Source organism: Mercenaria mercenaria, chromosome 14 (genome assembly GCF_021730395.1).
Source record: "Mercenaria mercenaria strain notata chromosome 14, MADL_Memer_1, whole genome shotgun sequence".
Classification (NCBI taxonomy): Eukaryota; Metazoa; Mollusca; class Bivalvia; order Venerida; family Veneridae; genus Mercenaria; species Mercenaria mercenaria.
In genome coordinates, this window is record NC_069374.1 from 25313969 (window position 1) to 25386057 (window position 72089).

Here is a 72089-nt window from a genome sequence, read left to right on the forward strand (position 1 = left end):
TGGAAATCAGTTAAATTTTTCATACCAGTCCATATTTTGCCAAACCTGTTTGTCATATGGCCCACTTGTTTACCATCATAGTTTACATATGTAGGCAAGACTACATAACTAGGACAAAGACTGTAGCTCAGTTAAGACTCCTTTTTGACATAGAAATTAGTTGAGTTTTTCGCATACCATTCTATATTTTATCTAAACTGTTTCATTTACGGCTTTGAAACTTTGAACACTTGCTTACCATCATAGTCACACATTGCCATATAGTGCAAGACTTATCCAAATCCACAAATACAAGTACATTGTTTGTCTTATCTATTTATTTTTCTTCTTTTGTCTGAAAATCTCTGGTAATATTTTGACCCATACTCCTATCAATTCCTCAAATAGTTGAGTGCACTGTCAACAGACAGCTCTTGTTCAAATGTGGTAATTTTGGCCCGTCTGCTTTTTGAAAAAAAATTCTACATAGTATGATCATCAGTTGATCTTCCATGTCCATTAAATTTTTTCTTTAGGACTACCTTTTCTCACAAACTATGAGAGCTATAGTTTTGAAACTTTGTACATCTTTTATCATTCTTTAAATAAGATTGATAAGTAGGCCAAGAACGCTAACTAGCAGTTGTCAGAAATATGGTCCTATTTGTACTTAGATAATATGAATTGTTAAATTTTGCTTGGATCCACTTCTTCTCAAAAACTGTTAGAGAAGATAGCTTTGAAACTTTTTTATAATCATTAGTTGAGTATCCTTGTCAAGAACCATAACTTTCACTTGCATTTTATCAGAATTATGGTCCTTTTTATAATTAGACTTTTATGTCCACTTTACATTAATACTTCAGGAGCAATATAGCTTTGAAACATTGCAAACTTGTTTATCATCATTAGGCTAAATATGAAGGTCAAGAAATATAACTTAATGTACATTTCTTCAGAAATATAATGGGCCATTTTTACTTTTATCAACCTACCTGTTTTCTTCTTTTTACCTGTATATATATGTGTATAATTATATATTCTCGTTTTTCTTCTCATCCTTATCAGTTTGACATACCATCTGTCTATCACTCTGCAAGGGGTTCAGATGGACAAAAGATGTTAGTATCCATTGGGTATCAAAACTAACCCGCGTTTGCAGTAGATCTTCTGGTGTTTTTTGGTAACTATTTCTTGTTGAAATGTTTAAATAAAATCAAAAGTGTATGTCAGTTGTGTATGTACTATTGTTAGATTGTTTTAATTTGCTTTCCATCAAGTGACTGTTTTCTTTTTCCTCAAATATATATCATGTACCTCAGTATGATTGTTTGTTTGAAATAAAAAATGTCCTTTATTTTGTTGTTTTCATTTTTATAGGTCATAGACATCTTCGTGCTGAAGGAACACTAATTATTTAACAAGTTTATGTTCATTGTTGGTACTGTTGTGAATTGATACTGATATATATAACAGACCTAAATCAAAATTCTAATATGATAAAATCAATAAATAAATCAAGCTATGGATAATGTCCCATCTACCTGCTTATATTATAAAGAAACCAAAAAATTACACTATTAAAGGTGTAGGATATTTTGATCTAGTATTTTACATGCAAGACCCGAAGAACCAAATATTTTATAGCAGATGCATGTTTAATTAGTTTTAAAGTTTTTTAAGTTCTATGTTAAAAACTGATGAAACAGCTACGGAAATAGATGTTACGCATAATTACATGGGTAGAAAGGCGCTATTTTTGATGCTGCACGTGAAACTTTGCAATTACAGCCATAAAGGGAGGTAATAAAAACCAATAGATTCAACTTCAAATTTTAGGGGAAAATATTATTGGAAATAAGATTTAACAAGAAATTAATGTATTTTATGTTCTTAATGGAAAGTGTGGCAGCCACATTTTAAACAAAAACATTATGAGCCTTTAGCCTGCTGGCAGCAAGTAATTATGTCTTTGTGTACTGCTACTGAAAAACTGGAAGTCTTTTTTTAGCTCACCTGTCACATAGTGACAAGGTGAGCATTTGTGATCTTCCTTTGTTCGTTGTCAGTCCGTGCGTCCGTCCGTCAACAATTTCTTGTCTGCATGATAGTGGTTTCATTTATGATTTTATTTTAACCAAACTGGCACACAACTTGTATCATCATAAGATCTTGGTTCCTTTCTTGAACTGGCCAGATCCCATAATGGGTTCCAGAGTTATGGCCCCTGAAGGGCCAAAATTAGCTATTTTGACCTTGTCTGCACAATAGCAGCTTTATTTATGATTTGATTTTTACCAAACTTGCATGCAACTTGTATCACCATAAGATCTTGGTTCCTTTCTGGAACTGGCGGAATTCCATTATGGGTTCCAGAGTTATGGCCCCTTAAAGGCCCAAAATTAGCTATTTTGACCTTGTCTGCACAATAGCAGCTTTATTTATGATTTGATTTTTACCAAACCTGCACACAACTTGTGTCACCATAAGATCTTAGTTCCTTTCTGGAATTGGCCAGGTTCCGTTATGGGTTCCAGAGTTATGGCCCATGAAGGGGTCAAAATTAGCTATTTTGACCTTGTCTGCACAATAGCAGCTTCATTTATGATTTGATTTTAACCAAACTTGCACAAAACTTGTGTCACCATAAGATCCTGATTCCTGTCTTGAACCGGCCAGATCCCATAATGGGTTCCAGAGTTATGGCCCCTGATAGGACCGGAATTAGCTATTTTGACCTTGTCTGCACAATAGCAGCTTCATTTATGATTTGAATTTAATCAAACTTTCACAAAACTTGTGTCACCATAAGATCTTGGTTCCTTTCTTGAATCGGCCAGATGCCATAATGGGTTCCAGAGTTATGGCCCCTGAAAGGACCAAAATTGGCTATTTTGACCTTGTCTGCACAATAGCAGCTTCATTTATGATTTGATTTTAACCAAACTTGCACATAACTTGTATCACCATAAGATCTCGATTCCTTTTTATACGCCCAAAGGGACATATTATGTTATCGCCTCGGTGTCCGTCTGTCTGTCTGTCTGTGTGTTGGTTAGCAATTTCCCTTCCGCTCTTTTATGAACCCTTTTATGGATTTCAGAGAAACCTGACACAAATGTTCACCTCATTTAAATGACGTGCAGAGTGCATGTTTCGGATGGCTCACATGTCAAGGTCACACTTAAGGGTCAAAGGTCATATGACTTTGTTTTGTGTGAATATTGCGTTGCATTGCAGTGCTCTTGTTTTTATTTGGCAGATCCTTCTTTTGTTCACTTACAATAATTCTTTTTTATTACTTCCCTTTTACATTACTATAAATAGCTTATTTTAGTAACTTTTTTATTATTGGCCGTAGGGAAAAATCGAGACCACTTTTCTGTAGTACAACAAGGATGGTACCTCCAATTTTTGGTGTATTTTGACATATCTGTACCTTGTAGAATTTTTTTTCTTTTTGGTTAAATTTCTTTCCTTTGTTGTTCCTGTCCTATGGACTTAGATATTTTTTCTGAGGACCTTCTTGTCCTCAAGTGCAATGATAACAGGTGAGCGATATAGGGCCATCATGGCCCTCTTGTTTTCTTTTTGTTTTTGGTTAAAGTAATGGAACTCAGGTGAGCTATATAGGGCCATCATGGCCATCTTGTTTTTAGCTCACCTGTCACAAAGTGACAAGGTGAGCTTTTGTGATCACCCTTCGTCAGTCCGTGCGTCCGTGCGTGCGTGCGTCAACAATTTCTTGTCTGCATGATAGTGGTTTCATTTATGATTTTATTTTAACCAAACTTGCACACAACTTGTATCACCATGAGATCTCGGTTCCTTTCTTGAACTGGCCAGATCCCATTATGGGTTCCAGAGTTATGGCCCCTGAAAGGGCCAAAATCAGCTATTTTGACCTTGTCTGCACAATAGCAGCTTTATTTATGATTTTATTTTAACCAAACTTGCACACAACTTGTATCACCATAAGATCTTGGTTCCTTTCTTGAACTGGCAGGATTCTGTTATGGGTTCCAGAGTGATGGCCCCTGAAAGGGCCAGAATAAGCTATTTTGACCTTGTCTGCACAATAGCAGCTTCGTTTATGATTTGAATTGAATCAAACTTGCACAAAACTTGTGTCACCATAAGATCTCGATTCCTTTCTTGAACCGGCCAAATCCCATAATGGGTTCCAGAGTTATGGCCCCTGAAAGGGCCAAAATCAGCTATTTTGACCTTGTCTGCACAATAGCAGCTTCATTTATGATTTGATTTTAACCAAACTTGCATACAACTTGTATCACTACAAGATCTTGCTTCCTTTCTTCAACTGGCCAGATTCCATCATGGGTTCCAGAGTTATGGCCCCTTAAAGGTCCAAAATTGGCTATTTTGGCTTTTGCAGCCATATAGAGACTTCATTTATGGTTTTATTTGATACAAACTTCCAAAATATCTTCAACAACAATAAATCCTGGATTCCATGACAAATCAGATCCAATAGTAGGTTCCAGAGTTATTTTATATCTGATTACCTCCCCTGATTGTAGTCAAAATGGATTTATATCAGTAAGAACTTATAGGACTTATTTGAAATTTCATTATTGTTATTAGTTGGACTGAGACAATCAGGGTAGATAACTATGGACTGATTTTATGTCAGATTACCTCCCTTTATTTCAAATTAAGATGGGTATATCTCCATAACTAATGAAGATACTGATCTGAAATTTCATTTATGTCAATAGATTTATTTGGCAGATCCTTCTTTTGTTCACTTACAATATTTATTTTTTTTAATTACTTCCCTTTTACGTTACTATAAATAGCTTATTTTTAGTAGCTTTTTTATTATTGGCCGTAGGGAAAAACCGAGACCACTTTTCTATGGTACAACATGGATGGTACCTCCAATTTTTAGGTGTATTTTGACATATCTATACCTTGTAAGAATTTTTTTTTCTTTTTGGTTAAATTTCTTCCCTTTGTTGTTCCTGTCCTTTGGACTTAGATATTTTTTCCGAGGACCTTCTTGTCCTCAAGTGCAATGATAATAGGTGAGCGATATAGGGCCATCATGGCCCTCTTGTATAATCGATTGATATTGCATGGTATTTAATTATGAATGTAGCTCCTTATAAACAAATATTTTACAAACCTAGAAAAATTTAACACATTGGATAGGGATTTTCAACGTCTCGTTATCTGAAGTAAATATCAAAAGATGAAATATTTTAGTGAAAGTTGGGCATTGGATATCTTTAATCAAAGACTCCTGGGGGAAGTATTAGTGTGGAAGTTTGTCAAATAATCAGAGTAGCTATCAACTTGTAGTACATTTTCTTATCTCGGTTTAGCCAAAGCTAGAATTCTACTAAAGTCTACAATGGGAATTCATTTCTTAAAATCGTATTTGGTGTGTGGGTCACACAGTCTTTGGAGTTTTTACCAGTACCAGCAACTTTGCCATCATTTGTAATTTTTGGTCGTTAAAGTAACTCTGACAAGCGAGACGGGATATTCTGAAATAAGATACTGAAAATAATCCATTACCTTGAAAAGTATAAAAAAAATTATGCAAATTTTGATTGTGCACAACTTATCAAACAGAACTTTAATTTTGAGATGTCCTTCTTGTAATCAGTCGATAAGAAGTTTTTTTCTTTTTTAGAAGCGTTGAATGCAACCAAGCAAAATATTAACAAAGTCAGTTTGGCTGAGTCTGTTCATGAAAGATATTGAAATTTGCACCATGCCTCCTAGCCTGGCTCCCTGGCTGCATGGTTATTTTTTATATTAGTACTGGAAACATTTTATAAGAAACTTTTAAGCCTCTTAAAATAGCACAGTTTTATCTGATGGCTGAACCATAACTCCTACACAACTGAATGAATCCGGACGCGAAACCCCAGGTGCACAGCTACACATGCTGACCAACATTCCTGTAAAGTTTTATGACTCTACGTCAAATACTTTTGGAGCTAGGCGCGACACAACATTCTCGGAAGGACGGACAGACGGACGGTCAAGGGCAAATCTATATCCGCCCCCCCCCCCAAAGTGGGAGCATAAAAAATGCAAATGCAATTGGGGCAATTTCTAAAGTTAAGCTTTTGCCGCTGCCAGTTAGTCAACAGAATAAAACATAATTTCCTTTTAAATATTTTTTATAACATGCTTTTGGTTTGGTCTTATTTGTTCATATTTTAAAACTTTTAAGTATAGCTTCATCCATTTCAAGGGGCCTCCGTGGCCGAGTGGTTAAGGTCGCTGACTTCAAATCACTTGCCCCTCATCGATGTGGGTTCGAGCCTCACTCGGGGCGTTGAATTCTTCACGTGAGGAAGCCATCCAGCTGGCTTACGGAAGGTCGGTGATTCTACCCGGGTGCCCGCTCATGATGAAATAATGCACAGAGGGGCACCTGGGGTCTTCCTCCACCATCAAAGCTGGAAAGTCGCCATATGACCTATCATGCGTCGGTGCGACGTTAAATCCAACCAACCATCATCCATTTCATCATTAAAAGTGAAGTTTAAAATGATTTAATTCTTGATCATGAGATCACAAATCCTCTGATAAATATGTAAAAGCACATTCCAGTTGTCTGATAAGCCAATACAAGCTGATGGCAGGCCATAAGTCGGTAAATTAGCTGCAGCTCAATAAATGATGAAACCCTTAGGTAACACATCCCAGTAATAGCAGCAGTTTGTCACTAAAAGAAATTAATGGGAATTTGTTTGTGAGACATTGGTAGCCAACTTTCACCAGTCCCTATGTTTGGAGCCAGGGGCAATAAAAATGTCAATGTAGAAACAACCTTCTGGAGTTACTTCCCTCTTAATGAAGATAACTGATACATGTATATGTAAATAAGAACAAACATAGGGACGGGAGCCAGTCTAAATGCCTCCACTCAGTCCGTTTCATTGTTATATAGTTGAATCACATTTTATTGCTTCAGAAATAAGACAATTCAGTACTGTACAGTATCTGCAAATAAATAATCCAACAGACAATAGAAGAATGAACACGTGTACATTGTATTAATAAAGTAGCTATCAAAATCAAAAGCAAAATGGTCAACTAAGTACATGTATTTTTCATCTCGGCAACAAGGTGTGCATAAAGGTATGAGATTACTAGATCCTTCACATTTTTAGCTCACCTGAGCAAATGCTCAGGTGAGTTTTTCTGATCGCTCGATGTCGGTCGTCTGTCTGTCGTCCGTCAACATTTAGCTTGTGTATGCGATAGAGACTGCATTTTTCAACTGATCTTCATGAAATTTGGTTAGAATGATAACCTTGACGAAATCTAGGCCGAGTTCGAAAATGGGTCACTTGGGGTCAAAAACTAGGTCACTAGGTCACATCAAGGAAAAACCTTGTGTATGTGATAGAGGCTGTATTTTTCAATTGATCTTCATGAATTTTTAGCTCACCTAAGCACAAAGTGCTCAAGGTGAGCTTCTGTAATCGCCCTGTGTCCGTCGTCATTCATCCGTCGTCCGTCGTCAACAATTTGACTGTTAACACTCTAGAGGTCACAATTTTGACCCAATCTTAATGAAACTTGGTCAGAATGTTACCCTCAATAAAATCTTGGACCAGTTTGATATTGGGTCATCTGGGGTAAAAAACTAGGTCACCGGATCAAATCAAAGGAAAAGCTTGTTAACACTCTATAGGTCACAATTTTGACCCAATCTTAATGAAACTTGGTCAGAATGTTACCCTCAATAAAATCTTGGACAAGTTCGATAATGGGTCATCTGGGGCTTAAAACTAGGTCACCAGGTCAAATCAAAGGAAAAGCTTGTTAACACTAGAGTTTACAATTTTGGCCCAATCTTAATGAAACTTGGTCAGAATGTTACCCTGAATAAAATCTTGGATGAGCTTGATATTGGGTCATCTGGGGTCAAAAACTAGGTCACCAGGTCAAATCAAAGGAAAAGCTAGTTAACACTGTAGAGGCCACATTTATGACTGTATCTTCATGAAACTTTGTCAGAATGTTAATCATGATGATCTCAAAGTCCAGTTTGAATCTGGGTCATGTAGGATCAAAAACTAGGTCACCAGGTCAAATCAAAGGAAAAGCTTGTTAACACTCTATAGGCCACATTTTTGACCATATCTTAATGAAACTTGGTTAGAATGTTAATCTTGATGATCTATAGGTCAAGGTCGAATCTGGGTCAGTTGGAGTCAAAAACTAGGTCACCAGGTCAAATCAAAGGAAAAGCTTGTTAACATTCTAGAGGCGACATTTATGATTGTATCTTCCTGAAACTTAGTCAGAATGTTAATCTTGATGATCTTTAGGTCAAATTCGAATCTGGGTCATGTGGGGTCAAAAACTAGGTCACTGGGTCAAATCAAAGAAAAAGTTAGTTAACACTTTAGAGGCCACGTTCATGACCATATCTTGATGATCTTTAGGTCAATAGTTCAGGTGAGCGATACAGGGCCTTCATGGCCCTCTTGTTTGTCAAAATGATTACCTTGATGATATTTAGGCCGCGTTTGAAAATGGGTCATCTGGGTACAAAAACTAGGTCACTAGGTCAAATCAAGGAAAAACCTTGCGTATGCGATGGAGGCTGTATTTTTCAATTCATCTTCATGAATTTTTGTTAGAATGATAACCTTGATAAAATCTAGGCCAAGTTCGAAAATGGGTCATCTGGGGTCAAAAACTAGGTCACTAGGTCAAATCAAGGAAAAACCTTGTGTATGCGATAGAGGCTGTATTTTTCAATTGATGTTCATGCATTTTGGTCAGAATGATAATCTTGATGAAATCTAGGCCAAGTTCGAAAATGGGTCATCTGGAGTCAAAAACTAGGTCACTAGGTCAAATCAAAGAAAAACCTTGTGTATGCAATAGAGGCTGTATTTTTCAACTGATCTTCATGAAATTTGGTCAAAAAATGATTATTTTGATAAAATCTAGGCCATGTTCGAAAATGGGTCATCTGGGGTCAAAAACTAGGTCAAATCAAAGAAAAACTTCATGTATGCGATAGAGGCTGTATTTTTCGATTGATCTTCATGAATTTTGGTCAGAATGATTGCCTTGATAAAATCTAGGGCAGGTTGGAATATGGGTCATCTTGGATCAAAAACTAGGTCATTAGGTCAAATCAAAGAAAAACCTTGTGTATGTGATAGAGGCTGTATTTTTATATTGATCTTCATGAAAAGGTCAGAATGATTGCATTGATGAAATCTAGGTCAGGTTAGATAATGGGTCATCTGGAGTCAAAAACTAGGTCACTAGTTCAAATCAAAGAAAAACCTTGTGTATGCGACAGAGGCTGTATTTTTCAGTTGATCTTCATGAAAAGGTCAGAATGATTGCATTGATGAAATCTAGGTCAGGTTAGATAATGGGTCATCTGGGGTCAAAAACTAGGTCACTAGGTCAAATCAAAGAAAAACCTTGTGTATGCGACAGAGGCTGTATTTTTCAATTGATCTTCATGAAATTTGGTCAGTATGATTGCCTTGATGAAATCTAGGTCAAGTTTGAATATGGGTAATCTGTGGTCAAAAAGTAGGTCACTAAGTCAACTAAAGAAAAACCCTGTGTATGCGATAGAAGCTGTATTTTTCAACTGATCTTCAAATATAATTCAAATTTGAATATGGGTCATCTGGATTCAAAAACTAGGTCACTAGGTGATATCAAATAAAATACTTGTTTAAACTCAAGAGACCATATTTTTGGTCCAGTTCTAATGAAAATTGGCCAGAATATTTGTTTCCATGAAATCCCTAGGTCAAACATGTTTACATTGTTATGGTGTGTTTCTCAGGTGAGCGACCTAGGGCCATCTTGGCCCTCTTGTTTTGTGTTTTATGCCTGTTTATAGAGATAACCCCAAGTCTGGTACTGGTAGTTTTCATTTGTGAACTTTGCATTCCATCTAAAATTTATCGTTTGCATGCTGTGATATTTTCCAGAGCTACGACGTCTCCGGGACGCCAACCAGGCTTGAACGCTTAAGCTTGCAAGCTGTTCCAGACAGTTTTACCACTCCTGTGAAAAACTAACTCAATAGCAAGGCCTTTGGAAGTGCCTTGTATACAATCTATATAATGCCAATGATAATTTAAGGTGTTATTTTGTTCCATGCCCCCTTACTGGCGAAACCCCATTCAGTTATTGTCTCTGCCAAAGGCAAAGACATAGGCATAGGAAATAGAGATCAATATAATTGCACCTTTACTAATCCTACCAGGTGTTCTGTATTACAAAAGTGGTTCTATTGTGACACTTTGATACAAGCAAAACTATATTATCTGCACTAATATTTACCTACTGGTACTTCATTTTATTATTGGCTTGTAAAAAGTTAATTTTTTACCATATGTAAGTTGACAGAATCATAGGAACCATGTCTTAAGGGGTAAATCAAACACAAATGAATAAATCCTAAATGATTTTGTTGCGTAAAAAAGTATGATATTGTGTCTGAAACAGTTTTCATTTTCCACTCAATTGTGTAATTGCAAGGGAAGTAAATTAATAGATCTCTACTTATAAATACTAGCCCAAGGCAAGAGTTGTCATTCTTTGTGGATCACAAATTTAAATTTAAAATTAAAACTTCTGTTATTGATATTAACAAAACTATCATAAACTTCACATTTGTGAAATCATTTTTGGTTATTTCAAGGACTTGGAAATCAATTTCTAGACTTTATTTAATGTAATACTATCAATAAAAATTTTAGGGTCTATCTCTAAAAGACAGTGTCAGAGAATATCCCTCGCTTACCTTACAAAACCACATCCATGCGTAATGGTATGTATGTATGTATATATGTATATACATGAACCATAGTGTACACAGTTTCAGTGGAATTAGTTTGATTCGTCATACAGACACAATTTAAATATACAACTTTGAAACAATAACAATAGATATACTATATGATAATTTGATCTTAATACAACAAATTGTTTATGACCCAATAACTCGCTCTATGTTCTTTTACTTGTTTATTACGAATATTTCAAAGTACATAGGCGAAGTTCATAATCATATTAAACTTCATCGCTAACACATATTTAGCTTGTTCGAGAAAAAACTAAACGGGCAACAAAATTTCTCAGCTACATTGTATAAGGGGGGTAATTCAATGTGATTCCATGTATTTGAATTGTACGTGTTGCTTCCCATTATTTAGTTCTATCTTAAAACGCATTAATTTCATACGTCTTGTATCTTTTTAAAATGTGTCCTTAATTCAATTTAAGCACGAATTTATCTTATTTTTGTTTGGTTTAAAATAAAATATTCTAAGAATGTAACAATGTTCATGAAACACCTTATTCCTAAGTTAAAACTGTGTCCTAAGTAGGACACGTCCCTGTACAGATGACAAATTTTCACACAATATTGTGTTGAATTATTCATGTATACAATGAGGAGTGTTTTGTATAAATTGGTTCAATCTTACATGTACGTACCTCGTATCATATCAATTATAATGAAACTTCTCCAGTCCAGAACCACTACTATGGTGGTTGACTTCTACCATTTTGTTTTGGTGTTTTGGTTTGTTACCCATTTTTTTTCGTATCGGCGTGCTTATTCGTCGTTCTGGCATGCTGGTGGCCCCCGAAAGCGTCAACACGCCAAAACGATTGATTTAGCGCGCAGAGACGAGTATGCGGGTGCCAAAATGAAATCTGTGAATTTGGCGCTTGCACGTTACACACCAGAACAACAAATAAGCCCATCGATACGACAAGTTTAGTTTCGCAAAGGTTGTCCTGGCGTGTTGGCGCTCCTCAACACACTAGAACGAAATGGCAGAAGTCAGCCATCATAGTACGTATTTTGTGCATTTAAAGATCCCGCTATAACTGATTGCCTCCGGACTTTGCAGCCTCCGCCAGGTACCTGTGACGTAGATTTTCACCCTTCTTGTCATTTCTTTACCCATGGCATATTAAGTTGGTGTCTAAATGCTCTGCAGATTCCCAGCACTGAATTAATTCCAGAGAGGCTGAAGTCCACTACATTTAAAGCGAAAAAAAAAAAATGCCCTCTGTGGCTCTTTGTTTTATGAATATGCACGTCACATTTACTTGAAGAGATACAAGTTAGAATTATTCCATCCGCGCATTAATTCAATGTTGCATGTAGAAGCACAGATCGCTTGAAATTCCAGAAAATTGTTCCAATATGTACAGCTAGATCTTATGCAACAAACCCGAGACTTTAAAACATATGCAGCAATACTTCGGCAGACGTACGACCTTTGCCTGTTCCCATCGAAGGGTATTTTCTTTCCAGTGCCAACATCGACTGTTAAACAGTTACGTAAGAGATTTCATTAACACTGATGAGTCTCTGTATTCTTTCATAACAAAAAGGAACTGAAAAAAGTGGTTACTTCATGCAAGTGGTCTGTTCGTATACGTGGTGTCTCCGACAAGCTTGACTGTACGTTGTATGGCTAAAACTGAGACACGACCCAAATGGAAGTCAAGTTTCGAACTTTGGAGCCATCATCGGACCAGACGCAAATTTGCCCAAGATACATCTATTGAAAAAAAAACAACAACAAACAAACGAAAAAGGAAAGAAAAACAATACACCAACAATCGTTCTGCAATAATATTATGATCTTGAGACCATATCATGGTAGTTTTGGCAATTTTTTCGCAATCACTTTTTCAGTAACTGCATCTAGGTGTAGAAAGCGCCGGTGTAATGAAGTATTTCGACCCCCATAGAATAATGACCCCCCGGTCATTATTCTATAGAAAAAGTGACCCCCCGGTCATAGTATTATAACCTCCAGATCATAGTACTATGACTCCCCCACGTGAAGTAAACTGAACCTCACGAAGAATATTGACTCCCATAAAAAAACGACCCCCGGTCATTTGGTCAAATTTAGTGATAACTCATGTATCTAAGGCCTCATTGCTGCATTTTATGCCCCCACTCGGGGAGGGGGCATATAGATTTGCCCTTGTCCGTCCGTCCGTCCGTCCGTCCTTCCGTTTGACGATTAGCCCCAGATACCATTACTTGACACAGAAATCAGAGCATTCCGCAACGGGAAAAGGGATTCTATTTCTAGACGCTGTATCTTGGTGTATACATTTTTTTCAGGAAAATAACAATTCACAATGCGTTCACAAAACACACCAGTGTCAATAATCCCTGCAAACTTCGGTATGAAGTAATTCTTCAGAAGAAAACTGCACAAGAAACTGCTAGCATAGAACTTAGTATTAATAGAAGTTGCAATACTTAGCAGTGGCAGTAAAGTACGGTAGCGGCAACAATAGAAAGTAGTAGTAGTAGTAGTAGTAGTAGTAGTAGGAGTAGTGGCAGTGTTAGTGGCAGTTGCAGTAGCAGCAGCAGAGGAATAAGTGACAGCAACAACAGCAGCAGGAGAAGAAGAGGTAGATGTACAAGACGTATTAGTGGAAGCAGGTATAGTCGTATCAGTAGTAGCAGTTGTAGTAGTAGTAGTAGAAGTAGTAGTAGTAGTAGTAGTAGAAGAAGAAGTACATGTAGTAATAGCAATAGAAGTAGCGGCACCAGTAGTAGTAGTACAATCAAAATGTTAACTATTGGCAATGGAGGGTATTAGAGTTGTAGATCTAGTAAAATTGTCCGTTAGGTTTGGTGGGGATCACTTTTTAATAGATATTATCGTCGAAAGTCTTTTTAGGAGCCGGGGTTTTACACGGAAAGAGTAACTTTTTTAAATAGAATAATGTCCGGGAATCGATATTGTATGAGAGTTCGAATGTAGTAATTTCGGCAGTGAGTATTTTACATGGAAGGAGTCACTTTTCCTATAGAATAATAACCGGGGTCGTTATTCTATGAGATTCGAAGGGAGTCATCTTTAGGGAGTCAGTATTTTACTTGGAGGGGTCAGTTTTTCTATAGAATAATGACCGGGGGGTCGTTATTCTATAGAGTTTTCAAAGGGAGTCATTTTTTTTATAAGGGGAGTCAATATTTTACAGGAAAGGAGTCACATTTTCTATAGAATAATGACCGGGGGGTCGTTATTCTATGGGGGTCGAAATACTTCATTACACCGGCAACAATTGATAGATCTACATGAAGCTGGGTCTTCTTTTGAAATGCAGTTGAACTATTTTTTTAATGATTTTGAACCCGGTTTCTGTTTCGTCGGGAAACTGTAGAGATGATATGAAATATTTCCGAATAGTAAGGAAAGCACTTGGTATCTATAGAGCTAGACCAAGTTGGTCCGGCATGTCCGTATTTAAAAAAAATTCTCTCTGTTCCGCGGGCTTTCTCTCATTCTGTCCCTCTGGTCAGATCGCTCTTTATGCCTGGTAGAGGATGAATTTTGCGCCCTGAATGACTATCATGTGTGTAAAGCGTCTTTGGATGTGTTTATTTTAAAAAGCAAGCTATATTAGTCAGGTATAATTTATAAAAAACAATATCAACAACAACAACAGACCGTTCAATGGCATATTTTCAGAGGGACTGAATTTAGATCTATTTGAAATTTGAATATTGCGCTTTGTCGATTAAAAGTTGGATAAAATTCGGTGCAAATATTATTTTAAAGATTGATGTTATTACTATAGCCCTAAGTTGAAAAATGAATTAAAAATAACGCGATGAACTTTTGTTTTCGCATTTATTCAACAAAATGGCACTTTTAACACACCATAACTTACTGAATATATATTACTTTAAACAGGAAACACAGACATGCTCTTATTTCATGCTTCTTTTTATAGAAATAAAGATCTTAAACATATTTTGCGCCAACCGATTCTTGGATCAAAATACTTACAAGGGTGGTAAACGCGCAATACAATTCCCGCTGGGAATACGCTAAAAATGGGTTGCGCGACTTCCGGTGCTGGTGTTGCGCATCAATATATACAAAATCGAGGTAGATGAGTTTTTGTTTTTGTAAATAATGACACATTTACGAGCGTTTTCGCGCAACCCATTTTAAGCAGGAATTGGATTGTGCGTTAACCACCGTGACTTACCTCAATATAGATGCCAGCAAAAATATCGGAGAACTGTTTTGCCCGCCACGAACTGTTTAGCTCGCAACCGGTTAACGGGTGTATCGCACAGGCCCCATATTTAGACATATACATGATCACGTGACATTGCGAGATGTGTTCACCCTGTTGCCGCCATAACGAGTTTGTTGTTGTTAAGAAAAAGAAAAAGAGAAAATAAAATGTAGAGGATCTACAAAGGTTTGGCTGGAGATGATTCGAAAACGCCAGGTTAGTAAATATGCATATACCATTTAGATCTAGACAGCTTAGCACGTGCTAGGTGGAGATTTTTTCACACACTGGATATTCAACTGTTCAAATTTAGATTTGAACAGGTCTAGGAAAGTGGAATATTTACAGATTATCTGTAAATTTACAGATAATCTATAAATTTACAGAAATTTCAATCTGTAAATTTACAGATTGTGTGTATGAAAACTGATGAAATTACATTTATCCTCAAAACTGCAGCTTGGAATCAATCGGTTTATTTACAGCATGCATAAATTAAGGTCATTTGTGGGTTTCAGCCATTTTTGTTGACTTTGAGTTTTTGGCATTTTAAGAAAAATCAAAGTCAACAGAAATGACTGAAAGTTGCAATTGACCTTTATTTATACATACCATAAGTAAATCAATTAATTTCAAGCTGCGATTTTGTGTCTAAATATAATTTTAGCAGTTTTCAAACACTTGATCTGTAAATTTACAGATTGAAAAATCTGTAAATTTACAGATTATCTGTAAATTTACAGATAATCTGTAAATACTCCACTTTCCTAGACCTGTTGAACTCTGTCATCGGTTCTCCAATTTTGTTTCGGCTAGTGGCAAGAAAAAGAGAAAAGCACCTGCCAAGTGTAATCAATGTTGAGTGTTTACGGCAGTATAAAGTTGAAGTTGCATGAAGGTAAACAGATATAATACATGTGTAACAGTCTCAGGAAAAATGTGCAGCCTCGACCGCGATTCGAACCTCAGACCTTCGGCTTACCATGCCAACGCTGTACCAATTGAGCTACCGAGACCACCCGATACGAGAACCGCAACACATGTAGAATAGAAATTAATAGGCAGAAATTAGTCCAACTAATTTGACGCGATCCTAGGAAATAGCAGAAGGCAGTGGCTAGGTAGCCGGTTCCGGCTACCTAGACCAAAGGTCTATGTAGCCGGTTCCGGCTACCTAGACTAAAGGTCTACGTAGCCGGTTCTATATATATACATATCATTATATGAACACGGAAGTCAAGGTAGCCAGCTTTAATAAACTTTGTTATAAAGGATCATTATATAAGTTAAATAAAGTACATTTTTGTGACTTATTATTTTACTAAAAATTTATGATTTACCTGTTTATTTCGCCGTATTTACGCACTCGTATAATATTGGCCGATATTATGTTAAGTTATCAACAAATGATCAAAGTATCGTTGTCGGCGTGTTTAAATGGCATGTTTTTGATAACGATACTTTTTAATGAATTTTTGTAGTGTATAAATTGAAAAAAAAAATTGATAGATGATTTCAATTGTCGGCGATCCTTTAGAATTTAGTCTTTTGATATGTACATGTAATTTTACATTTCACATTTATCACGCTACCTTAGGATAAATGTTCAAACAAATAATTAGAACCAATCAAGATCATTGACTTATAGACAAATCGGCGAAGAAATTAATAAATAATTAGTTAGTTAATTAAAGACGCATATAGAAGTGCGAAAGAGATGATTACTTAAAATTTTCACTTAAAAAAGGCATAGGAAATGATCAAACGCCGTTATATTTGTTTTCTTTTAAGATTGAATCACTGTATCTCGAATATGTATCGAGTACGTTCTAACATAAAATGTCCGCCGATATGATATGAGTGCGTAAATACGGCAAAATAAACAGGTATTTAACACGGGTAATAAATAATAAATCACAAGAAATATGTTTTATTTAACAAATATAATGATCCTTATAATTCTTTATAGATATGCAGTTTATTAAAGCCGGCTACCTTTACTTACATGTTTCATATACGATTATGTATATATAGAGCCGGCTACCTATACCTTAGGTAGCCGGAACCGGCTACCTAGCCACTGCCCATAAAGGTCTAATACGGGGAGTAGACAGTCCGTATAAATCAATACATTTATCAGTATTATGCTGTCGTCCATACCTGTAAATATCAACCAGTCGTTGGTGATCGATATTTTGTTTTCATGTAGTTCATGTAGAGTAGAAGCCCGGAACATCATTAAACAGGTCCCAGAAAAGTCACAAATTAGCTATATAGCTAAATCTAGCTATATATAGCTAGAAATAGCTATAAAACCAATAACAATTGTTTAACATATATGTATATTAAATGTAAAATAATTATTATCCCATTCAAATGGTTTATGAGACAGAAGACAATCGCAAAGAATGGAGATCTATGCAGTTTCAGTTTCAATACATGTTGCGAATTTCTGCAATAAGTCATTTATAAATTTGTCTTATACTACGATGATTATCACAAGTGAAAAATTCAGTGATGATTTATCGCAAAATACTGCCACAGTTATTGAAAATGTGACTACAAAGATCTTGGATTTGTGTTATTGTCTTTCATCTTATAAACCTTTTGGACGTAATTATGACCATTTTGCATCTTGTTTTCACATATTTTGCATTATTGGTATTGGTTTTATAGCTACTTCTAGCTATATATAGCTAGATTTAGCTATATAGCTAATTTGTGACTTTTCTGGGACCAGTTAGATGTTAAGCGTAAATGTCGCTTCTTAGGCCCATTTGTATTTGTTTTCCCAAATTGGTACTAAATTATCTTAATTTTGGTTGTCATGAATTATCTTTATATTTATTCTATTCCATTTTAAATAATTGTCATAATATTGGTATACATTCTGACATATGTTATCAGGGATGTAAAATTCCACTCGCCCGCTCGCATTGGCGAGTTAAAGTCTGAGTAGGACGAGTGGACCTCGCTGTATACTCGACCGATCGGGCGACTGGTTTTTTACGTCCTTACTTTACCAAAGTTCAGAAATTACATCTACAAAACGTCAACAAACTTTGAGATGGTTCAGTCACTTAACCCGGCTGTAGAATGTCCATGGCCAGATATTTTTATCCATGGTTAAAACATGGATATCCATGGCCAGAGCATGGATATCCAGGTGAATTAGGAGTTTTTCCATGGAAAAGTTGAATCCATGGACAGTTGTCCAGGGATGAAGGCAGGGATATCATGGACATTGTCCATGGAAAGTGAATAGCAGCATGGACATGGTCCATGGTCAGCTTTTCTGTTCACACTTAGAAATTCTCTGATGAATAAGGCAGAAAAAGTTCTAAGTCGAAAAAATGGGATTTTTAAAAAAAAAAAATTATTAATTCATTACTGTCCTTAGTTTTATGGTCATATAGGTATTCAAATTAATTGAAATGAAACAAGGAATGTAACTAAATAAAATGTTTTCATTTTGCATATTAAAAAAAATGTAAATTAGAATTATATCATTTTATTAATTCATCTTGACAGTTGATGTAACAAGATATCATACATCATTGAAAATATATCCCACTATATAAGCTATTTATTTCTTTCAGTTTGTTATTGAACATCTCAAACAATGGCACCAAAAAAAATACAGTAGTTCATAAGGATTAAATGTCATATAGTCAAAGAAATTGTTATGAAATTATGCTCATATATGTAAACTCATCATATTATAAACTGAATTAGTCTATGCCTTTGATAATCCAGGCAGTGATTAATTATCTAGCTTTTACAGCCAGTTAATACACTGCTGTTCAATGTGTACTGTTGTATAAATGAACACACAGAGATAGCTGATAACATCTGGAGATTCTGACCAAGATAAAGACCAATGGAAATGCAGGCTTCTAAAGCCGTTTTACACATGTAGCCCCAAGAAATAATCCCAATACTTTTTTATTTTTTTCTGTGATCTTTGCAAATTCTGTGAGCAAATAAATGGAAAAATTCTCATGAACTGTATATATATTTTAAGAACATTCCAGATATTCCCTTCAGTAACTATACTGTACCAAGGAATATTGCTCATGAATACAAAAATTTGAATGTAAACAGGAAGTGCTTTGTTCTAGATGTTGGAGGCAAAATGGAATGGAGCTAAATAATTTTGTACCTTGAAATTCTAAAATGCTTTTAGAGAGATATCAGGTAAGAACATTAAACTTTCTGAACTAAAATATAATTTAAATCTATATAATATTATCATAGAACTAAAATAAATAGACTGAAGCAGGAACTTTATTCATCTCAGTGGCTTAAACTTTCACCTGGTTACAGGTATTTTTTAAGGTATATGTGAATGATACATAATTATGCTTCTGTATCAACAGTTTATTTAATGCATATAGTTCTTGCAGTTTTCTATTATTCATTTCTTGTAATTAGTTCTACAATCACTTTGGCTTACAAGAAGTCTAAACATTATCTTATAATTTTACTTTGCAGATGCAAGAGTGTACATATTTAGTTATTAGAAGCATTGTCTTCAACATGTATGAATGAAATGATGTAATCAGAGATATTTGATGGCTTTAGTGACTATGCTACTGGATGAAATGAGATCACAGACAGAGACCCCATCAAACACTAAACTGTAAGTAAATATTTGCAAACACTTACACTAGTATATTTATTTCTATAAAAGGTTGATGATGTGTTAATTTATCTTGTTGGGGATAAGGTTTCACTGACAGGCTGATAATTCCATCAACATTTTATGACATTAATTTTTTGTCAGTACGAAATTCTAAAATTTCTTTCATCATTATTAATAAGCATTTACTGAGATGAGGGATAGTACCCACAGATTGTGCTCTTATTTTCTTTTCAGTGTCCAATTATAAAGTAATTGGTTTTGATACAACATTTAAATGGTAACTGCAAATTAATTCTGGATTTAGAGTTTTCATTTCACATAGGTAATATTGTATTGTCTAAACATTTTAATTGCAATTATTAATATAAATTGTTTATATCAATTTCAGAAATGGCTGGAATGAGGTTCCTGACCCTGGTGATGGTTTTAGCAAAGCTACAAGAGACATTCTAGTGCCACCTACATTGAGCCAACATAACTCCAAAAATGATTTTGTTGTATTCATAACTTTCTATTAAATCATTTTTATATTTAATATATCTTTTAGTTTAATTTTTTAGTTAAAGCTAAGTGAATATTTATCATTCTTAACCAGACATCCACTTATCTGATATGTAGATTTGAACAAATGCCCTGTTACGGTAGGAAGTTCAAGCCACAATTGCCAGGTTAGGCTAAGAAGTGCTGCATGATGACAGGTCCTTGGATGGCATGGACCCAGTCCACGGATGGCATGGACACCATCCATGGATGGCTTAGACACTGGACAATGTCCATGGATGGCATGGCCACTGTCCATGGATATGCCCTGGACACTGGCCATGGATGCCATGGACATTGTCCATGGCCACTGTCCCTGGACAGGCATGGATTTTTATCCAGGGATACACAGTTTTTGTCCATGGATATGTGTTCCAATACTCCATGGACAACAGACCATGCTGAAATCCATGGATTCCATGGACATACTACAGCCGGGTACCTGGATTGACTGGAATTTACCCGCGAATCGTAAAGATATCAAAACATCGTGCCGGTATTTTTCCATTCCACAAGCACGTGCGACCTATCATAATATCTAATTTACATCGACACGTACACAAAAACCGTGCGTAGTGCATTCATTTTTTTAACATTTTCGCTTCAATTTTTCAACACCCCTTGAAAAATAATACAATAAATTATAATGATTTTAATAAGATATTGACAGAAATGTAGGCAAAATTCTATTAAAACGGTCGAATTTTCATATAATCATTTGTAAAATTTCAAACAGCGCGATCTTAGTTACTTATTTCTTTCTAAAAGTAAATAAATGATGAATACTCTGGGCATAAAATTCAGACTTTTGACCAGAAAGTACAAAAAACAGAATAAAAAAATCTTGAATAATAAAAAAGCGGCAGCAATTACAATACATGGAGTAAAACGAATTTCTGTTAGTGCGGCAGAATAGGTTACTTGACCTCGTGAATGTAAATAGACATGCGATTTTAAAATAAAGCAATGTGATGTCATTGCGGTTTTTAATAAGTTTTAAATGAATCTTTGTACATGTATAATTGTATTTTTTGATACGACAATTTAAAAGTTTTTCTTGTCAAACAATATTAAATGTATTCCTTGAGGGCAAATAGGTCACAGAGGTAGGATATCCACTACTATCGTTTGAGACATTTACCTTTTATACGGGATATAGCACATTCGCTTTTGATAACAAATTAAAGAAGAAACTTTTTATTGATTTCTATTTCTCAGCAATTTTAAGAACCGAGGCGGTACGATCAGACAGTGATGTGTCACATGGCGCGAAAACATGACATAATGCCATGACAATCTCGAGCAAAAATACCGCTTTGATCTCCACTTCAGATGTCAAGATATCGACACACTTCTTTTAGCTCTTTGAGGGGGTGTAAATTCATAATGAAAACAAGGTCAATTACTTAGTTTACACAACTGTTCTATTGTTCTCTGCAGGTTAATAACCAAAATGAATACCTACATACCATACCTACACACGTGCACAGGTATCATACCATACCTGTGCTCGTGCACAGGTATTATACCATACCTGAGCACGTGAAAAGAATGTTAGATGAGTTAAAAATGTAATGTTTATTTAATGTCATGTTATTGTCCTTAAGTAATGACCTGACACTCAAGAATATTCCGTATATTTTCCGTAAATTAATTTTCTGTGTCTGAAGTTAGTAAATAGCGATATAAATATTGCATATATATTTCTTTACTGTATAATTTTCACAATGTTACATGTGCAAATAGCTGTGTGGACAAAACGGTTAGCTGCTTAACTGTATTTATGGTTCAACTCCTGCGTACGTACCCCAGATTTTATCGGTAGAAATATTACCATACTTATCTGATCAAACCTTATGGTCTGTTTATAAACGTTATAGAAAATGTTGAAGAAAAATATTTAAAAGTATCTTAGATAGAAAGACAAAGTATTTCTCACCAGCGTTTCCTCCTACTCGGTTAGTAACCTACATGTATCAACTGAATAATTACCAATAATCGTGAACGTGTGTCAATTATTAGGGCGAGTGGCTGTTCACTAAGGGCGAGTAGATATTACTGGCTACTAGTCCTGCAGGGCGAGTGGTGTGAAAAATTTTTTTACACCCCTGATTATATTACTACTATTTACAGTTAAAATTCCTTATAATGGTGTGTTCTTAAAAAGATAAAAATCAGTTATCTAGCACAGTCTATGCAATATATACTTGTGTATGTACTATCAATTGCGTGTTTGGGCACAGTATCCATTGCTTGAATTAGACTGGCATTACATTTATACAGTAAAAACAAGTTATTTTGGTGTTTGTTTTTTTTTTTTTTTTTTTAAAAAGAACATAATTTATCTTCACAGTCATATAATCTAGATTTTACAAGTTAAGACCATATAGCACCTATGCTTGGGTTCAGACTGGCCTAATTATTAGCTGCTGACATTTAAAAATATCAATCAATAAAATTTCTAAAAAGGAACATTGTTCCCTAGCACAGTCTTATCACCCTTTATGTCAATATACAGAACTTTTACTGAAAGGGGCTGTAGCTCTTAGCTATGAATTTTGACCGCCCTGACCAGTGCTTATTTAGCCTTGATTTGAAACTGTTGAGAGTTGGAGCTTCAATTGTACTGGAGGGGAGTGCATTCCATGTGTCAATTACTCTGTGACTGAAAGTATTTTTTCTTGTGTTAGAACTGGCTCTTAGGCTTGAATAATTTCTGTGTGTTCCCCCTTGTATTAGTATTAGTTCTAACAGTTAGCAAGTTTGTGGAAGTTTTATCTAGTTCATTTCTAAGTTTGTACACTTCAATGACATCTGCTGTAGTTCTCCTATACTCTAGAGTTGGCATCCCTAGTTGGATTAACCTATCGCTGTACTCTAATCCTTGTAATTCATGAAGCATCCTTGTGGCTCTCCTCTGCACATTTTCTATGGCGACTGCATCTTTCTTGTATTTTGGGGTCCATATTTTCGCCACTATCCGTCCATATTCAACAGATAGAGGAGCAACTCCAATTTAAACATGTCGGCACAGTTCAGCTTTTTATACTTTCTGGTATTATCATTATTTTGCTTTCAAAATGAAGGAGGCATGTTTTATACTGTCTAAAATCACTGAAATGTCCACTAGAGATAACTAATTTTCGAAATCAGACGTTTAACACATGCACATGAGATCAAACATCTATGTCGGCGATCTAGGGTTGAATTAAATTGCATGGTACTGAAATTTAAATAATTATCTGGACAATTACTAAACTGTTATGCTCAAATTATTATAGTTAATGATATACATGCATCTTGAACAAAATATCGCCTTTTTCAATATGTGTCAATGGTATGTATATTGACCACATACCTTTTGTGTCAGCAATTTGGACAACAGATACATTACAACATCTATTCACTTCAAATACTCAGGTGCGTAACGAATGTTCCGGAATGACTATTGACAGTTTGAATGTTTAATGATATGATTATCGAAATAACATTTATGTATTAACGAAATAAACATATTGTAGAAAATAAAATAAGATGATGTTCAACTGCCACCGTGTTTCAATTTGTTTTTAACGGATACGTTACGAAGTGTTTCATTCAGCATACATTTATATTGCATTTATCTAGAAATGTTACTGCATGGACAGTGTAGTAGAACACGTGTTTAACTTTGTATCCAAGTTAAAGTATTTATCTTTTAGTCCTGATTTCATATTTTTCACTTGAGAAAACAGATACGTTACAAACAACAGATAGATTATACGACTCCTATAAAGTGTAAAAATGTTTGAATTGTTTGAATAATCATCACCTTAACTTAAAGTTTCAGAAAATAGTTGATTACGGTTTTATTATTGATATCTGGAGTTAATCCCCCTTGTTATCCGGATAATACGAAATGATGTGATAATTCCAAAATACTACAAACTGGAGGAAATGTCAAACTTGGTATGGACATTGCTTTTGTCAATATTTTCTTATTACTCATTCTGATCGTTTAAAGTATTATAACTGATTTAACATGGTTTAAAAGCTGTACCATTTGCACTAAACAATTTGAATATGGGACATACTGTTCAGTATGGAGAGCCCCAAACAATGTGTACATTTTGCTTCTGAGAATGAGTTTGGCGATTCAAAGCGTTGTCAGCCTCATTTAATGGACTTTAGGTAATGAATATTATTTTGTATTATTCAGTTATTATATAAACAGTGATATGAACATGTTCAAAAGTTTTTATTTTAGATCAAATAACCCACATTGACAAATATATAAGCTTATGAGTAGTCGATGGACACTGACCCAAGTGTTCATAGAAATTTCGAAGATAAAGCCAAAAATGCTATGAGGATAATAGCCAATATTGTAGTTTGAAATTTTGCATATGCTGTTCTAAAGGTACTGATTGTTGTATACTGAAGAAGTATACTCATAAAATGTGGTAACTAATGGTTGTAGCATGCCCAAGGTAATGTTTTATACACATGGCCAATACCAGATGTTCCTGAAACATTTTATCAAAAGGGTAAATGTCTATATATCTTTGTAAAATTCTGTTTTAAAACTCCAGTCCACTGTCAGAAGGTTCTACAGCTTACACGCTTGTATCTTTTCTGCTAGATTTTGGTAAAAAATTAAACAATTTAAGCCAGAACAGGTAAATTTAACACCTGAATCTAAATGTGCTGAGATTCCACAGGGGGAGTGCAGGGTACACCCATATTTAGAAATTAAGTATGCTAGGGGTCTGTTAGCATTTTAAGAGTGTGAAAATAATGGCACTTTTGCTGGAATATGTTGAATACTGCTGTGAATTCATAGAAGTACATTCCCATAATCCCTTAACTGATAATAGTTTGATATTGTACTTAATAATTTAGTACATTTGTTAACTTTTTCCCTTACCAAAATTTCATCTGCAGTACAAGACTCACATGCATTTCTATACTGAAATATAAAGAGTTGGTCCCAGCTAGTGTATAGGATAAGATCTACGTTAATTAACTTAATATTTGTTCAATATCCCCTTCCCTCTTCTTCTGTAAGCTCAATACATTAAGTTGGTGTTATGAATTGTAATTGAGATCAATTTTTTTTTGCTTTGTTCCTTGGGCTATAATAACCATGGTATTTCGACTGCTGTTCAAAATTTGTGGTATGTTTTGTGGTGTTGAAAATCCTGGTCATTTTTTAAGACAGTAATATACGTCTCGTAGATCTAGGTAGGATGAAGATAACCTCCAGCCAAACTCCAAAAGCCATTTCTAAAAGAGCTAAAGATCTGTATAGGTTGACTGCCGGGTACCCCTACCAGCACTGAAACAAGCGTCAATATATGCCCATATCTTTTCGGTATTATTTATCGGGTCTTTATCCAAATCATCCTTCGGACTATCTCTGTAACTGTAAGAATTACATTCATGGAAAGAGAGTGTTAAATTTTTTTTTTCCGATAACATATGAGGCAAAAACTCTTAATCTGCATTGGGTTTCATATGCTGTACTTATTAGGTTGTTGTGCCTGTTCCCAGTATAACAAGAGCTGTCGGAGGACAGCAACCATCGACTATTCAACAGCCTTGTCAACTGAATGAATACAAAAGTCGAAAAGGGGGCATAATTTTGTTAAAATGGGAAAAAGGTTTATGGAACCTTCACAGTGCTTATCAGCTCATGACTGAGTGTGTGAAGTTTCAATCCTTTCCCATTAGTGGATACTGAAAAACTAGCTTACATGCAAAAACTTTCAAAAACCTAAAACTGCTAATTTGAAAAAGGGGCATAGTTTTGAAAAGATGCAAAATAGAGTTATGGGACCTGCACAGTGCATGTCAAATCATGACAGTGAACAAGTGTCTGAAGTTTCAATCCATTCCCAGAGCTCCAGATAAGCTTTTGGTGCAATTGGGTATTTACCCATCACTTTTTGTCTGAATTGGGTATTGGAAATTTGAACTGGGTAAAAATAATATCATTACCCAGCCTTTTCAGAAGTAATTGGGTATTTTCTAAAACCAGTTGGGTATTTTACCAATCTCGCACTAACAATTGAGTAGTTTTGCTTACAGTATACATTGGTATATATCATTAGACAAGATTGACTAAGTACCTGAGCATATTAATGGCGCCCTTCAATGTTTAATACAAAAATGTATTTAAAACTGTAATGAATGTTCCATACTGTTGTTTTCTTTTTCACTTTTAATGCAGTCGGAGATCAGTTATCCACAGTATCCCGAACGTTGTGGTCACCGCAATATGCATTCTCCCACAGATAACTGTCATATACCCTACTAATTTGTTTGTGCTGCAACAATGTTCTCGTACCCATTCTAGTATTAAGAAAAATGCGATACGCAAGCAAATTTTTACAAATTGGGTATTAGGAATTTAACTTGCATTTCAGTACGCACACTGTATGAATTCAGTTGGGTTTTCTGCAATTTTAATTGTGTAAATACGCAAATACGCAGCTTATCTGGAGCTCTGCATTCCCCTTAGTGAGAACTGAGATACCAGCTTACATACAAAACCGAAAAAGAGCCATAATTTTGTAAAAATGCAATATAGAGTTATGGAACATGTGCAGTGTAGGTCAGTTTATCACAGTGAATACGTGTGTAGAGTTTCAATCCATTCCCAGAAGTGGTTACTGAGATACCAGCTTACATAAAAAACATTTACCAAATCGGGACGCCGACATCGACGCATGGGTGAGTCTAGTAGCTCGACTATTCTTTGAACAGTCGAGCTAAAAATCATTAACAAGTTCATATCATCATGTTGTTACAAACTCATTCACCAAAACATGTCCATGCACACAAAACTGGTCAATGTGTAATGGTATGTAAATGAAAGAAGTCAATGACGGCTATTATCCACTTTCAAAGACAACACATGTAGGGCATTATCCTTGGTCATTTTTGGCTATTATCCATTTTTCACACAAGGATCAATATAAATGGTTTTGACATAAAAACGGCAAACGTAAACAACTTACTCTAAACTATGTCAGATAGTGAAATGGTAGAGCTGTATATACAGTGAATTACAAGCATAAAAAAAAATCTAAATATTTTTTATGAATTTTCAAACTAAATTTACATGGATTTTGTAAACTATTTAACATACTGTGTATTATATTCACAAAAATAAAGTGAAATAATTTGAGTTCTATGGAAACAAATCACCATTCGTTCTTTTTGCAACATCTGGTGGTTAAAATCTCTTATCAAGCCACAGCAACTTACCGAAAAACCTGAAATTTTCAGAAGCGTTCATCTGTCATTTTGTGGCATTTTGGAATTATCACAGCATTTTGTATTATCTGGATAACAAGGGTGTTAATAAGACATCATAAATATTGAATAAAACAGATACGTTACAATTTCTATTTTTTATGTTAGATGTTCAAATTAAAGTTTTTCTATACAAAACATAAACATTTTATGTTATATTTCTTTATTTTTAAATAGAATCATATCAAAATGTATGAAATATAAAGCAAATGTAACGCCAGTTAAGCAATTTAAAAAGGCGACAGATACGTTTATACGAAATGGGTAGACTATTTTCACCAAAAAGACTGTATTTTTGGATATATCTAAGAACCAACAGTTATATTGTTCAGATAGTATGTTTCCCTCATCAATTCTAGTACGTTAATCTACATGATGATATAGATCTTATTTCATAATCCAATCGATATGAAGTGCGTTTTATGACAACTGATATTTGTGTACATTACGTTAGTTTTTCCACACAATTTGATTTATTTCATCAATCATAATATATAAATAACTTCATTTCTTATAAAACTATAAAGAGTATTTAGTCTGAACAGGTAAATAACGGACACAAATATTGTTATATGTTATATTAAAATATTCTTTTGAATGAAAATTCGCACTGTAATGTATCTGTCGCTGATTTACAGCTATCTTTGCAAAATCAATGAAATAACGAAAAATTGTCGATGGTTAACTAAAATATTTAATATGTGTACTCCAAAGGCATGAAACAACTAAATAAAAACAAATCTGATTATATTTGGGAACATCAGATGTGGGGACATTTTTGCTGTCCAAGTTGCTCCTCTATCTGTAGAATGGACATATCGATTAGCGTGTAATTAGGATATTACCTCATGTTAATCACTTGTTCAAAGGGTTTACCAGTCACATGTTAAGTGGCGATAATTAGATGATCAGAGATTGATCTAAAGGGATTCTGAAGGAAAAACAGCATGCGACTGCATGTAGTGATATACTTAATTATTATGAATTAACTCGAGCTCACTTCCCTGTATAAATATTTCACAACGTAACTTCAAACCTTTATCGAAGGACCGATTTTTGTTGGATATGAATAAATAAAATGTCAACAGAAAGCTGACACTTTTCTTAATATTGTAGAGCCATAATTATAATTATTGTTTATAATGTCAGATTTCTACATACAGAAACATTCTTTTTGCACTCAGAGAATGACTCAAATGAGATTGTTGTTTAAACTCCAAAAATTAATTCAATCTTAAATCCGATGTGTGAAAAATACGATATATTTAAGTTAAAATAACAATGACCACGAATTTAAATTTAGTATTCTGGACTTTTAGACAAATCCGCGGAAAAAACTCTAGGTTTAACACGCATTTAAATGGTGAAGAACAAAGCAATATCATAAACAAATATTTTCAGGCAACAGTTTACAGTTTCGACTTGCTAATTTCATCAAAATATGTCCTAATTTTATTGTTCTAATTACTCTGAATCAGCAAGGCAAATATCATGTAAAAAACATCTTTCTCTCTGGGTAAGACAAACCTAGATTTAGCCATTTTCACAGAGCGAAATGTAACATTAATGTAAATATTTTCCATTTAAAAACATATGCAGGCAATAATTTCATGGCAGAACTTTTGTTTTCAACAAAAAATTCTACAGATGCTTCCCTAGACTTTCACTGAAAGGACGAGTTAATCTGTAAGGCGTAAGTGTGTGGGTAATAGCAGAATAACCTACGGCATTCACTTCGATTGGACGACGGCATGAAATAAGATAAATGCAGCATTCCAGTCCCCATATCAGTTGTTCCAGGAAATAGAGATAATTTATCTATCTATCTATCTATATAATCCTCTTTCGGTGTTATAGACATGGGGTGCATGTCGACTTATTAGTTACGGTGAAAGAGTTGTAAAAGACAGATGGTCCAACATCAGCTAAGGTGAGAATAGGCTAAAAGAATGTTAGCATTGTGTGATTTGCAAGAACAAGCATTAAAAGATAAAGATGAAAACATTGCTCTCTCAGCCTGTCTAGTACTGTGTGGATGCCACAGCCACCTTGAAGGCATCAAGGTCAGGAATGGAAACTATATGGCTAGGCAGGTTCTTCCTGAGTGTAGAAAGAATGAAATTTTCTGGTAATCAGAGGTGACCTGTACTTGTCTGAATGTAACTCGGGAGATCACAGGAGTCTGAAATTCTATCAATAAGACCATAGAAGTCTTTCTTTACAAAAAACACCCCCTATTCTATATATATATAGGGGGTATTTTTTGTAAAGATAGACTATAGGGGGTATTTTTTGTAAAGATAGACTTCTATGGTCTTATTGATAGAATTTCAGACTCCTGTGGTTTTATAAAGCCAAGAGTTTTATTAGCATTTGAAGATATTCTAGTGATACATGTATTCCAACTAAAATCTGCTGTTATGTCAGCACCAAGATACATTTGTATTTTGCACTGGGAACTGATTCTAAAATATATCCATGGAGTAAATATTTGGTTTTGATGACAGTCTTGTTTTTGTTTTGTTAATTTCGCGGGCTTAGCGCAAAAGGGTTTTAACTTATATGAAATAAAGAAGGAGTTACAACCGTTTTGCGCTAAGCCCGCGATTTGTTAATTTTTCATAAGGGCAGTATTCTCACTCGCTGATATTCAAAACCACAGAACACCACAGTAACCTAACTGAATTCCTTAATCGCTGTTAAAAGTGGAAAGTGGTCAGTTTAACTCTTTTTTATTGTCTCCCTTGATCTCCCTCTTAAAATACCACAACCAACAGTGAAAATCTAACTAGTACGAAGTTTGGAGTGGAAATGCCCAGATATTGAAGTTACATTTAGCAAACCTGCCACTCAGCCAACCTCCAGATTTTAGCTAAGATGAAGTTGTGCACCTACTGTTCTGGGATTTCACTTGAACCAAACCAGAGTTATGGTCCTTGACTTAGAAAAAATATACAAAATTCTTAAAAAATTGTGTTGCATTTATCTTTAAAAATATTTCACATAAAAGTCAGGAAACTATGTAGGAATATTTGCCAGTGTGAATTTGTGCACCTGAGGTTTTTTAGCTCATCCGATTTTTTGGGAGAAAAAATGATGAGTTATTGTCATCACTTGATCGGCGTCGGCATTACCTGGTTAAGTTTTATGTTTAGGTCACCTTTTCTCATAAACTATCAAAGCTATTGCTTTGAAACTTGCAACATTTGTTCACCATCATAAGCTGACCCTGTACAGCAAGAAATATAACTCAATCCTGCTTTTTGCAAGATTTATGGCCCCTTTTGGACTTGGAAAATATCAGATTTCTTGGTTAAGTTTTATGTTTAGGTCAGCTTTTCTCCTAAACTAGCAAAGCTATTGCTTTAAAACTTGCAACACTTGTTCACCATCATAAGCTTAGCGGAAGCTGTATGTCAAGAAACATAACTCTATCCTGCTTTTTGCAAGAATGATGGCCCTTTTTAGACTTAGAAAATTATGGGACGGACAATATTTCTGTTATACAAAAAAATCAGAGGAGCGTCAGCACTGCGAGACGGTGGTGCTCTTGTTTTTATTTTCCTTTCGCAATGAGTTATGGCCCTCGACTGAGTCAAAAAATAAAAGTTTGTGTCCCATGTGTCTCAAAATTTACTTTACCTACTAAATACCTAGCATTTTTCATCTGACATCTCAAAAGGTATTCCATAAGAAACAGCTTAACTTTGAAATAAGTATGTAGAATTTCAGCATGTCATATCAAGCAAACAGATTTTGTGCAAACATGTTCAATATTGTTTCAGGTCTCTTAGCAGAGATGTTCACTGGGAGACAGTTCCATTGTTTTGTTCTGGTTGTGGCAGAGAAGTTGGTGATCCGGTAGATAGTTTCTTGTTGTGTAGAGGCGATGGCAGTGATGTAGCCGAAAAGGTAATTAAAGTAGAACAGATGGTCAGTTATCTGCATATAACTTGTACATTGATAAAATGACATGTTACAATTTCTTTGAATCATTTCCTTGTTGGAATTAGTAACCATTTATTAAAGAAATTGTATGGGTATACAATCTAATCTGTTAAAGTGGTTGGTGAAGGGACTGAAAGTGACCACTACTATACAAAGACAGGTGACCACAACACCAAATAGGTCGTCAACTTCAGTTTAAAACTTAATTTTACTTGTTGTGTAAAAATTTAATTATGATATTCTTTCACTGGTTGTAGGAGTTGATGGGATATCTGGCTTGCAGGTAACTGTTTTGGCAGTAATGAGGCTCTGCTGGATTTTCCCATCTGCACTTACAGCCATATATAGAATCTTTTTCTTGCATGTCATATTCAACAAACAATAATTTAAAATAGAATCAAATTAATGACTTTCTTTGTAGCACTTTTTTCTTACAGTAATACATTTAAACATAATTAGAACTCCTAATACTATATTGGCACTTGGGCTACACCCTGGTGCAATACGGTTTTGTTGTGTTAATTACCACTTCAGGCTCATCCTTGCCGTTTATATGTATATACTGGTAATATGAACTTTACAGCTCTTATAAGTTAATGTTCTACCTATTGCTTGATTTACATAAATTTTGATACCTTTTCGATAAAACAAGAGAAGATTTAGTCATAAGTGACCTTTTACTTCAAAATCTTAACTGCTTTTATCGAACAAAATTGTTTCAAAAATGTTCATTTTCAGATTCATCTATTACTAAATTTAGATAGAAAAGATAGTTCTGGTTGTTTGGTCCATGCTTGAGTAGAGATCAGATCTGATGTAGATGATGTGTATGAAATTGTATTTGTCAAGAGACCTTGCAGAATGAGATGCGGCAGAATATCTTGTTGGGGAAACAGTAAAGCAAGGTGAGGTAGAGATTGCTTCTTTTGCTATATTTACCGTTTAAGGTTTTGAGTCTAATCTGGATTCAGATTTTTTCAAGCAAAGCTGCAAGCTGGCCTTTTTAGCTCGACAATACAATGCTCCTCATCATCAAATGACACAATGTCAATAACTCTGGCACTAATATTTAATGAATTATATTCCCTTTTTACTTAGAATTATGTCTCCCCCATAGATGGGGGGAGACATATTGTTTTTGTGTTCGCCGTCTGTCTGTCCATCAGTCCGTCCGCGTTAAGCTTGTCCGGTTTTCACTGGTCAAACTGCTGACCGGATTTTAACGAAACTTCACAGGAGTGATCAGTACCAAGCCTAGTTGTGCATATTGCCGGCATGTCCAACTTCACTGCACAAAATGGCCGCCAGAGCTAAAAATAGAAAAATCTTGACTGGCTTTCATGCTTAATTTCGACAGAACTTCACAGGAGTGATCAGTACCAACCCTAGTTGTGCATGTTGCCGGCACTATCCACTCCACTGCACAAAATGGGCACCAGAGCTAAAAACAGAAAAATCTTGTCCGGCTTTCACAGGTCAAACAGCTTGCTGGATTTCGACGAAAGTTGTCAATTAGCGGTATACAGCTTAATTATGTTGTATTGTTATATATCTTGCGGACTTAAAGATAAAAGTGATCTTAATAGTACAACAAATTGGATAATTAAAATCATTATTTTGTGTGCTTGATACAATTTTATGAGCCGGTCAGCCGTTACGATCTATAGCAAATTATTAGTCCCCTACTGGTTGAAAACCAGTTTCGGGGACTATAGGAATGTGCTTTTCCGTCATTACGTCTGTCCGTTCGCAATTTCGTGTCTGGTCCATAACTCTGTCATCCATGAAGGGATTTTAATATTACTTGGCACAAATGTTCCCCATGATGAGACGACATGTCATGCGCAAAACCCGGACCCCTAGCTCAAAGGTCAAGGTCACAATTGGAGGTCAAAGGTCAACAGGGCTTTTTAGCTCGACTATTCAAAGAATAAGTAGAGCTATCCTACTCACCACGGCTTCGGCGTTGGCATCACACCTTTGTTAAGTTTTCGTACCAGTCCACATTTTGACAAAGTCTTTTGAGATAAAGCTTTGAAACTTTCAACACTTGTTTACCATCACCGTGACCATTTATAGGCAAGAGCACATAACTCCATCAAGGATTTTGGCTGAATTATGGCCCTTTGACTTAGAAATCTTGGTTAAGTTTTTCGTACCAGTTCATATTTTGACAAAGTCTTTTGAGATAAAGCTTTGAAACTTTCAACACCTGTTTACCATCACCATGTCCAGTTATAGGCAAGAGTACATAACTCCAAGGATTTTGGCTGAATTATGGCCCCTTTTGACTTAGAAATCTGGGTTAAGTTTTTCGTACCAGTTCATATTTTGTGTAAAGTGTTTTACATATGGCTTTGAAACTTTTATCACATGTTCAGTATAATAGTCTCTATCTGTAGGAAAGAGTACATAACTCCGTCATCTATTTTGGTTGAATTATGGTCCTTTTTGGACTTGGAAATTTGTTCTGTTTTCATACAAGTCCACGTTTTGTCAAAACTATTTGACATATTGCTTTTAAACTTTGAACACTTGTTTATCATTATGATTTCAATCTGTAGGCAAGAGTACATAACTTTGACAACTATTTTGGCTGAATTATGGCCCTTTTTGGACATTGAAAATGGTTCACACATTGCCATTTAGTGCAAGACTTATCGAAATCTACAAATACAGGAACATTGCTTGTCTAATTTTTAGCTCACCTGAACACAAAGTGCTCAAAGGTGAGCTTTTGTGATCGCCCTGTGTCTGTCGTCCGTCGTCGTCTGTCTGTCGAGCCCACAAATGAACATTTGTTGGGTATAGAGAACAATAGGTAACGGTAAATTCTATTCATTCTGTAGTGTTTATTGGGTACTTTTTGTAGCATATTGGGTACTTTTTAACAAAAGAAATACCCAATAAAGGTCCATCTGTAGAAACTTCCGTCCATCCGTCCGTCGTCGTCAACAATTTGACTGTTAACACTCTAGAGGTCACAATTTTGGCCCAATCTTAATGAAACTTGGTCAGAATGTTACCCTCAGTATAATCTTGGACGAGTTTGATATTGGGTCATCTGGGGTCAAAAACTAGGTCACCACGTCAAATCAAAAGAAAAGCTTGTTAACACTCTAGAGGTCACAATTTTGGCCCAATCTTAATGAAACTTGGTCAGAATGTTACCCTTTATAAAATCTTGGACGAGTTTGATATTGGGTCATCTGGGGTCATAAACTAGGTCACCAGGTCAAATCAAAGGAACAGCTTGTTAACACTCTAGAGGTCACAATTTTCTCCCAATCTTAATGAAACTTGGTCAGAATGTTACCCTTTATAAAATCTTGGATGAGGTTGATATTGGGTCATCTGGGGTCAGAAACTAGGTCACCAGGTCAGATCAAAGGAAAAGCTTGTTAACACTCTAGAGGTCACAATTTTCGCCCAATCTTAATGAAGCTTGGTTAGAATGTTACCCTCAATAAAATCTTGGACGAGTTCAATATTGGGTCATCTGGGGTCATAAACTAGGTCACCAGGTCAAATCAAAGGAAAAGCTTCTTAACACTGTAGAGGCAGCATTAATGACTGTGTCTTCATGAAACCTGGTCAGAATGTTAATCTTGATGATCTCAAGGTCCAGTTTGAATCTGGGTCATTAAGATCAAAAACTAGGTCACCAGGTCAAATCAAAGGAAAAGCTGGTAAACACTGTAGAGGCCACATTTATGATCATATCTTAATGAAACATGGTCAGAATGTTAATCTTGATGATCTATAGGTCATGTTAAAATCTGGCTCAGATGGGGTCAAAAACTAGGTCACTAGGTCAAATCAAACGAAAAGCTTGTTAACACTCTAGAGGCCAGATTTATGACTGTATCTTCATGAAACTTAGTCAGAATGTTAATCTTGATGATCTTTAGGTCAGGTTTGAATCTGGGTCATGTGGGATCAAAAACTAGGTTACCAGGTCGAATCAAAGGAAAAACTTGTTAACACTTTAGAGGCCACATTTCTGACCATATCTTAATAAAACTTGGTCAGAATGTTAATTTTGATGATCTTTAGGTCAATAGTGGGGTGACGTACGGGCCTTCAGGCCCCTCTTTTTTTTTCTTTTGCGAAATTCGTGGTAATTTTTTGCCCCCATTTTTCAATAATTTTCGAATAGCGAGCGCGTTTTCTCGAAGTTTGTTTCCTGCCCGGCCCCTAACTTCCCACCTTGAGGGTTTTAGTTTTACTTTGGCAAATTTCCCCATGATGAGATGATTTGTCTTGCGCAAACTGGACCCTGGCTAAAAGGGGTAAAGGGTCAAAATTGGGGGTAAAGGTAAAAGGGGTTTTTTTCCTGTCGGTCCTTAAAAACTCCCCCCATCCTGAGGGATTTTAATATATTGGCAAAAATGTCGTCATAAAAAAACGATGTTTCATGCAAAAATTTCGACCCCAGCTAAAAGGTAAAGGTCCCCCTTGGGCCAGAAAATTTAAAAAGCAAAAGGGGGTCTGTTTTTGTCTGGCCCTAACGTGACATTCATTTAAGGGTTTTAATTTATTTGGCACAGTTTTTCCCCATGATGAGATACTGTCGTCGCAAACCCCGGGCCCCCTAGCTCAAAGGTCAAGGCCCAAAATTTGGGGTCAAAGTCAACAGGTTTTTTTCCTGTCCCGTCCAACTCTGCCACCATAAAGGGTTTTTAAATATTACTTGGCACAAAGTTCCCCTGAGAGCAACAGTATTGCCCAAACCCCAGACCCTTAGTCGAGGCAAGGTAAAAAATTGGAGAAAAAGTCAATAATTTTTTTTCCTGTCTGACCCAGAACCCCTCAAGGGATACAATTTACTTGGCATAAATTTTCCCGATGAGATGCTCTACTTTTCCTCAAAAAGTGTCAAAGGGGGACATAGTACATAGTCCTAGCTTAAAAAGGCAAGGTCACATTTTGAGATCAAAGGTCAAGAGGTTTTTTTTCCTGCCGGCTAAAAAACTTTGTCATCAAAAAGGATTTAGATATATTTGGCAAAAATACCCCCTGGATGAGACAAATTCTGCGCAAACCCAGGCCCAAGGTCTAATGTAAAGGTCACATTTTTAGGGCCCAAAGGTCAACACAAAATCTTTGTCTGGAGCATTTCTCCTTTCATGATGGGGGGGTTTTGTGTTTAAACTTGGCACAAATGTTCACCAACAAAAGGGGGATTGTTGCCAAGAACCGGCCCCTAGGTTAAGGCCCAAAGTCATATTTAGGGGTCAAAGTAAAATTAAAGAAAAACGTACGGAGCTTTTCTTATGCTGGGGGTTTTTTGATGCCCTTGGCCCAAATGTTCACCACCGGGGGCACCCTTGTTTTTAAAATTTACTCCCTTTTTTTTACTTTAAATAGATTTTATTGTAACTTTTTTTTTTGGGGTGGGAAAAAAAATGGACCACTTTTCTGTGGACAACTTTGGTTACATCCAATTTTTAGTGTTTTTTGACCTATCTCTCCTGGAAAAGATTTTTTGGACTTTTATTAATGATTTTTTTTTTCAGCCCCCTTCACATAGGAAAAGTGAGCTTTTGTGTCCCCCTTCGTCCTCGTTAGTCCTGCGTCGTCCGTGCGTCAAAAATTTTTGTCTGCATATAGGGGTTTCATTTTATTATTTTAACCAACTTGACACCTTTATCACCTAAATCTCGGTTCTTTCTTGAAATGGCCAGACCCCCATTAGGGTTCCAGAGTTTGGCCCTGAAAGGGAAAATTAGCTTTTTTGACCGCTGCACAATAGAAAATTTTTATTTATGATTTGATTTTTACCAAAACTGGACCAGTTGTCCCTAAGATTGGCCTTTGGAATCCCCAAATTCCTTTTGGGTTTCCAGATTATGGCCCCTGAAGGGGGCCAAAATTTAGCTATTTTGACTTGTTCCCACAAGCGTTTCTTTATGTTTTGAATTTAATAAAAATTTCAAAAAAACTTGTGTCCCATAAATCTCTTTCCCTTTCTTAAACCGGCCAATCCCATAAGTGTTCCAGATTAGGGCCCCCTAAAGGACCCAAAAATTAGTTATTTTGCCCAGTCGCACAAAGCAGTTTATTTATGTTTTGGGTTTTAAACCAGATTTGGGCAAGAATTGTTCACCAAAAGACGGGTTCCTTTTGTGAACTGGCCAGATTCCATCAGGGGTTCCAGAGTTAGGGCCCCCTTTAAAGGGCCCAAAATTGTATTTTGGCTTTTGCAGCCATATAAGAGTTCATTTAGGTTTTTTTTTGATAAAAAATTTCCCAAAAATTCTTCAACAACAATAAATTTTGGATTTCATGAAAATCAATCCTGTAGTTCCAAGTTATTTTATATTGATTACCCCCCTGTTTGAAATAAAAATGGTTTATTCAGTAAGTACTTATGGACTTTTGAAATTTCATTTTTGTTATTAGTTGGACTGAGAAAATCGGGGTTAAATTGGGACTGTTTTTATGTCGATTACCCCCCTTTATTAAAAAAAGGGTTTATCTCCGTAAAATAATGAAGATATGATCGAAATTTCATTTTTGCAACATTTTTTTTTTGGAGATCCCTTTTTTTGTTCACTTACAAAATTTTTTTTTTTTAGCCCTTCCCAAATGACAAGGTGAGCTTTTGTGTCGCGCGTGTCGTTTTCCGTCGTGGTGCGCCGAAACTTTTGCTTGTGCCCCCTCTAGAGGTCACATTTTTCAGGGGAAATTATGGAAATTGGGCAGAAAAGTTCATTGATGAACTAGGTCCAAATTCGAAAAATGGGTACGTGCCTTCAAAAACTAGGTTTAGTAGGCTTTAAATAGAAAAAAACCCTTTTGGGCCTCTCTAGAGGCATTTTCACAGATCTTCATGAAAAATTTGGTCAGATGTTACCCTTTATGATATTAGGTCGTTCGAAAAGGGGGACGTGCATCAAAAACTAGGTAATAGGTCAAATAAAAGAAAAACTTGGGGCCTTTTAAAGGCCATATTTTCATGGGATCTTTTGAAAGTTGGTTTTTGAATGTTCATCTTGATGATACTAGGAAGTTTAAATGGGGCACGTGAATCAAAAAGGTCAGTAGGTCTAAAAATAAAAAAACCTTTTTACCCCTCTAGGGCCATATATTTCTGAGACTTTGAAAATTGGAAAATGTTCACCTTGTTATCTAGGCCAAGTCGAAAGTGGGGCACGTGCCATCAAAAACTAGGTGTAGGTCAAATTAGAAAAAACTTTTTGACCTCTCTAGAGGGCCATATTTTTAGGGATCTGATGAAAGTTGGGGGCTGAATTTCATCTTGGATAGTAGGTCAAGTTTGAAACAGGGTCATTGCGGGCAAAAAAAAAAGGGCAGTATCTAAAATAAAACCCTTGTACCTCTCTAGAGGCCAAATTGAAAAGGATCTCCTAAAAAAATTTGGTAGAATGTTCCCCTTTTATGATATTAGGGCAAATTTGAAACTGGGGCACGTGCCTTAAAAAAAATAGGGGCAGTAATCAAATAAAAAAAAAACCCCTTTGGGGCCTTTAAAGGGGTAATTTTCATGGGGTCTGTAGAAAATGGTTGAAAGTTCATTTGATGTTTCTAGGTAAAATTTCGAAAAAAGGGTCTGTTTTTGGGCAAAAAATAGGGCAGTGGGCTAAAAATAAAAAACCTTTTGACCTTTAGAGGCCATCTTTTGAATGGATCTCCATAAAAAATTTGGGGGAAGTTTACCCTTTATAATTCTAGGGCAAGTTTGAAATGGGTCACGTGCCTTAAAAAAAGGGCCCGTGGGATAAAAAAAAAAAACCTTGTGACCTCTCTAGAGGCCCTATTTTTCCTGAGATCTTTTTGAAAATTTTTGGGAAAGTTCAATTGATATATCTAGGTAAAATTCAAACGGGTCACTACCCTTTAAAAAATGGTTTAATAGGTCAAAAATGAAAAAAACCTTTTGATCTTAAGACCTATTTTTCAATGGGTCTTTTGAAAAATGGTCAAATTTTTTTTTGATAAAATTGGGCGGTTTTTAAAACTGGGGCGTTGTTCAAAAAATAGGTCACTATTTCAATAATAGAAAAAACGACGTCATATCAAAAATGGGGGATTGGGGGAAAAGGTGAGCGATTAGGACCTCAGGTCTCTTGTTTTTAATTTCTTCCCCTTTTTCATCTACAAATGCTTATTTTTGTAATTTTTAGCTCCCCCGTCACAAAGTGACAAGGGAGCTTTGTGATCGGCGGTGTCCGTCGTCCGGGTGCGTCCGTCCATGAGCCTCCCTCCCTTAAAAATTTGTTTGACCCCTTAAGGTCACATTTTTCATGGGATCTTTTGAAAATTGGTTTAGAAGTTACCTTGTGAATCTGGGCAAGTTTGAAAATGGGTCAGTCCATTAAAAAAAAGGTCAGAGGGCTAAAATTTAAAACCCTTTTGACCCCCTCAGAGGCCCTAATTTTTACAAAACTTCATGAAAAAATTGGTCAGAATGTTCACCTTGATGATATCTAGGGGCAAATTCGAAAAGGGTCACGGGCCCTTTAAAAACTAGGTCTAGGTCTAAAAATAAAAAAAATTGTGCCCCTCAAGGCCTATATTTCACAAAATCTTCATGAAAATTTGGGCGACGTTCCCTTGATGATACTGGTCAATTCGAAACTGGGGCATGTGCCCTCAAAAAAGGGCGTAGGGGAATATAAAAACCTTGGACCCCTCTAAAGGCCAAATTTTTTATGGGGTCGTAAAAAAGTTGGTCTGAAGTTTGTCTTTATGATATCTAGGTCAAGTTCGAAATGGGTCACATGCGGGGCAAAAACAGGTGTGGTCTAAAAAAAGAAAACCTTGGCTCACTAGAGGCCTATATTTTATGGTCTCAAAAGAAAATTGGTCAGAATGTTCACCTTGAGATATTAGGGCAATTGAAGTGGGGGCCGTGCCATAAAAAATAGGCCCAAAAGGCAAATAATAGAAAAAAACCCTTTTGACCTCTTAGAGGCCTATTTTTTTTTGGGATCGTAGAAAAATTGGGCTGAATGTTTGCTTTGGGGAGTCTAGGTCAAATTGAAAAGGGGGGAGGGCCTTTAAAAACTAGGGGCTAGGCAAATAATAGAAAAACCTTGTGACCTCTCTAAAGGGCCCTATTTTTCATGGGCCCGTATTTAAAAAGGTTTTTTTTTGATGATATCTAGGGCAAGTTCGAAAAAAGGGCATGTGGGATCAAAAAAAGGGCGTAGGTCTAAAAAAAGAAAACCCTTTTACCTCTCTAGGGCATACTTTTGAATGGATCTCCATAAAATTTGGGCGAATGTTCACCTGATGATTTAGGTAAAAATTTTTAAAAAGGGGGCACTTGCTTAAAAAAAATAGGTCGTAGGCAAATAAAAAAAAAAAAATTGTGACCCTCAAGGCCATATTTCATGGGATTTGTATGAAAGTTTGGGCGAAGTTATCTTGATGTATCGGGCGTTCGAAACGGGTCAGTTCGGTCAAAAACTAGGTAGTAGGTCTAAAAAAAGAAAAAAACCCTTGACCCCTTAGAGGGCCCTACTTGGGGACTCCAAAAATTTGGGAGATGTTTACCTTGAGATTCTAGGTCGATTTTAAATGGGTCAGCCTTTTAAAAAAAAAGGTCAGTAAGGTAATAATAAAAAAACCATTATTCTCTCAGGGCATATTTCAGGGTTTTTTAAAAAAGTTGTCTGAATGTTCATCTTGGATATCTAGGTCAAGTTTGAAAACGGGGGGCAATTGCGGTCGAAAACTAGGCTAGGTCTAAAAATTATTAAAATCTTTTATTCTCTAGAGGCCCTATTTTTCAATGGACTTCTTTAAAATTTATCGAAAGTTCACCTTAGAATCTAGGTCAGTTTCGAAACTGGGTCACGTGGGGTCAAAATAGGGCCGCTATGTATAAAAATAGAAAACCTTGTGACCCCTTTTAGGGCCATATTTTTCATGAGATCTTATAAAATTTGAGGAATTTCACCTTGATATATTTAGGTAAATTCAAAAAGGGTCTTACCTTTGAAAAATGGTCAATGGTCAAATAATAAAAAACCTCTTAAGACCTATTTTTCAATGGTTTCATGAAAAAGGTCAGAATTTTATTTTAAATTTGGGCAATTCAAAAAATGGGGCACATGAGCTCAAAACTAGGGCACATGTAATTAGAAAAAAAAGGAAATCTACCCAAAAAGGGTAATGTGGGAAGGGTGACGATTCAGGGCCATCATGGGCCTCTTTTTATTATTGGCCGTAGGGGGAAACCAAAACCTTTTCTGGGTACAGCATGGTGGTACCTCCAATTTTGGGGTATTTTGCATTCTATACCTTGTAAGAATTTTTTTTCTTTTTTGGTCAAATTTCTTTCCTTTGGTTCCGTCCTTTGGATTTTGTTTTTTTTTGAGGGCTTCTTGCCCCAAGTGCATGATAAAGGTGAGGATATAGGGCCATCATGGCCCTTTGTTTTTTTTTTCCTTTGGATTAAATTTCCCTGATGTATTTAAAAAATTTAAAAGTTTAATTGATAAATTTTTTATAAACCCCAAAAAAATTTAAATGGAAACAATGTGGGTTTTTTATATGCCATTTAATCCAAGTGTGTTTTTTAACATATTATATATATAGTACAATATTGTTTTTAAAATCATTGACGATATGTTTATTTGTTATATGCAGTAGAGAAAATTAGGTGCCTCCTTTGGGGCTTTTATTTTCAGGGGAGTACTTATTCATTGTTTTCATTGCGGGGGGGCTTTATTTGGGGCCAAAAAAAAATATAAGTGCTGTAAATAAACAGAATTAAAGTATTGAATGGTTGGTGAAAACAAAAAAAATTAAAACGTATTTTTTCAAGAAATTTTAAAAGTTCTCTTTTGTTTTTTATATTTTTCACCACATTTTCGTAACATGATTTTCCGACATTTTTTATCATTTCTTACAAGATTTTCTAGTACACTGTAAATAAAAAGTCTGCATTTAAGAAAAATATGATAACTGTTGCAAAAGCAGCTCTTATTTTGAAGCATTTTTCGAGAATAAAAACATGCAAAGGCACCAAACCCCATCCACTTTTAGACAATGTACTAAGACAACTAAACTATGAATTGTTTAAAAAAGATATGTAATGATTAATGTACTTGTTTTAGATAAATAATTTTTTTGGCTAATGAGTATTTACTCATCATATTTTTTGTGAAAGAGTAAAATTGTAAATTTGAAATTGACTAGGAGTAATTTTACTCCTGAAAATTTATAATGAATGTGAAAAAAAAAAACAACCAGAAATGAGTTTTCTAACATATTTATTGGGTACATAACACCCATGAATTTGTTTGCAGTTCAGTTTCAATTCAGTATTCAAGTTTTTGCTTCTTTTTTCCTCCCTAGGCTTGCTTTGACTTCATTCACCAAAAAATATGAAAGTTCAATATTCAATATAAGTCTACCTTTAGTTATATTTTTTGGATCATTGTACCCCCCGACAACAAAGTTGTAAGGGGGGGTATACTGGTTTCAGGTTGTCTGTCTGTCTGTCCGTCTGTCCGTAGACGCAATCTTGTGCGCACCATCTCTCCTTATCCCCTTGACAGAATTTAATGAAACTTCACACAAGTGATCAGTACCAACAGTAGTTGTGCATGGGGCACGTTAGGTTCTTTTAGAAAAAAATTTGCAGAGTTATGGGACTTTGTTTTTTTGTTTACTATACTATTTACATAGACACAATTTTTGGCGCACCATCTCTCCTCATCCCCTTGACACAATTTTAATGAAACTTCACACAAGTGATCACTACCAACAGTAGTTGTGCATCGGGCATGTTAGGTTCTTTTTGAAAAGACATTTGTACCAACAGTAGTTATGCATGGGACATGTTAGGTTCTTTTAGAAAAAAAAATTCCAGAGTTATGGGACTTTGTTTTTTGTTGTATACTATATACATAGACACAATCTTGTGCGCACCATCTCTCCTTATCCCTTGACGGGAATTTAATGAAACTTCACACAAGTGATCAGTACCAACAGTAGTTTTTGCATGGGGCATGTTAGGTTCTTTTTTGAAAAAAATTTGCAGAGTTAGGGGACTTTGTTTTTTTGTTACTATACTATATACATAGACACAATCTTGTGCGCACCATCTCTCCTCATCCCCTTGACACAATTTAATGAAACTTCACACAAGTGTCCAGTACCACAGTGGGTTGTGCACTGGACATTTTAGGTTCTTTTTGAAAAAAAAATCCAGAGTTATGGACTTTGTTTTTTTGTTTACTATACTATATACATAGACACAATCTTGTGCGCACCATCTCTCCTCATCCCCTTGACAGAATTAATGAAACTTCACACAAGTGATCAGTACCAACAGTAGTTGTGCATGGGGCATGTTAGGTTCTTTCAGAAAAAAAAATTGGCAGAGTTATGGGACTTTGTTTCTTGTTAACATACTATGTACATACAGTCTGCATATGCAATTTTTGCGTGCCTAATTTTTACCAAACCCTTGCACACAATTTAATGAAACTTCACACAAGTGTCAGTCCCAAACCCCTAGTTGTGCATGGTGCATGTTACATTCTTTTAGATACATATTCTGCATAGTTATGGGACTTTTTTTTTAGTTACTATACTGTATCCATACAGTCTATATATACATACAGCCCAAACATAATTATGCAATCTTGTGTTGGTCAAATTGCTTGTACTGTGTCAGTGCACGCGGGGGTGGGGGGTGGGGGGTACATTCTTCACCTTTAGTGATAGCTCTAGTTTTTGTTAGTTTATAGAATTCATAGTGTTTGTTCACTTTTCCATTCGTAGAGAAAAGACATTTTTAGCTCGACTATTCGAAGAATAGTCTAGCTATTCTACTCACCCTGGCGTCGGCGTCGGCGTCGGCGTCGGCGTCACACCTTGGTTAAGTTTTTGCATGCAAGTACATACAGCCATCAATTAAAGGCATATAGCTTTGAAACTTATTTTTTCTTTTTCTAGGTCAATTTCCAACCTTTTCTGGGTCAAGTCCCATAACTCTGACATGGGATTTTGAGCAATTATGCCCCCTTTTGGACTTAGGAAATTTTGGTTAAAGTTTTACATGCAAGTTACTATCTCCAAAACTAATGCCCGATATTGATTTGAAACTTCACATGTGTCTTCGGGGTTATAAAACTTAGTTGATAGCAGCAAGTCCCATAACTTGACTTTCATTTGGCCAAATTATGCCCCCTTTTGGACTTAGAAAATTCTGGTTAAAAATTTTGCGTGCAAGTACATACAGCTATTTCTAAAAGGCATATAGATTTGAAACTTATTTTTTTTTTTCTAGATCAATTACCAACCTCACTGGGTCAAGACCCATAACTCTGACATGTATTTTGAGCAAATTATGCCCCTTTTAGACTTAGAAAATTTTGGTTAAAGTTTTACATGCAAGTATTATCTCCAAAACTAATGCAGATTTTGATTTGAAACTTCACATGTGTTTTTGGGGTTATAAAACTAGTTGATAGCAGCAAGTCCCCTAACTCTGACCTTCATTTTGGCCAATTATGCCCCCCCTTTTGGGCTTAGAAAATATGGTTAAAGTTTGCGTGCAAGTACATACAGCTATTTTTAAAGGCATATACATTTGAAACTTATTTTTTCTTTTTCTAGATCAATTACCAACCTCACTGGGTCAAGTTCCCATAACTCTGACATGTTTTTTGAGCAAATTATGCCCCCCTTTTAGAAATTAGAAAATTTTGGTTGAAGTTTACATGCAAGTTATTATCTCCAAAACTAATGCAGATATTGATTTGAAACTTCACGTGTGTCTTCGGGGTTATAAAACTAGTTGATAGCAGCAAGTCCCATAACTCTGACCTTCATTTGGCCAAATTATGCCCCCTTTTGGACTTAGCAAATTCTGGTTAAAATTTTTTCGTGCAAGTACAAAACAGCTATTACTAAAGGCATATAGATTTGAAACTTATTTTTTTTTTTTCTAGATCAATTATAACCTCACTGGATCAGTTCCATAACTCTGGCATGTTTTTAGGCAAATTATGCCCCTTTTGGACTTTGAAAAATTCTGGGTTAAGTTTTACATGCGATTTCTATCTCCAAAACTAATGCAGTATTTAATTGAAACTTCACATGTGCCTTAGGGGTTTTAAAAATAGTTGATAGCAGCAAGTCCCATAACTGATACGCATTTGGTCAAATTATTCCCCCCTTTTTAACTTAAAACTTTTTGATATTTAACCTTTTTAGGTAATATTTTCCTGCCTCTGAGATAATATTTCGAATAGTCGAGCTTGGCTGTCTTACGGACAGCTCTTGTTGTTGTTTACTCTGCAGTGGGAGTTGATATTATAAATCGACGCTGCTTTAAAATACTCTACTGTACCGTCAATATTGATTCCCAACTATTTGATTTACACACGCATTGAGTGTATAATAAAGTTTAACATAGGTCTATCTAGTACCATTCAATGCATGGGTACGTTCAGTGTGGGAGAATGCCTACCGTGCTGTGTTACATTAAGCACCCAGACGAACCAGATTTTGTTTACGCTAGTAAAAAAGTAATTGGATGCGTTTCTGTAATTTCATATATGTTTTTATACGCTTAAAAATTATCAGATATGCGTATATGCATTATTTCAAAGCGTAATTTACGCTAATACGCATCTTATCTGGAACCCTGATAAAGTCTGTGGAAGTTGCATTTATAAAACTAAAGCTTGACCCCTGAAGAGCTGATCTTGACTCTTGAAAATCTGATTTTAATTTAGGCTGAATGACTCTAGAGTTTCAGAACTTACAAAAGCTCTGAGTTATGTCCCCCTTTTAGCTCAACTTTTCGAAGAAAAAGTAGAGCTATTGCACTCACCCCGGCGTCGGCGTCGCAATTGGTTAAAGTTTTTGATAAAGTCAAATATCTCTGTTACTATCAAAGCTATTGACTTGAAATTTAAAATAGTTATTTACTATCAAAGTCTACACCAGGAGAAACAATTCCAATAACTCTGTTTGATTTTTGACAGAGTTATGTCCCTTTTTAACTTAGAATTTTGGTTAAACTTTTTATACGCCCGTTTGAAAAACGGGACGTATTATGGGAACGCCCCAGGCGGGCGGGCGGGCGGGCGGGCGGGTGGGTGGGCGGGCGGCGTCCACAGACCTTGTCCGGAGCATATCTTCTAGATGCATGAAGGGATTTTGATGAAACTTGGCACAGTTGTTCACCATCATGAGACGGAGTGTCATGCGCAAGAACCAGGTCCCTAGGTCTAAGGTCAAGGTCACACTTAGAGGTCAAAGGTCAAATTCAAGAATGACTTTGTCCGGAGCATATCTTCTTCATGCATAGAGGGATTTTGATGAAAGTTGGCACAATTGTTCATCATCATGAGAAAGAGTGTCATGCGCAAGAACCAGGTCCCTAGGTCTAAGGTCAAGGTCACACTTAGAGGTCAAAGGATACAAGAATGAAAACTTTGTCCGGAGCATTTCTTCTTCATGCATAGAGGGATTTTGATATAACTTGGCACAAATGTTCACCACCATGAGGCGGAGTGTCTTGCGCAAGAACCAGGTCTCTAGGTCTAAGGTCAAGGTCACACTTAGAGGTCAAAGGATACAAGAATGAAAACCTTGTCCGGAGCATATCTTCTTCATGCATAGAGGGATTTTGATATAACTTGGCACAAATGTTCACCACCACGAGACGTAGTGTCATGCGCAAGAACCAGGTCCCTAGGTCTAAGGTCAAGGTCACACATAGAGGCCAAAGGTCAGATACAAGAATGACTTTGTCCGAAGCATTTCTTCTTCATGCATGGAGGGATTTTGATGTAACTTGACACAATTATACACCATCATGAGACGAAGTGTCATGCGCAGTTCCCTTCTTTCGAATTACTTCCCTTTGTTGTTACTATAAATAGCTTATATTGTAACTTTTTCATTACTAGTCATAGGGAAAAATCGAGACCACTTTTCTGTAGTACAATATGCATGCTACATCCAATTTTGAGGTGTATTGTGACCAGTCTCTCCCTGGTAAAGATTTTTGTGAGGACTTTTTTTTTTTAAGATTAACTTCCCTTAGTTGTTACTATAAATAACTTATATTGTAACTTTTTTATAATTGACCGTAGGGAAAAACCAAGACCACTTTTCTGTGGTACAACATAGATGTTACTTTCCAATTTTAGGTGTATTTTAAGGTATCTCTACCTGGTAAGGAGTTTTTTTGTGGACTTAGAAAAACAAAACAGTTAGTTATTACTAAACAACCACAAAGTTAAAATTCCATTTGCAAATACAGGTGCTAGAGTAAAGAAATTTGCTGTGACGGGCGTATATTGTGACATTCTTGCACTCTTGTTGATATTAAACATCAGATATCTTTGTTTCTGTCAAGCTATTTTGAAACTTAAAATAGTTATTTACTGTCAAAGTCTACACCAGGAGAAACAATCCCCATAACTCTGATATGAATTTTGATGGATTTATGCCCCTTTTTGCCTTAGAATTTTTGGTTAAAGTTTTTGATAAAGTCGAATATCTCTATTAAGGCTATTGACTTGAAACTTTAAATGGTTATTTACTATCAAAGTCTACACCAGGAGAAACAATTCCAATAACTCTGGTTTGATTTTTGACAGAGTTGTGCCCCTTTTTAACTGTGAATTTTGGTTAAACTTTTTGATAACATCAAATATCTTTGTTTCTATCAAAGCTATTGACTTGAAACTTAAAATAGTTATTTACTATCAAAGTCTACACCAGGAGAAACAAACCCCATAACTCTGATTTGAATTTTGACAGAGTTATGCCCCTTTTTAACTTAGATTTTTTTGGTTGAAGTTTTATAAAAAATTTACTGGCAAAGCTCTAATTCAGAGTCAAGCACTGAGAAAACTCGAGCGCGCTATCTTACGGACAGCTCTTGTTACTAATAGAATCCAGGTTCAAGTTTTGATGCACTTTTGCTCTATCTCAGTTATTTCTGAATAGATTTGATCCAAACTTAAAATAGTTGTTCAGTATCATTAGCCACTTTTTCAGAAGTTTTCCGTACATTTTATACTTACTTAATGTTTTGATACACCATACTAAATCCATTTGACACAGACTTAAGCTATTGTCCAATATCTTCATCCACATTTTGAGTCATCAAACACTCCAGTGGCAGCTCCAGCTTCCTTAGATGTGCCCAATTTCACTATCAAGCACTGAAATAGTCGAGCGTGGTGTCTCCTGTGACAACTGTTGTTAATAGCAGTTGTTTGTGACTCTGCGGACGGACTGTCAGGAGAGATAACTAGAGTCATAGATTATGACCAGAGTGTTCCATGAAATAAGTATATTTATACTTAGTATTTTGAAACACTATAATACTAAATTCATTTTACTCAGACTTAATCTATTGCCCAATATTGTCAACCACATTGGAATCATTAATTACACCAGTGATAGCTACAGCTCCCTATTTTACTATAAACAGCTCGTTTATTATTGGGTACTAGTCCTATTTTAAAACAACTAATTCAAAGTAAGATATAAAATGATCTTATTGTAATTTTATGTTTTGTCATAATCCTATGAAAATTTATTTCCAGGTAAAAACAAAGATGTGTGTGTCAGTTGATGATGATACAGCTCCCTGTGTACAGGCAAATTGCGTTCAGAAAACCTGGCCTACTGGGCTTAGACAGCTGGAAGCAGATATACCGTGTGACAAATATTACATTTTATGGAGGTATAATTGTGAAGCAGGGACGAAATGTCAAGAAATGTCCTGTATGGACAAAAATGACAACAGGGAGTCAAAATAAGTATGCAGCAATTTAGAAAATCTTAAAATGGTATAGAGCTTAAGCAGACAGGGTTTTAGCCAAGAGCTTAATAGTTAGATTTTTAACAGAGTTGAGGCAAACAAAGTTTTAGCAAAGATAAGACTAAGAGCTGAGGCACACAGAGACTCAGCAAAGAGTTAATGCAGATAAAGTTTCAGCAAAGAACTGAGACAGACAGGGTTTCAGCAAAGAGCTGAGGCACACAGTTTCAGCAAAGAGCTGAGGCACACAGAGTTTCAGCAAACAGCTGAGGCACACAGAGTTTCAGCAAAGAGTTGAAGCAGATAGAGTATCAGCAAAGAGCTGAGGCATACAGAGTTTCAGCAAAGAGCTGAGGCACACAGAGTACGTGTTGGCAAAGAGGCATACAGGCAAGGAACTGTGTTTCAGCAAAGACCAAAGAAAAAGAGGTGAGGCATGCAACGTCATTCACTTAAAGGTAAGTTAGCTCATAAGATTTAGATGTGACATAAAAAGTAATAAATTAAAAAAAAAAAACATTTGTAAGTATTGCAGTTATTGAAAAGCCAGGTTTTCTCAATCATAAATGTTAATTTTACAGTTAATAACAAAATAACCTTACCTGTTAAAGGTCCAATACTAAGGAAAGTGAACATTTTAATTTCTTTTAAAAAGCACAGAAACTATTTCATTTTATTGGAAAATGAAAGTTGGTATGTAGAAATTCGAAATAAATCGCAGTATATGTACAATTATTTTTCTATGAAGTATGAAGAAAGTTAAAAAAGACCTGGGGGGTCATTCTGTCGATTCATTGAAATTTCAACATAATACACATACATTTCTTTGAGTTCCAAAGACCTTCTGTAAATTTTGACCTGCCAATCTTCATTATTTAGTGTCTTGCAGAAGTCTATGCACTGGCTATGAAAAAAATTGCCAACTCACTTTCCCTTAGTAATGGACCTTTAAGTCCTCCCTATGTATTGTTATATACTTTTTTAAATTTTAAAAATGGAAAAAGAAATAAATATGTATGTTTAAAGTTTTAGAAATTATTTTTTTTACTACAGAACAAATGCAAGTAATTTGAAATAAATTTAACAAATCAAGTAGTTTTCTCTTATGGTTTACTTTCATGGCAATTTGGTTTTTGGTTTAGGTTTTATTCATTTGTTCTGTTAACAAAATCCCTATGCTGTATAAAATGAAAGTATGGATAAGGTATTGTGACTTTTCACCATTTAAGAAATTTATTAAAAATTGCAAGTTAGTATATTTTCTCAAAAGCATCTAAAAATATTTTTAAAAAATAGTTTAATATCTATCTTGATACATTCACATTTCTTCACCAGGTTCAAAATTTCAGTAATTACACAAATTATATGGCATCTATATTGATGTCAAGTTTGGATTAGGGGACTTAGAGTTACTGCTCCTTGGATTGGTCAAAACTGCTCAATAACTAGATAATTTTTTTCTTAGAACTTATTCAAACTCATACTATGTACCTCCATATTCAAAGATGGGCATATTATATTTGCTTTGGAGCTACGACCCTTGAATTAGTTGAAAATGAGAAAATTGTCGCTAGTTTGCACAGTAAGTAGGAGTATTTTAAAACTCAGAATAATTACTGTGACAGTAATTGTCGCAAAGAGGTCAAACTTTGTCAGTTGAAAAATTTTGATTTCCTTTTTACTGTACAGTCTGTTGCTTTTTATATGGCTGAATATGTAGATACTTTGGCCTAAATGTGTATGGCAAGAGACATGTCCATTACTCATAGCTAAAAGGTCAAGGTCACCATTTACCGGTTTGCTTATGTCTGTATGTGTTTATTAGTCCCCTACTGGTTGAAAACCAGTTTCGGGGACTATAGGAATGCGCTTTTCCGTCATTCCGTCCGTCCGCAATTTCGTGTCCGGTCCATAACTCTTATCCATGAAGGGATTTTATTATTACTTGGCACAAATGTTCCCCATGATGAGACGACGTGTCATGTGCAAAACCCGGACCCCTACCTTAAAGGTCAAGGTCACAATTGGAGGTCAAAGGTCAACAGGGCTTTTTTCCTGTCCGGTCCATAACTCTCCCATCCATGAAGGGATTTTAATATCACTTGGCACAATTGTACCTCATAATAAGACGATGTGTCATGCACAACTTTCAGACCCATGGCTCAAAGGTCAAGGTCACACTTAGTAGTCAAATGTTAACATGGCATGAACAGGGTCTGTTTCGTGTCCGGTCCATAACTCTCTCATCCATGAAGGGATTTTAATATCAATTGGTAAAATTTTACGTCATAATATGACGATGTGTCATGCACAACTTTCAGACCCCTAGCTCAAAGGTCAAGGTCACACTTAGTAGTCAAATGTTAACATGGCATGAACAGGGTCTGTTTCGTGTCCGGTCCATAACTCTGTCATTCATTAAGGGATTTCAATATAACTTGGCGCAGATACTCTCCATGATGAGACAACGTGTCATGCACAAATCCCAGAGCCCTTGCTCAAAGGTCAAGGTCATACTTAGAGGTCAAAGGTCTAATTCAAGAATGACTTTGTCTGGAGCATTTCTTCTTTATGCATGGAAGGATTTCACCATGAGACAAATTGTCTTGCGCCAGAACCAGGTCGCTAGGTCTAAGGTCAAGGTCATACTTAGAGGTCAAAGGTCAAATTCAAGAATGACTTTGTCCGGAGCATTTCTTCTTCATGCATGGAGAGATTTTGATGTAACTTGGCACAAATGTTCACCACCATGAGGCACACTTTTTTAGAATTACGTCCCTTTGTTGTTACTATAGATAGATTACATTGTAACTTTTTTATTACTGGATTAGGGAAAAATCGAGACCACTTTTCTGTGGTACAACATGCATGTTACATCCAATATTTAGGTGTATTTTGATCTATCTCTACCTAGTAAAGATTTTCTTGTGGACTTACATTTTATAATTTTTTGTACCCCCCGACAACAAAGTTGTAAGGGGGGGTATACTGGTTTCAGGTTGTCTGTCTGTCCGTCTGTCCGTAGACGCAATCTTGTGCGCACCATCTCTCCTTATCCCCTTGACAGAATTTAATGAAACTTCACACAGGTTATCAGTACCAACAGTAGTTGTGCATGGGGCATGTTAGGTTCTTTTAGAAAAAAAATTTGCAGAGTTATGGAACTTTGTTTTTTTGTTACTATACTATATACATAGACACAATCTTGTGCGCACCATCTCTCCTCATCCCCTTGACACAATTTAATGAAACTTCACACAAGTGATCAGTACCAACATTAGTTGTGCATGGGGCATGTTAGGTTCTTTTAGAAAAAAAATTTGCAGAGTTATGGGACTTTGTTTTTTTGTTACTATACTATATACATAGAAACAATCTTGTGCGCACCATCTCTCCTCATCCCCTTGACACAATTTAATGAAACTTCACACAAGTGATCAGTACCAACAGTAGTTGTGCATGGGGCATGTTAGGTTCTTTTAGAACAAAAATTTGCAGAGTTATGGGACTTTGTTTTTTTGTTACTATGCTATATACATAGACACAATGTTGTGCACACCATCTCTCCTCATCCCCTTGACACAATTTAATGAAACTTCACACAAGTGATCAGTAACAACAGTAGTTGTGCATGGGGCATGTTAGGTTCTTTCAGAAAAAAAATTTGCAGAGTTATGGGACTTTGTTTTTTTTGTTACTATACTATATACATAGACATAATCTTGTGCGCACCATATCTCCTCATCCCCTTGACACAATTTAATGAAACTTCACACAAGTGATCAGTACCAACCCTAGTTGTGCATGGTGCATGTTACATTCTTTTAGATAAATATTCTGCATAGTTATGGGACTTTGTTTTTTGTTACTATACTGTATACATACATTCTATATACATACAGTCCACATAATTATGCAATCTTGTGTGCATCAAATTGCAGTGTACTGTGTCAGTGCATGAGGGGGGTACATTCATCACCTTTAGTGATAGCTCTAGTTTTTTTTTTTTTATAGGATTAATTTCACTTTGTTGTTACTATAAATAACTTTTATGATAACTTTTTGTATATTGGCCAAAAAAATTCCAAAATGAAAACAACTGTTTGTTTTTATATATGCAAATTTTAATCCAAGTGCTTTGTTATATTATATTGTATATATAGTACAATATTGTTTATACATCATTGACAGATATCAGTTCATTATGTTATACTGCAGTAGAGAAAATTAAGCGCCTTCCAGTAGGGGACTTTTTATTGCATGGCAATACTTCATTCACTTATTATTATTATTATTATTATACCTAACTTATATAGCACTCATTTCATACAAAATATGTACGTTCAAAAGTGCTTTACGAAAACATCAAGAACACATACATACACATACATGATTGTGTTTTTAAGTAGACAGTTTAGTTCCTGATCAGTAACTTACACTCCACTGATCAAAAGTACAAAGGGTAGTTGTATGTGGTCAGTTGATTCCCCCTGTTGTTTTGAGAAAAGGTCAAACATCAGAGTGATATTGAGACTAGACAATTTAAATTTGTATCAATAACCGGAGAATGGCTAGGCCTGCAGAGATCAAACTTGGTAAGATGATTGAATGTGGTCACCATAGGACCCTTTAAGTCAGTATGTAAAAGGTCAATGTCACAGTGAACCACAAGACTGAAAGAAATTTTATTTTTATAGCCAGAGAATGCTTTTGCTTAATCCATGAGATTTTTTAGAGTGATTACCTGATGTCAGTAGATGACTCCTGTTGATCTGGTTGATCTGGAGGTGATGGTTAGAGTCAGTGATCTTCGGACTGAAAATGGTTTACTGTCAAAAACCGGAGAAAGCTTTAGTTTAGCATTAATAATCTTCAAATGGATATTGCTGATGGTAAGTAGATAACCCTTTTGTTTTGAGGGTCAGTAGGGCAAGGGTAAAGGTCACAGTGACTTCGGGACTATCCATGGTTTCTTATCAACAGCTGGAGAATGGTTCAGCCATTGATTGTCTATGGTCAGAACATGACCTATTGTTTTGGTGTTGGGAGGCCAAAGTGTCAAGGTCACAATGACCTTGAGATGAAAAATGGTTCAAGATGTATAGCTGGAGAACACAATGGCATATGGTCAACAAATGTCTATGGTAAGTAGATGACCCATTACTGTTTTTGTGTCATTCAGTCAAGGTGAAGCTCACAGTATACTTAAGGATGGAAATTGCAAATACATTTCCCTCCAACAGGCCATCATGGAGAGTATATCACAAAGAGGGAATATTTTGTACTCAGCAGAGACATTCTTAGAATGGGTTTTTATGCTCCCACATGTTTATGTGGGGAGTGTATAGCATTGCTGCTGTCTGTAAGTCCGTCCGTATGCCCCGAAATCTTGTATATCCAACTCCTCACACACTATTAGCCTGATTTGCTTGAAACTTTCAAAGATGAACAAGCTTGGTGTTTAAATGACCGTACACGAAGGAATTTTTTCTGTGACTTTTGTTTCCTCAGTTATGGCTGTTTAATAGTTTTTATACGCCCGTTTGAAAAACGGGACGTATTATGGGAACGCCCCTGGCGGGCGGGCGGGCGGCGTCCACAGACTTTGTCCGGAGCATATCTTCTACATGCATGAAGGGATTTTGATGAAACTTGGCACAGTTGTTCACCATCATGAGACGGAGTGTCATGCGCAAGAACCAGGTCCCTAGGTCTAAGGTCAAGGTCACACTTAGAGGTCAAAGGTCAAATTCAAGAATGACTTTGTCCGGAGCATATCTTCTTCATGCATAGAGGGATTTTGAAAAAAGTTGGCACAATTGTTCATCATCATGAGAAGGAGTGTCGTGCGCAAGAACCAGGTCCCTAGGTCTAAGGTCAAGGTCACACTTAGAGGTCAAAGGATACAAGAATGAAAACTTTGTCCGGAGCATTTCTTCTTCATGCATAGAGGGATTTTGATATAACTTGGCACAAATGTTCACCACCATGAGGCGGAGTGTCATGCGCAAGAACCAGGTCTCTAGGTCTAAGGTCAAGGTCACACTTAGAGGTCAAAGGATACAAGAATGAAAACCTTGTCCGGAGCATTTCTTCTTCATGCATAGAGGGATTTTGATATAACTTGGCACAAATGTTCACCACCACGAGGCGGAGTGTCATGCGCAAGAACCAGGTCCCTAGGTCTAAGGTCAAGGTCACACTTAGAGGCCAAAGGTCAGATACAAGAATGACCTTGTCCGAAGCATTTCTTCTTCATGCATGGAGGGATTTTGATGTAACTTGACACAATTATACACCATCATGAGACGAAGTGTCATGCGCAGTTCCCTTCTTTAGAATTACTTCCCTTTGTTGTTACTATAAATAGCTTATATTGTAACTTTTTCATTACTAGTCGTAGGGAAAAATCGAGACCACTTTTCTGTAGTACAACATGCATGCTACATCCAATTATGAGGTGTATTTTGACCAATCTCTACCAGGTAAAGATTTTTGTGTGGACTTACAATTTTTTTTTGGATTTTTTTTTTTTTTTTTTTTTAAGATTATCTTCCCTTAGTTGTTACTATAAATAACTTGTAACTTTTTTATAAATGACCGTAGGGAAAAAACAAGACCACCTTTCTGTGGTACAACATAGATGTTACTTTCAAATTTTAGGTGTATTTTAATGTATCTCTACCTGGTAAGGAGTTTTTTTGTGAACTTAGAAAAACAAATGACTTACAATGATTACTAAACAACCACAAAATTAAAATTCCATTTGCAAATACAGGTGCTAGAGTAAAGAAATTTGCTGTGACGGGCGTATATTGTGACATTCTGGCACTCTTGTTGCTATATAGAATATAGAGAAAAATCTTGTGTGTCTAACTCCTCTCACACTATTAGCCTGATTTGCTTCAAACTTTTACAGATGAACAAGCTTGATGTGCATATGACCATAAAGGAAGGAATTTTTTCTGTGATTATTTTTACTCAGTTATGGCTCTTTGATAGCTTTTTCTATATAGAGGATGGCACAATCTGTGGGGGCATCAGGATCCTGTGCTGTATCCTGTGGATACAATTTCTAGTTGTTATTAGAAATATCACTGAGAAAGTGCACATTGCATTCCAATACATCTAAGATATACATAAAAGTAATAAACTATGAAGTAATGAAAAGGAGTTGAAACTTATTATCTTATATATGCAACTGAATGATTTCATCGTGTTAAAATGGAATCTTAAATGGAAAAAAAATACTGGTAATTTTGCTTTTTCATTATTTCATTCCAAATGAAGTGTGTGTTAGTGGATTCTAAAGCTATTGGGATCATGACAGGGCACCATCTCATTTCTCATCAGTGAATCATTAGTGGTTCTCTTAGGAAGCAGACTAGGGCATTATTTAAATAAGCTTTGAGCTTTGCAAAGCAAATATCCAATGCTTAAATTGCAATGCTCTCAAGTACCCAGTACATTCGATTCAAATGTAGTCAGGTACCAAATACATAAGATTAAAATGCAGTCAGGTACTAAATACATTAGATTAAAATGCAGTCAGGTACCAAATACATTAGATTCAAATGCAGTCAGGTACCAGATACATAAGTTCAAATGTAGTCAGGTACCAAATACATTAGATTCAAATGCAGTCCGGTACCAAATACATTGAATTCAAATGCAGCCAGGTACCAAATACATTAGATTCAAATGTTGTTGGGGCAATACATTAGATTCAAATGTAGACAGGTACCAAATACATTAGATTCAAATGTTGTTGGGGCAATACATTAGATTCAAATGCAGCCAGGTACCAAATACATTAGATTCAAATGTTGGGGCAATACATTAGATTTAAATGCAGCCAGGTACCAAATACATTAGATTCAAATGTTGTTGGGGCAATACATTAGATTCAAATGTAGACAGGTACCAAATACATTAGATTCAAATGCAGTCAGGTACCAAATACATTAGATTCAAATGTAGTCAAGTATTAGTTGCAAATACAGTCAAGTATATATGTAGCCAGTACTTAGAATTTCAGCGTGGTCAAGTTTGTGTCAATAATACTTAAGCTTTAATACAGTCAGGTACATTAGATTCATATGTCGAAAAAAGGTATCCAGTGCTAAAGATTACAATGCATTCAAGTATATTTATCTGATACTTTCAATTCCAGTGCAATCAAGAACATTAATCCAATGCATACCATAAGATTCCTGTACATTTAAATGTATGTGTCCAATACATTTGATTCAAATGCTGTCAAGTATTAAGATTCCCATTCAGGCAGTAAAGTATACATGTATGCAAAACAATTGGTTACAATGCAGTCAAGTTCATGTATCTAATACTTAAGTTTCCATCATAAAAGCAGTCAATTTTAGGGATTGTCATTGTGTGTACATGCACAAGTGTGCATGTAATTTAAGCAATCAAATAAATAAAAAAGGAATTAACAGTACAAACAGGTTTCAGGTTTATCTTTTATGTATATTGTATAAAAATTAAAACAAAATTGTGTTGCATTTTATAGACTTCATGGTACAACAGTGAGTGTCACATCTATAAATGTACATTTTGTATTGATGAACTGTTCATATCGCAACACAGTGTCATTCATGTTTTCAACACAGGTTCAGTCTACCAAAAGAAGTTACTGATTTTGTTCTGTTTTACACCAGTCTGAAGCCGAAAACCAGTGAATGCCTTCATAGTTCATTGCACAATCTTAACATTTCTTGCTGTCCCTTTTCAATAGTGAATTCTTTTAACCTGGCAATACAGTCAATGGCCTCAGTGAGGCTAATAGGGACATGGATTGGTTCCTGAACCTCTTTACTGTCACTGACATCCTCAGTGTCCTCCTCAAGAATTTCTTGTGCAGTTTTGACCCATTTGCTCATGTCAGTATCACATATCGTGAAATCACTGTCGATTTTAAGTAAATCCATGAAATCACAGTCAAAGAGTTGCCGTGTCTTTGTGCACAGACAGAGGGCAGGTGTCGTCCTGTTCAACAAGTGAGCCACTGATGATGATCTCAGGCTCACTAGCCTCAGCATTGACACTATCATCACTTTCATCATTGTTATCACTTAGCACATTAAATACAGAGTTTAAAAAGCATTTCTGAATGTTTTTTTAAAGGGTATAACACATGTTGCAGGGGGGATGGGCAGTGTGGGAGCTGATATCCTCTTCTAGGTGATGAAGGTATGTGAGGGCCTTTCCCCTCCATCACCACCCCCACCAGGTATGTGAGGGCCTTTCCCCTCCATCATCCCCACCACCCCCACCACAAAAAACAAAAAAAAAAACAAAAACAAATTATATTGATTTCAAATAGTGCACTCTGGTCAAGAGTTTGGAAGTCAGTAGATCAACATATTAATTAAAGGTGATCTGTCATTTTTGAGCAACAGTTCATGACATTTTTCAGTTTTCATATACATGTATTCTGAGATTTATTTAACAAGTATATCTTACTACTTTTTATGAAATTTTGTAGTTGCCTTCCTTTATATAAAAGTATTTAAAAAAGGGACTGTTTGTTTTGATTTCAATATTATTTCTTATTTTACATTTGCATTTGATAAATATTGGGATATTTCAAATACTTGAAACAAAAGATAAGTTTTAAAACAGCGTTTTGCTTCAGCATTCATCTATTTCCAATCTTACCTTGGTTGCGCGACCAAGGTAGACAAAGGGAAGTAATAATAATTTTATAAACTTGCATTTATAATTAATTTTGGTAAAAGATGTACTTGTCAGTGCATATTTTTGACTACTTTAATGCAATAATTCTTATATTTGTAGTATTCCTTAGGCAGACTTTATTTATTAATCCCCCGCCGTGGCGGAGGGATTATAGGAATGGTCTGCGTCCTTCCGTCTGTAACAAAATCGTGTCCGGTCCATATCTCCTAAACCCCTTGAAGGATTTTCATGAAACTTGGGTCAAATGATCACCTCATCAAGACGATGTGCAGAACCCATGAGTCAGCCTTGTCGGTTCAAGGTCAAGGTCACGACTCAAGGTCAAAGGTTTGAGCCTGCCATTTTGTGTCCGCTCTATATCTCCTAAACCCCTTGAAGGAATTTTATAAAACTTGGGTCAAATGATCACCTCATCAAGACGATGTGCAGAACCCATGAGTCGGCCATGCCGGCTCAAGGTCAAGGTCACAACTTAGGGTCAAAGGTTTGAGCCTTCCATTTTGTGTCTGCTCTATATCTCCTAAACCCCTTGAAGGATTTTCATGAAACTTGGGTCAAATGATCACCTCATCAAGACGATGTGCAGAACCCATGAGTCAGCCTTGTCGGCTCAAGGTCAAGGTCACAACTTAGGGTCAAAGGTTTCAGCCTTCCATTTTGTGACCGCTCTATACCTCCTAAACCCCTTGAAGGAATTTTATCAAACTTGTGTCATATGATCACCTCATCAAGACGATGTGCAGAACCCATGAGTCAGTCATGTCGGCTCAAGGTCAAGGTCACAACTTAGGGTCGAAGGTTTGAGGCTTCCATTTTGTGTCCGCTCTATATCTCCTAAACTCCTTGAAGGATTTTCAGCAAACTTGGGTCAAACGATCACCTCATCAAGGCGATATGCAGAACTTATGAGTAGCCATGTCAACTCAAGGTCAAGGTCACAGCTGAAGGTCAAAGGTTTCAGCTCTGTATCTCCTAAACCCCTTGAAGGATTTTCATGAAACTTGGGTCAAATGATCACCTCATCAAGACGTTGTGCAGAATTCATGAGTCAGCCATGTCAGTTCAAGGTCAAGGTCACAGCTAAAATCGGAGGTTTACCCTTTCACTATCCATAGCAGTGGCGGGGGATTTAGCTGTCTTTCAGACTGCCTTGTTGAATTTATACTTATGCTAAAATAAAGCTATCTTGGTAACCAGGATAGTAGATTCAAATTCTAAAATCATTTCCAGTGACATGTATGAAGAACTCAGTGAACATAAATTAAGGAGTAAATGATCAGTTGGATAAGTTTTGAACAAATCCATTAGTTGACCTAGGTCAGATTAACCACCTTTAAAAACAGCAAACCACTTGCTGGATCTTCAAAGAACTTGGTCTGTAGTAGCATTCTTGTATAGTCCTCTTTGAAAATTGTTTAAGTGGTAGTGACCACTAGAGCTAAAAATAGAAAAACTTCTTTGCTTGCTGTGCCTGATGGATATTAACCAAACTTGGTCTGTAGCACTCCTTGTGTGGATCTTTCAAATTTGTTCCGATTGTAAGTTTGACCCCTTTCAGGGGTCACTAGAGCCAAAGATCAAATAAAGCTTTAAATTGCAGTATAATTTCTGTGCTCTGACCAGCCCATCAAAATTATCCCATGGCAGGTCAAATGCCAGGGAGACAAAGGTGTGAAAAGTGCCTAGAAACTGGATTTACCAGTGTTTGGTTTGAACAGAAAGAAGAAAAAGCATTTAGGAAAAGTTACTTTGCCATAAAAGAATTTCAAGTACAGAAAGTAAAAAAATAAGGATGTCCATAATTTTTTTTTATGCATGTATTTTGGATGAATTTCAAGAAAAAAAGGATGATACAGAGAATAAAGATCAGCTATTGAATATTTTTGATATAATTGAAAATATGAATTTGAGATTTGGGCCTAAAGTTTTATTCTGAGATAAATTTTAACTGATTTTTTCTCTTTTTAAATGAAAAGATTCCACTAGATTGATTTAATTATCTTGTATAACCCAGAGGTGTTCAATGAAGTCTATATAAAACACAATGAATGATTGTATTAAAATGAATTATTCTGTAAAACACAGTGAATGAATGTTGAATGAATTGTTTTGTTAAAAGTCAATGTTATAAAACACAGTGCGTGAATGAATATAAAATTTTAAAATGTATCTTAATGAAATTGTCAATTATATTGTAAAACGGACTGGCATTGTTTAGTTAAATGGGTTTTAAAACACAGATTTATTTTCTAACACACAGTGGCAAGGTTTTTAAGTGGACTCAGTGGCATGGATTTAATTTCTTACTCACTGGCAGGGTCTTAGTGGATATAATTTAATATCTGTACAGATTTATGTTTGCACTGAAAATGCTTAAAAAAGAAAAGTTAAATGTTTTTAGATATGTGTTAAAATCGTGTTTTCCAAATTCAAATAATTTACAATGCTACTTTCCCAATGCTATTTGTTTTGGTGACTGTATGATTCCCAAAATGATGAAAAAAAGATCCTGATGCTGCATTTCCTTGGGTGATCCTCTGCTAAAAATGTTTGAACTGATTGCACGTGTAACTGTTCATTTAATTAACTTGGACATGAAAAGACATGAACTTAAAAATCATCTTGCTCTAATATTTACACAGATTTTTCATGGTTTCTGAAGCCATGTTGTTTGGTCAAAAATTGAGGTTGATAAAGGGTAGGGTAAGATTTCATAAAAGATATATATGTACCATTACATAGAGTTACAATGTTTTATATGTGTGAAAAAGTTACTGTTATTCAGCATATAGTTATCCATGGTGACAATGACAGACCCACCAGTACTTGACTTTTCAGAAGAATCAAAGTTTTTGTTCCTTGATATTATTTTTTTCTGAAGCATTTATGCTTAAATGATAAATTCAGGCTTTTCTGGTTGTATCAACTTTTTGTTATTTCCAAATATTAATCTTCGCTAATTCCTGCTTTTAAAGATGCAGGTAACTAAAATTGCCAAAAACCTTGGTTATGTTTTTGATGCTAACTGCTCCATGTTCATAATGCTAATAAAGCATTATTTTGATATTTATAATACAGTTTATAATCCACAGGAGATGTGTTCCATTATGATTTATAAAGCAAAGTTGTCATTTTGTAGCTCACATAAGGGTTGGGAGGCATAAACATGCCCAATAGAAAGCAGTTAAGGTGGTGAGAAAAGGATGATTTTCATTCTGGTCACTGTCATGACTCGGTGTTGTAGAGCCTGTCTTGCTGAAGGGTTTGACAGCTTTCAATGTTGAGTTGTTCAAAAGTCTGTCGTGCTGAAGAGTTTGACTGTGCTTTTGATGTTGAGTTACTCATAAATGACCATTGACACAGATGCATTGGTAGAGAGAGTAGGTCGCTTTCATTTGGAGTGAAGGCTCTAGGTGCGATTCCTTGCTACTCCCATTGCAGTGTAACCTTAGGCAAGCACTTTATCATGATTGCAGTCCACTTAGCTGTAGATGGGTACCAGCAACTTGCTGGGAATAAATTCAAAATTTACCTTATCATAATGAATGGTGATGCTACAGAAGCTATTTTGCTTTTTAAATCAATAATGTACACATTCTACTGTAGGAACAAAATTTTAACATGTCAGATAAATCACTTTCAATATTATCAGAGAGTAGTTAGCATCAACATATAAGACAGACTTAACAAGCTTACTGACAGTAGTTATGATAGTGTTTCTAAAGTTGACATCTTGGAAAGCTTTCTCCACACATTGAAGATATTGCACATATGATGCCAATCATAAGTCAGTAACCAGACTGACGGACAGATTCATGGACAGACAGACAGTCAGGCAGAGTAATTGCTATCATGACCAAATAACTTGGCTTCTTAAAACATGAACATCAATTGGAGGGTAGGGAATAACCTTCCAGTGGGGGCAATATTTGCCAAGAGTTTGGGATGAGACTTGGAGGGGCTAATATTAAATTCCCCGTCATGAGTAGGGGGTGCGGTTATAGGAGTGGTCTCAATCTGTCCATCCTTCCGTCCAACCACTTAAAGGATTTTCATGAAACTTGGGTCAAATGATCACCTCAGCAAGACAATGTGTCAGCCATGTTGGTTCAAGGTCAAGGTCATAACTCAAGGTCAAAGGTTTGAGCCTTTCATTTTGTGTCCGCTCTGTTTCTCCTAAACCCCTTGAAGGATTTTATTGAAACATGCACTCAAATGTTATGAGAAAGATAAGGTAACCTTCTTGCATGCCTAACAGGATTTTTCCATTTTTTCTGGTAGTATTAAAACTCTTCTTACACCGAAAGACGTAAGTTGTCTTGCGTGCTGTAATTTATTACTTTAGTAAGATACTGCATCTAAAAGAAAAACATTCATTTATTTGTTCTATTAATTGAAGAATATGGCATGCAAGAAAAAGAATCTATTACTGGTTGAAGGCGGGGATAGAAATATTGTGGTTCTCAGGTAAGTGTTTCATTGTAACTCGGCTCTTTTCGTGGTAACTCGGCAGAGCCTTCTTACTGACTAAACAGTTACCCTCAAGCCAGGTATTTCAATCCGCACCTTCAGCCAGTAAAAGATTCTTATATGTTGTTACAGTGTAATCATTGACTGGAATTCCATGCACGAGGTCATAAATAAAATTTGAAAAGATCAGTCGTCTTAAAAAGTCTGCTAAGGCCCTTTTTTGTACAGAGCAAGGAATACTTCAGACCAGTGTCTGTAGAGTTATAACTTTAACTTTTGAATACATATTTTAAGTTGCAACTACAAAATTGACACAAAAACTCGAGTTTTTTTGCCCCCACTATGAATGGTGGGGGCATATAGATTTGGTATTGTTATTGTTATTCTGGTAATGGTATATAGGGAAAAATGACTTGTAAATCATTGATTTTGGAAAAGATATCAAATATTAAAAGGTACCCTTCAGAAAGGGATTTCTATTTCTGAGCATAAATACATCTAAGCAACTTGTGTAGGGTTAGCTTTTGAGATGACATTCAAATTTTATACATCTGATGATTATGGTGGGGACACCACTTGTTCAATTTAGTTTTATTGCCTCAAAGCAATTTTTTAGTACTCATTGCATTTCTGCCATTTGTGTGACCTATTCATTTTTTTTTTTTTCACAAATGTTTTTGTACATTTTCACATTATAGCAAAACAGTGCTTTACATATAAAGAGAATGAAACCATATCAATACATTCGCTTTTTAAAACCTTGCCAGTGGTGAACTAATCTCAATAACCTTTTGTGCTTTTCCATAAAGACAGAAGTGACCAAAATAATGATAATAATGACAGTTTTAGAGGCTGATTTTGGTGACAAGGCTTTGTTTCTGATCAAACATTAAAATCTTGCTGCCAATTTGGAAAAGTCCAGTATATTATTATAATACTTATATAGTCACTAGATGACCCCTGTTGTTTTGGTCAGTAGGGCAAAGGTCAAAGTCACAATGAAAACAATTTCTGATCAATATAAGTGGAGAGTGCTTTAGCAGATGACTGTCAAACTTTGTTTTACAGAACAAGATATTGAGAAAGTGCATTATCTGCCTAATAAGTAAAGGAGGGTTATTTAAATGAGGTTTTCATGAATATTGCGTCAGTGGGGTCATGATTTCTTTTTATTGGGTGATATGGAGCCATAAAAAGGCCACCAATACAATCATATAAAAACTTTTTGCTAATTGACTCTTAATGGAACGTACTCCATGCAGGGCACTAGTTTGGCCATTTTTTGGGCCGCATATGGGCCCCATTCCTTTCATAAAATAATATGTTTTTCCCCCTTTCTCAGAAGAAATTTCTCCTGATAATAGGTTGTTTGACACAACTAGATTATGAACTCTCAAGTTATATTATAGTGCCTCTAAGGAAGGTTACTGCTGCAATATAGTAACATCTGTTAGAACTGATTGAAAACAGTATTAATAAGTGCGAATAGTAGTAACATATATATGGCTAAAAACTTCCCCTTTTTGTCTTAAAACGACAAAAAATTGCCCTTCCTGAGGGTATGGGTACCTGTCCCCAAATGTTGTCTAGAGCCCTAACCGTGTGATTCTAGCCCATTTATAAAATGTAATGAATCTCGACAGTCTCATACAGTTTAAATGAATCTCGTACAGTTTAAATGAATCTCATACAGTTTAAATGAATCTCGTACAGTTTAAAGGTAGTAAATCAGACTTTGTTTAACTTATGGATTTGCTTTAAACTTAAATAATTAATCATTTACACTTATTTGTTCACTGAATTCTCAATACTAGGTATTAAATTTTCACTTGAGGTATTTTTATGCCCCCCTTTGAAGAAGGAGGGATATATTGTTTTGCAGATGTCTGTCGGTCTGTATGTAGACCAATCCATTTCTGGATGATAACTCAAGAACACTTGTGCCTAGGATCATGACTAGCAGATGACTCCTATTGATTTTGAGATCAGTAGGTCAAAGGTCAAGGTCACAGTGACCCAGAACAGTTAAACGGTTTCCAGATGATATCTCAAGAACACTTGGACCTGGGATCATGAAAGTTAATATGTTGGTTGCCCATGACCAGCAGATGACCTCTAGTGATTTTGAGATCAGTAGGGCAAAGGTCAAGGTCACAGTGGCCTAGAACAGTTAAATCACTCAAGAATGCTTGGGCCTGGGATCAAGAAAATTGATGAGGTTGGTCATGAGCAGCAGATGACCCCTTCTGATTCTGAGGTCAGTAGATCAAAGATCAATGTCACATTGATCCAGAACAGTTAAACTGTTTCTTGATGATAACTTGAGAACGCTTGGGCCTTAAGACCACAAAACTTGATAGGGAAGTTGATCATGATTAGCAGATGATCCCTATTGATTTTAAGGTCAGTAGGTCAAAGATCAAGGTCACACTGACCTGGAACTGTTAAACAGTTTCCAGACGATTACTTGAGAGTGCTTGGGCCTAGGACCATGAAAGTTGATAGGGCAGTTGGTCATGACCAGCAGATGACCGCTATTGATTTAGAGGCCAGTAGGTCAAAGGTCAAGGTCACAGTTACCCAGAACAGTAGAACTTGTGTACAGTGACCAAATAATTTCTGTTCCGTGTGCAATTACTGAATGTATCAAGGGGGGCATGTCGTGTTCTACGAGCTCTTGTTAAAATTTGATTTTCCTATCCAGTGGTTGCCCACCTGGATAGCATTATTTTAGCGTAAGTATAAATTTAATAAATATATTTTGCTTTAAGGAATGATATATAATATAAGCACAAATGTATTAAATTTGTCAAAGATTTCAATCAAAAAGAATCTTGTTTGCCAAAATTCATTAGAAGTGCAAGTTTATATGATTATTTTTGCCTTCCTTTGCCTATATTAGATGCGCAACCAAGATAAGATCGAAAATAGCTGAATCCCGAAGCAACATGCTGGTTTAAATCTTGCCTTTTGTTTCAGGGAGTTGAAAAATATTCCTGTATTTATCAAATAAAAGGTAAAACTAGAAATTATATTGAAATCTAAGGAAATAGACCACTTCTTAAATACATTTATATTAAACGGTGAGGAAATTAAAAACTTTCATGAAATGTAATAAAATATACATTTCGAGTACAGATCTAACTCTTATGTACCGGGTCTTTTTGTTCCTTGAATAAATCTACAACAGAATAATTACATGATAACTGAAAAATGTCATAACATATTGTTCAAATGTGATCTTCCACATTTAAAGGATAATCTTCCCAGAAAAAAAAAAAAAGATAAGAAATTGTACATGTATCCCAGAAGGTGAAACTATAGTATCTGGTTACAAGATGTTTTAATAGCAGTAATTTCTTCATACTTTTTTTTCGACTGACAAGCTCTCCGTCATACTGTCAGAGACGTTCGTAGAATGATGGGGTATGTGCACCGACAAAGAGTTTAACCAGTCCTACCTGTTTAAGGGCCTCCACTGAGAAAAGTTTATGCATCTTTTTAGCTCGACTATTCAAAGAATAGTCTAGCTATTCTACTCACCCTGGCGTCGGCGTCGGCGTCACACCTTGGTTAAGTTTTTGCATGCAAGTACATACAGCTATCATTTAAAGGCATATAGCTTTGAAACTTATTTATTCTTTTTCTAGGTCAATTACCAACCTCACTGGGTCAAGTTCCATAACTCTAACATGTATTTTGAGCAAATTATGCCCCCTTTTGGACTTAGAAAATTCTGGTTAAAGTTTTACATGCAAGTTACTGTCTCCAAAACTAATGTAGATATTGAATTGAAACTTCACATGTGTCTTCGGGGTTATAAAACTAGTTGATAGCAGCAAGTCCCATAACTCTGACCTTCATTTTGGCCAAATTATGCCCCCTTTTGGACTTAGAAAATTCTGGTTAAAGTTTTGCGTGCAAGTACATACAGCTATTACCAAAAGGCATATAGATTTGAAACTAATTTTTTCTTTTTGTAGATCAATTACCTACATCACTAGGTCAAGTCCCATAACTCTGACATGTATTTTGGCCAAATTATGCCCCCTTTTGGACTTAGAAAATTCTGGTTAAAGTTTTGCGTGCAAGTACATACAGCTATTACTAAAAGGCATATGGATTTAAAACTTATTTTTTCTTTTTCTAGATCAATTACCTACCTCACTGGGTCAAGTCCCATAACTCTGACATGTATTTTGGGCAAATTATGCCCCCTTTTGGACTTAGAAAATTCTGGTTAAAGTTTCACATGCAAGTTACTATCTCCAAAACTAATGCAGATATTGAATTGAAACTTCACAGTCATGTGTCTTCGGGGTTATAAAACTAGTTGACAGAATCAAGTCCCATAACTCTGACATGTATTTTGGGCAAATTATGCCCCCTTTTGGACTTAGAAAATTCTGGTTAAAGTTTTACATGCAATTACTATCTCCAAAACTAATGCAGATATGGAATTGAAACTTAACATGTTTCTTCGGGGTTATAAAACTAGTTGATAGCATCAAGTCCCATAACTCTGATATGCATTTTGGTCAAATTATGTCCCCTTTCGAACTTAAAACTCTTTTGATATTTAACATTTTGGGTAATAATTTCCTGCTTCTGTGACAATATTTCGAATAGTCGAGCTTGGCTGTCTTACGGACAGCTCTTGTTTATGTACAGTACTTCCACCTCAGTATCATGCTCATTGCCAGGGCAAAAACCATAATATTATGCATATTTGAGCAATTATTTCATCTCAACATTTTCTGCATATTTTAGCTGAACTTTCACCTCCTTATGCTCAAAGCCAGGGCAGAAAACCCCTTTTCTCTGTATTAAGCTGTTACAGTTTTCACCTCCTTTTCAGTGACTGGCAAAGAATTTATGTCTATTGGACAATGGTCCATCATACACAAATTTAGTTATGTGATATTTAAAATTTTTATGTGACATTCTGAAATTTCTATGGGACAGTTGCGACTTGTGTACTAGGAATCAGTACTGTAGTTTTGTGTATGTATATCTTTGCAGATTAAAGAAGCACTTAATTACATCTATATAGTAACTAAACAATGTGACAGCTTCACAGCTTTAATTTCAATAAATTTCAAAGCAGTTTACATTTGATACTGGATATTTGAGAATGTTAAACATTCGTATGTAGATACTGGTAGAACTGAACAGTACTCCTTACCATTAGTCTCACACACTCAAAACAATGCTCTTATCATAGTACCCTGAAAACTTCTTATCGAAAGGTAACACTTTAAAAAGCATTTTACAACCAGGTACCTTTAAGTGACAAAAGTAACATTGCTCAAAATTTAAAACTTTGGAAGTTATAAAACTTCAATGAACAGTCATTGAAGAAATAAAAGAACTTTACTCCTAAACACATGCAACTTCACATTAACAGTAAACATCCTCTCAGTTTTAGAATAGGAATGATACTAAGAGTAGTGTTATACTTCTTGCTTATTTATAATAATTTAAAACTTCAACAATAATATCTAGAAAAAAAAGAGTGTTGTAGCAAGATCAGTGCTCTCATCAGCTAAGACTGTAATGTATATGAGCCGCGCCATGAGAAAACCAACATAGTGGGTTTGCGACCAGCATGGATCCAGACCAGCCTGCGCATCCACGCAGTCTGGTCAGGATCCATGCTGTTTGCTTTTAAAGCCTATTGGAATTGGAGAAACTGTTAGTGAACAGCATGGATCCTGACCAGACTGCGTGGATGCACTATGTTGGTTTTCTCATGGCATGGCTCATATGGTGATTAAGCTATTTTCAGATTTATTTCATTGTGAGCAGCACTTATGGACACTTGAGATATGAACGAAGAAAACTTCAAAAAGCTTTCTTCTCATATACCGCTTGATGGATATTCTCAAGAGCTTGTTCAGAAAATAAACAACTTATCATAAACAGCTTGACAGATGTTGACCAAACTTGGTAAAAAGCATCCATATTTACCTCTTTTTGCATGGACTTTTCTCAGATTCATTCATAAATATCCACTTAATCTTCATTTCGGGGCTGCCGGAGCAAAACGGAAAAAAAAACCTCTGAATAACCTCCTCATAAAATCTTTATTGATCTCCACCAAACTTGGTCAAAAGCATCTTTGTGTACTCGTGTCTCAGTGCTAATGTTTCTTTGTATAGTTCTGCTTGTAAATTCACTTCGACATAGAAAAAAAGAAAAACAATTCATAAACAGCTATCTATGGATGTTCACAGAACTTGTTTTAAAGCATGCTTATGTGGACCTTAATCAAATCTGTTCAAAGGGATGTGCTTAACTTATGTTGCCCATGAAATTTAATGATTTTACAGTAACTGACTTTTTCTCATTTATTTTCTGTGGATCTTCACATGTTTTGGTGGGAAGAATTGTTGCCTGAATACTTGACTGCAGTAAAACGTCATACAGATTGTTATACATAATATAATAGCTTCATTTCCTTTTCTTCATTGTTTATCATTTTTATGTAGATCTTAGATATATTGGAAAGCAATATGCACTTACACAGTGATATTTTTAATAGTGCTTTTTTGTAACCATACAATCTGAAGCTGCTTTATTAACCAGGTTTTCAACGAAAACCTGAGTTATTAGATTGGGGTAGATGTCGGTCGGGCGGGCGGGCGGCGGCAGCGGTGGCGGCGTCGTCAAACTGGTGTTTCCGGTCAATAACTTTTGTTTCGGTAAAGATATTTGAATAAAACTTGGTATGTATGTAGCTTATATCAAGACAAAGGCTGGGATTGATTTTGGGGTTTCTGGGGTCAAGGTCAAGGTCACTGTTACTTAAAATAGAAAAAGGGTTTCCGGACAATAACTTAACTTAGGAATGAGCTATCATGATGAAACTTGGTGTATAGAAAACTTATATAAAGTTGTAGCTTGGGATTGATTTTGGGGTTTCTGGGATCAAGGTCAAGGTCATTGTTACTAAAAATAGGGTTATGGTTAGGTTAGGTTTAGGGTTAGCATATCTTCTACATGCATGGAGGGATTTTGATGAAAGTTGGCACAATTGTTCACCATCAGGAGACGGAGTGTCGTGCGCAAGAACCAGGTCCCTATGTCTAAGGTCAAGGTCACACTTAGAGGTCAAATGATACAAGAATGAAAACTTTGTCCAGAGCATATCTTCTTCATGCATAGAGGGATTTTGATGTAACTTGGCACAATTATACACCATCATGAGACGAAGTGTCTTGCGCAGTTCCCTTCTTTAGAATTACTTCCCTTTGTTGTTACTATAAATAGCTTATATTGTAACTTTTTCATTACTAGACGTAGGGAAAAATCGAGACCACTTTTCTGTAGTACAACATGCATGTTACATCCAGTTTTGAGGTGTATTTTGACCAATCTCTACCTGGTAAGGATTTCTGTGTGGACTTACAATTTTTTTTTTTGTATTCTGTTTTTGTTATCCCCCGCCGATGAAATCGGGAGGGGGGTATTGAAATGGCGTTGTCCGTCCGTCAGTCAGTCCGTCCGTCCGTCCGTCCGTCCGCAGCCATTTCTCAGTAACTACTTGGTAGAATTTCATGAAACTTGAAATAAACATGAACCAACATACTGCGATGATGCCCGTCAAGTTTTTTTTTTGATTGGTCAATTTCCCTCAGAGTTATTGCCCTTGATTTAATAAAAAATGTCCGTCTGCAGCCATTTCTCAGTAACTAACAGGTAGAATTTCATCAAATTTGAAATAGACATGAACCAAGATACTGTGCTGATGCCCGTCAAGTTTTTTTTTTTGATAGGTCAATTTCCGTCAGAGTTATTGCCCTTGATTTAATGAAAAATGTCCGTCTGCAGCCATTTCTCAGTAACTAGCAGGTAGAATTTCATCAAACTTGAAACAGACATGAACCAAGATACTGCGACGATGCCCTTCAAGTTTTTTTTCGATTGGTCAATTTTCCATATAGTTATTGCCCTTTAATTGTTTAAAAATCCACAGATCTGTACATAACAAACCAACCAATTGGAAGAATTTCATTAAACTTCTTTCATTCTTTTCCATGAACATTTATTATAAACATGTGATGTTGTGTACCTACACCTGGTCACCACCTTACCTTGGTCCCACCCCCCCCCCCCCCCCCCCTACCTTTTTTTTTTTTTTTTTTTTTTTCATTTTTCTTTTTCTATCAATATTTATAATCAACATGTAAACTGTTGTATCCTCACCCCCCACCCAGCCCCACCCAAACAAACCATTCATTTTCTTTTAATTTGATTTTGACTTATGAAATTATTTGCTTCTTGGTAACATTCTTAACTTTTTGCTGGATATATTTTTTTGCCGTTCCTCAACTCTGACCCTTTCGGCGGGGGATTCCAATTCATCGAATTTGCTTGTTTAATTTTTTTTTTTTTGAAGATTAACTTCCCTTAGTTGTTACTATAAATAACTTATATTGTAACTTTTTTATAATTGACCGTAGGGAAAAACCAAGACCACTTTTCTGTGGTACAACATAGTTGTTACTTTCTAATTTTAGGTGTATTTTAAGGTATCTCTACCTGGTAAGGAGTTTTTTTGTGGACTTAGAAAAACAAAAGAATTACAATGATTACTAAACAACCACAAAATTAAAATTCCATTTGCAAATACAGGTGCTAGAG

General features: G+C 35.8%; 2 long non-coding RNA genes across 3 annotated transcripts; both read left to right on the forward strand.

Annotated features, from left to right (window-relative positions):
- The first annotated feature begins 15146 nt into the window (after positions 1-15146).
- LOC128548415 (uncharacterized) lies at positions 15147-50205 on the forward strand. 2 transcript variants are annotated; one of them, XR_008367021.1, is made up of 4 exons: positions 15147-15258; positions 31312-31438; positions 32213-32379; positions 49039-50205. It is a non-coding gene; the product is annotated as an uncharacterized LOC128548415 (long non-coding RNA). The 2 variants fall into 2 exon arrangements; XR_008367022.1 differs by having other exon boundaries at positions 32235-32379.
- LOC123557469 (uncharacterized) lies at positions 18130-20222 on the forward strand. The gene is made up of 3 exons (XR_006687658.2): positions 18130-19239; positions 19537-19684; positions 20076-20222. It is a non-coding gene; the product is annotated as an uncharacterized LOC123557469 (long non-coding RNA).
- Positions 50206-72089: the final 21884 nt, after the last annotated feature.